Consider the following 72,089-nt stretch of genomic DNA (forward strand, 5'->3'; position numbering starts at 1 on the left):
AGGCGCGGGCACAGCTCTCATCGTGCACGGCAGCTGAACTGTACTGCTCGTGCACAATGGGAAGTCACATGGTGCCGATTCCAGCCACCTCATTGGCTGGAATCGGCAGCAGGAATAACAGAAGCGTAAACTACTAATATGCGTCCCGGCTGCAGAGAGAAGAACTGCGCATGCGCGGATGAGAAGGGGCTCGTTCCCGCGCCGACAAGAGCTGGGCCGACAAGAAGAGAAGATTCTTGTGGTAACCAGGGACGACGGAGGAGCAACACAGGGGGGGGGGGCATCCCTTCAGGTAAGTCCAAAACTTCTGTTTGCTTCATTTTCCATGCACAATGTATATTACAAAGTGCATGGAAATGGGCAAACAGAAGTAATGAGACCTAATGTTTATGGCCGGACAACCCCTTTAAAGGAAGCAAACTGAGTCCACTGAGACTAGCATAGTGGCCCAGAAGGGCCCTACAAAAGTAGTATCGCTAATTTTATGTAGGTTTGCAATTTACCGAGGGCATTCAAGGGTTAACTCCGGGTTAAACTGCCCTGCAACAGAGCTAAATTTAATCTGTCCGGCAAACAACTTTCTCATTGGCTGCTGGCTGTCTGAGCTCTAATTGGCCAGTCTGTCTGAAGAGTTTAACAACATAATTGGCTATCTGACAGTGGGGTGACAGTTGTAAGGCAGGCCGCGATTAGTTAGTGTGGCGCTAAGTAGCACCAGAGCCCACGCGGGACGACACGAAAAGAAGTGCTAGTTAGTTTAGAGAGGGCAGTTGGAGAGAGCAGTTGAGGTTTAGTCAGTTAGTCGGAGAAGATAGTCAGAGTGTAACGTCAAAGTGGGACATAAACACTCTGCAGAGTCTTACTGGAACGTGAACTGCAGAACTGCGAACTGGGCATGAGTGAGAAACATACATAAACGTTACGCCATTCATACTCACGAACTGGCAAAACCAGACTGAGCAACAGAACTGCAAAACGGACTTCATACTCGCAGACATTTACTGAAAAAGCCAAAAAATGCAATACCTGATAGGCTGCAGAGCAGGCACAGGCGCCGCAGGCACACTCACCATAAACACTCATAGAATACAGTTAGCCAGACTATGATAAGGAGGAGCTACTTGTTCAATGCAGACTTATATGCAGTCACCCACTCAACCCAGCCCAGATTGGGGAGGAGTGACTGCAAACAAATATAGCCTGCACATGTGAACAATACCAAATAAGCCAGTCAAAGATAGGTGTGCCCCACCATACGGGATAGCAACTCCCACTGACATAGCAGTGGGTTGCCCTGTATCTCCAAAGTGGGCCACACTGGCTGACATCTTGGGCTCCCCCAATATCTCTAGCAAACTGCATACAAAGAATACTGATACATACTAATAAAGGCCAAAACGCATAGGCTGACGCATAGGCCACTACGCGTCCGTCAGAACCTACGCTATCTCAATATTAACTATATTAAAATCACAGAGGTGAGAGAAACAAAACAAGGACATTCACTGAAAAAGCCAAAAAATGCAATACCCGATAGGCTGCAGAGTAGGCACAATCGCCGCAGAGCAGGCACAGCCGCCACAAGCACAATCGCCATAAGGTAGGCACAATCGCCACAGGGCAGGTGCAATTGTCGTAAACCCTCATAGAATGCACTGTCAGACTATAATAAGGAGGAGCTACTTGTTTAAAAAAAAAGCTTGTGCCTGCAACCTTTCAGATATTGCATTTTTTTTTGCTTTTTCAGTGAATGTCTTTGTTTTGTTTTTTTTTTCCCTCACCTCTGTGATTTTAATATAGTTAAGGGCTTATTCAGACGACCGTATATCAGCCGGGTTTTCACACCCGGCCGATATACGGCATCCCTCTCTGCAGGGGGAGGAGGTTGAAAGAGTCGGGAGCAGTGCAATGAGCTCCCACCCCCTCTCTGCCCCTCGCCAGTATTTGTGATGGGAGAGGGTGAGGGGGCGGAGCTTACTTCTGGAACTTAGCTCCACCTGCCCCCTCCCATTGCAAATAGTGGCGAGGGGCGGGAGCTCAGTGCACTACTCCCGGTTCTTCCAGCCTCCTCCCTCTGCAGAGAGGGACACCGTATATCGGCCGGGCGTGAAAACCCATCCGATATACGGTCGTCTAAAGGCGCCCTTATAATGAGATAGTGTGGGTTCTGACAGACGCGTGGTGGCCTCGTCATGGCCCATCAGCCTATGTGTTTTGCCCAAAATGCAGAACTAACACACGCATTTATTAGTATGGATCAGGTTTTTTTGTATGCAGTTTGCTATAGATTTTGGGGGAGCCCAAGATATCAGCCAGTGTGGCCCACTTTGGAGATAGAGGGCAACCTACTGCTATGTCAGTGTGAGTTGCTATCCTGTATGGTGGGGCACACCAATCTTTGGCTGGATTCTTTGGTATCGTTCACATGTGCTGCTCTGAAGCCTAACAGGTATTGCATTTTTTGGCTTTTTCAGTGAATGTCTTTGTTTTTTTTTTCTCTTATTTCTGTTATTTTTATACTCGCAGACAAACACAAACCAACGACTGATAAATGCTTAAAACTCGCACCAAGCACACCCGCATGTATAAACAGATGGAATAGATACAATATGAGGTATTAGTTCCTATTTTGGCCAAGATACTTAAGCCCGCGGGCTCACTTCACGGGTTCTCGTTATCACACGGGTCCCTGCACTAATGAGTCAACTATTCCCACAAAACCTGCCTGCAACGTGGGGCAATGGTCCCAATAGGAACGACCCCATGCTGGAACCTAGGGACTTACCTTGTTCTAGATGATAGCAGCCTCTAGCAGAGGGCTAGTATATATGAGCAACAGACCTTTTGCGATTGGCTGGCTGGAGCGATTCACACCCAACCAGCTCAATCAACACCACCTGTGAAGCTATGCTGCTGAAAACCCTTGTAGTACCACAGATCCCAGCAGAAATACTAACACAGAGCGTTAGTTGTGAGTGAAGAGTTGTGAGTTAGCATAGTAGGCACTGAATTGAGGATCCAGTGGAGAGCTATGGCGGACTGAGGAGATGACCTGACACAGATCACAGAGCAGGTGAGAGCTGTGGAGAGGGAAGGACTGAAGCCCCTCTTCAAGCGGTCATCCCTGACTGTGATTCTGTACACGCAAGGTAAAGCATAAAGTTGCCTTATAGCCAGTAGACGGCCCAGAAGTGACAGAGACCTACTGAAGTGCGCCTGCCTGACGGAGTCAGCGCAGTAGCCAGGGCCAGAATATACCTAATACTGGTAGCGGAAAGACCGTGTTGTAGATTGACAAAAGTCAGAAAGACCACAGTATATAAATGGTGATATTGCTGCCTCATGTCTCCCAAAAATCCTTGGCCATCCATCATGCAATTTATTTGATCTGCCAGTATTATGTCTGTGGAGAAATGCTACCTGTTTTTTTCCTATACCCTTTGATAAAATTTAAGTACAGATGGATGGTTTACTTTAATATTTTAAACTACTGGTCTCCATGTATTACTAACTCTTCACACCTAACTATTGTGTTATATAGCACCGGCATCACAACATATCACATTATACACAACTCTATAAAATTTGTTGGGCTGCTGACGTTACTACCTGAAGAACTGTGGTGATAGCCGCTGTGACACCATTTTATTTCATATACCACGCTTATCATCATCCTACACGCTGGAAGTGCCTGAGCACGACACTAGTGGTTGAAGCCACTTAGAAAAACAGGGTCAGGCAGAACTCGAGCACCAAATAGGACGGAAAAATGGAAACCAGACCCTAATCACATATAGTACGTACTGTGGCAAGGGGATTCACTTCCCTGCGGATCGCTGACCTCTCGCTGGCCGGAAATGGGCGCCACACGTGAAGCTAGATGCTATAGAGACAGTACTTTCTTTTAAAACTGGCGCCTGCCAGCATTTATTCCACAACAAACACATACAGCAAACAGCAGCAACACAAAGCCTATATAATGTCCTGGGTTTACAACCCACCGGGTCACTGTCACTACCTTCCTGGTACGTCTGAAGGGCGTGCTCCTCTGTCAGACAAGTGGACCTCTGGCTGGAAGCCAGCATTTAGCTCCACTGAGCTATCACTTCCCCTGAGTTTGCCAGGAAATGTTACTTTTATATTAGTTCTTGCCACACCCCTAGGTCTTAACTCTTTCCTTTAGTACCAGAAACCCTGTCTGCAGCCCTCTATAGGCCCTTCTGTGTACTGTATTTTCGGAGAGACCAATACTGGCATATCGTCGTTCACACAATTTACGTGATAAATTGGTTAAATCTAGAGATGAGCGAGCGTACTCGTCCGAGCTTGATACTCATTCGAGTATTAGGGTACTCGAGATGCTCATTACTCGAGACGAGCAGCACGCGGTGTTCGAGTCACTTTCATTTTCTTCCCAGAAAATTTTGCACCGTTTTCTGCCCAATAGTAACACAGGGAAGGCATTATAACTTCCTCCTGTGAAGTTCCAGCCCTATACCACCCCCCTGCAGTGAGTGGCTGGGGAGATCAGGTGCCACCCGAGTATATAAACTGGGGCCGCCCGCGGCTCGCCACAGATGCATGCTGAGAGACATTAGGGAAAGTGCCGTCTTGCTGTAGCTGCTATAGGGAGAGTGTTAGGCTGTTATATTCGTCTTCAATAACCCCAACGGTCCTTCTTAGGGCCACATCTGACCGTGTGCAGTGCTGTTGAGGCTGCTTTTAGCAGTTTTGCAAATTTTTTTTTTTTTTTGTATATCGGGCGTGCAGACCATAGCGTCCTCAGTCTGCAGTCATTTTACTGAGTATAGGGGCAGTACTGGTGAGGCAGGGACAGTGGTACAGGGAAAGAGGTATACTGGCTATATAGGCAGTGGGCTTTTTCAAAAAAATTGGAAAAAAAATCTTTGGGCTGCCTGTGACCGTGTTCAGTTTACTGCGTGTCTGCTGGGGGTAGTAGTCGCTCACTTATTACCCAGCTAGGTGTTACTGCAGCCTTGCGCATAATTTTTTCTGGCTGCACTGTGCTTTCAATAACCACAGTCATCCTCCAACAGGGAAATCCATATACAGGCTATATAGGCAGTGGGCTTTTTCCCAAAAATTGGAAAAAAATACAATATTTGGGCTGCCTGTGACTGTCTTCAGTTTACTGCGTGTCTGCTGGGGGTACTAGTAGTTGCTCATTAATACCCAGCCTTGCGCATAACTTTTTCTGGCTGCACTGTGCTTTCAATAACCACAGTCATCCTCCAACAGGGAAATCCTCCATATACAGGCTATATAGGCAGTGGGCTTTTCCCAAAAATTGGGAAGAAATACTATATTTGGTCTGCCTGTGACCGTCTTCAGTTTACTGCGTGTCTGCTGGGGGTAGTAGTCGCTAATTAATACCCAGCATTGCGCATAATTGTTTCCTGGCTCTGCTCTGCGTTCCTAAGCGAAGTCAGCCTCCAACCACAGGCCAATAAGCGGCACATTTAATTACAGCATTCAGTTTCTGCTCTACTCGTAATACACCATGCTGAGGGATAGGGGTAGGCCTAGAGGACGTGGATGCGGGCGAGGACGCGGAGGTCCAAGTCGGGGTGTGGGCACAGGCCGAGCTCCTGGTCCAGGTGTATCGCAGCCGACTGCTGCGGGATTAGGAGAGAGGCAAGTTTCAGGAGTCCCCAGATTCATCTCACAATTAATGGGTCCACGCAGTAGACCTTTATTAGAAAATGAGCAGTGTGAGCAGGTCCTGTTGTGGATGGCAGAAAGTGCATCCAGCAATCTATCGACCACCCAGTCTTCTACGCCGTCCACAGCTGCAACTCTGAATCCTCTGGCTGCTGCTCCTCCTTCCTCCCAGCCTCCTCACTCCATGAAAATGACACATTCTGAGGAGCAGGCAGACTCCCAGGAACTGTTCTCGGGCCCCTGCCCAGATTGGGCAGCAATGGTTCCTCTCCCACCGGAGGAGTTTGTTGTGACCGATGCCCAACCTTTGGAAAGTTCCCGGGGTCCGGGGGATGAGGCTGGGGACTTCCGGCAACTGTCTCAAGAGCTTTCAGTGGGTGAGGAGGACGATGACGATGAGACACAGTTGTCTATCAGTGAGGTAGTAGTAATTTCAGTAAGTCCGAGGGAGGAGTGCACAGAGGATTCAGAGGAAGAGCAGCTGGACGATGAGGTGACTGACCCCACCTGGTTTGCTAAGCCTACTGAGGACAGGTCTTCAGAGGGGGAGGCAAGTGCAGCAGCAGGGCAGGTTGGAAGAGGCAGTGCGGTGGCCAGGGGTAGAGGCAGGGCCAGACCGAATAATCCCCCAACTGTTTCCCAAAGCGCCCCCTCGCGCCATGCCACCCTGCAGAGGACAAGGTGCTCAAAGGTGTGGCAGTTTTTCACTGAGAGTGCAGACGACCGACAAACTGTGGTGTGCAAGGTTTGTCGCGCCAAGATCAGCCGGGAAGCCACCACCACCAGCATGCGCAGGCATATGATGGCCAAGCACCCCACAAGGTGGGACGAAGGCCGTTCACCACCTCCGGTTTGCACCACTGCCTCTCCCCCTGTGCCCCAACCTGCCACTGAGATCCAACCCCCCTCTCAGGACACAGGCACGACCGTCTCCCGGCATGCACCCACACGCTCACCTCCGCTGTCCTCGGCCGCATCCAGCAATGTCTCTCAGCGCAGCGTCCAGCCATCGCTAGCGCAACTGTTCGAGCACAAGCGCAAGTACGCCGCCATGCACCCGCACGCTCAAGCGTTAAATGTGCACATAGCCAAATTGATCAGCCTGGAGATGCTGCCGTATAGGCTTGTGGAAACGGAGGCTTTCAAAACATGATGGCGGCGGCGGCCCCGCGCTACTCGGTTCCCAGTCGCCACTACTTTTCCCGATGTGCCGTCCCAGCCCTGCATGACCACATCTCCCGCAACATTGTACGCGCCCTCACCAACGCGGTTACTGGCAAGGTCCACTTAACAACGGACACGTGGACAAGCACAGGTGGGCAGGGCCACTATATCTCCCTGACGGCACATTGGGTGAATTTAGTGGAGGCTGGGACCGAGTCAGAACCTGGGACCGCTCACGTCCTACCCACCCCCAGAATTGCAGGCCCCAGCTCGGTGCTGGTATCTGCGGCGGTGTATGCTTCCTCCACTAAACCACCCTCCTCCTCTTCCTCCTCCTCCTACGCAACCTCTGTCTCGCAATCAAGATGTGTCAGCAGCAGCACGTCGCCAGCAGTCGGTGTCGCGCAGTGTGGCAGCACAGCGGTGGGCAAGCATCAGCAGGCCGTGCTGAAACTATTCAGCTTAGGAGAGAAGAGGCACACGGCCCATGAACTGCTGCAGGGTCTGACAGAGTAGACCGACCGCTGGCTTTCACCGCTGAGCCTCCAACCGGGCATGGTCGTGTGTGACAACGGCCGTTAGCTGGTGGCGGCTCTGCAGCTCGGCAGCCTCACGCACATGCCATGCCTGGCCCACGTCTTTAATTTGGTGGTTCAGCGCCTTCTGAAAAGCTACCCACGCTTGTCAGACCTGCTCGGAAAGGTGCGCCGGCTCAGCGCACATTTCCGCAAGTCCAACACGCACGCTGCCACCCTGCGCACCCTGCAACATCGGTTTAATCTGCCAGTGCACCGACTGCCGTGCAACGTGCTCACACGGTGGAACTCTACGCTCCACATGTTGGCCAGGCTCTATGAGCAGCGTAGAGCTATAGTGGAATACCAACTCCAACATGGGCGGCGTAGTGGGAGTCAGCCTCCTCAATTCTTTACAGAAGAGTTGGCCTGGTTGGCAGATATCTGCAAGGTCCTTGGAAACTTTGAGGAGTCTACCCAGATGGTGAGCGGCGATGCTGCCATCATTAGCGTCACCATTCCTCTGCTATGCCTCTTGAGAAGTTCCCTGCAAAGCATAAAGGCAGACGCTTTGCGCTCGGAAACAGAGGCGGGGGAAGACAGTATGTCGCTGGATAGTCAGAGCACCCTCATGTCTATATCGCAGCGCGTTTTGGAGGAGGAGGAGGGGGAGGAGCATGAGGAGGAGGGGGAAGAGACAGCTTGGCCCACTGCTGAGGGTACCCATGCTGCTTGCCTGTCATCCTTTCAGCGTGTATGGCCGGAGGAGGAGGAGGATCCTGAAAGTGATCTTCCTAGTGAGGACAGCCATGTGTTGCATACAGGTACCCTGGCACACATGGCTGACTTCATGTTAGGATGTCTTTCTCGTGACCCTCGCGTTACATGCATTCTGGCCACTACGGATTACTGGGTATACACACTGCTCGACCCACGGTATAAGGAGAACCTTTCCACTCTCATACCCGAAGAGGAAAGGGGTTCGAGAGTGATGCTATACCACAGGACCCTGGCGGACAAAATGATGGTAAAATTCCCATCCGACAGTGCTAGTGGCAGAAGGCGCAGTTCCGAGGGCCAGGTAGCAGGGGAGGCGCGGAGATCAGGCAGCATGTACAGCGCTTGCAGGGGAACACTCTCCAATGCCTTTGACAGCTTAATGGCTCCTCAGCAAGACTGTGTCACCGCTCCCCAGTCAAGGCTGAGTCGGCAGGAGCACTGTAAAAGGATGCTAAGGGAGTACGTAGCCGATCGCACGACCGTCCTCCGTGACGCCTCTGCTCCGTACAACTACTGGGTGTCGAAGCTGGACACATGGCCTGAACTCGCGCTGTATGCCCTGGAGGTGCTTGCTTGCCCTGCGGCTAGCGTCTTGTCATAGAGAGTGTTTAGTGCGGCTGGGGGAATCATCACGGATAAGCGTACCTGCCTGTCAACCGACAGTGCCGACAGGCTTACACTCATAAAGATGAACAAAGCCTGGATTTCCCCAGACTTCTCTTCTCCACCAGCGGACAGCAGCGGTACCTAAACAATACGTAGGCTGCACCCGCAGATGGAAGCATCGTTCTCTATCACCATAAAAAACGGGGACCTTTTAGCTTCATCAATCTGTGTATTATATTCATCCTCCTCCTCCTGAAACCTCACGTAATCACGCCGAACGGGCAATTTTTCTTAGGCCCACAAGGCTCAGTCATATTACTTTTGTAAACAATGGTTATACGTTTCAATTCTCATTAAAGCGTTGAAACTTGCACCTGAACCAATTTTTATTTTAATTGGGCTGCCTCCAGGCCTAGTTACAAATTAAGCCACAGTAACCAAAGCGATTAATGGGTTTCACCTGCCCTCTTGGTTGGGCATGGGCAATTTTTCTGACGTACATTAGTACTGTTAGTACACCAATTTTTTTGGGCCCTCGCCTACAGTGTCATCCTAGTAATTTTTATGGGCTTCGCCTGCACTTATGGTACAGCAAGGTGTGTGGGGTTGGCCTACACTTTTGCTACATAAATGTAACTGGAGCCTTGTCTATACTGCAGCTACTGAAATGTGAAAGAGACTGTTATCTCCCTAAACTGCTGCAACGGGAATGTTACTGTGGCCTGTCTTGACTGCTACTAGTACTGAAATGGAACTAATACTGTGCTCCCCCTATACTACTGCTTCGGAATTGTTACTGGGGCCTGTCTTGACTGCTACTACTACTGAAATGGAACTAATACTGTGCTCCCCCTATACTGCTGCTAGTGATATGTTACTGGGGCCTGTCTAGACTGCTACTACTACTGAAATGGAACTAATACTGTGCTCCCCCTATATTGCTGCTAGTGATATGTTACTGGGGCCCGTCTAGACTGCAACTACTACTGAAATGGAACTAATACTGTGCTCCCCCTATACTGCTGCTAGTGATATGTTACTGGGGCCTGTCTAGACTGCTACTACTACTGAAATGGAACTAATACTGTGCTCCCCCTATACTGCTGCTAGTGATATGTTACTGGGGCCTGTCTAGACTGCTACTACTACTGAAATGGAACTAATACTGTGCTCCCCCTATACTGCTGCTTCGGAATTGTTACTGGGGCCTGTCTAGACTGCTACTACTACTGAAATGGAACTAATACTGTGCTCCCCCTATACTGCTGCTAGTGATATGTTACTGGGGCCTGTCTAGACTGCTACTACTACTGAAATAGAACTAATACTGTGCTCCCCCTATACTGCTGCTTGTGATATGTTACTGGGGCCTGTCTAGACTGCTACTATTACTTAAAAGTGGAACTAATACTGTGCTCCCCCTATATTGCTGCTTCGAAATTGTTACTGGGGCCTGTCTTGACTGCTACTACTACTGAAATGGAACTATTACTGTGCTCCCCCTATACTGCTGCTAGTGATATGTTACTGGGGCCTGTCTAGACTGCTACTACTACTGAAATGGAACTAATATTGTGCTCCCCCTATACTGCTGCTTTGGAATTGTTACTGGGGCCTGTCTTGACTGCTACTATTACTGAAATGGAACTAATACTGTGCTCCCCCTATACTGCTGCTAGTGATATGTTACTGGGGTCTGTCTAGACTGCAACTACTACTGAAATGGAACTAATACTGTGCTCCCCCTATACTGCTGCTAGTGATATGTTACTGGGGCCTGTCTAGACTGCAACTACTACTGAAATGGAACTAATACTGTGCTCCCCCTATACTGCTGCTAGTGATATGCTACTGGGGCCTGTCTAGACTACTACTACTACTGAAATGGAACTAATACTGTGCTCCCCCTATACTGCTGCTTCAAAATTGTTACTGGGGCCTGTCTTGACAGCTACTACTACTAAAATGGAACTAATACTGTGCTCCCCCTATACTGCTGCTAGTGATATGCTACTGGGGCCTGTCTAGACTACTACTACTACTGAAATGGAACTAATACTGTGCTCCCCCTATACTGCTGTTTCGGAATTGTTACTGGGGCCTGTCTAGACTGCTACTACTACTGAAATGGAACTAATACTGTGCTCCCCCTATACTGCTGCTAGTGATATGTTACTGGGGCCTGTCTAGACTGCTACTATTACTTAAAAGTGGAACTAATACTGTGCTCCCCCTATATTGCTGCTTCGAAATTGTTACTGGGGCCTGTCTTGACTGCTACTACTACTGAAATGGAACTAATACTGTGCTCCCCCTATACTGCTGCTAGTGATATGTTACTGGGGCCTGTCTAGACTGCTACTACTACTGAAATGGAACTAATACTGTGCTCCCCCTATACTGCTGCTAGTGATATGTTACTGGGGCCTGTCTAGACTGCTACTACTACTGAAATGGAACTAATACTGTGCTCCCCCTATACTGCTGCTTTGGAATTGTTACTGGGGCCTGTCTTGACAGCTACTATTACTGAAATGAAACTAATACTGTGCTCCCCCTATACTGCTGCTAGTGATATGTTACTGGGGCCTGTCTAGACTGCTACTACTACTGAAATGGAACTAATACTGTGCTCTCCCTATACTGCTGCTTTGGAATTGTTACTGGGGCCTGCCTTGACTGCTACTATTACTGAAATGGGCGGTTGGGCAGCATGTTACCCAGGAGAAGTGGCAGCGGAGTGTCATGCAGGCAGTGATTGTGCTTTGTTGGAGGTAGTGTGGTGCTTAGCTAAGGTATGCCTTGCTAATGAGGGTTTTTCAGAAGTAAAAATTGTTGGGGGGGGGGGGGGGCACTCTTGCCGCTATTGTGGCTTAATAGTGGGACCTGGGAACTTGAGATGCAGCCCAACATGTAGCCCCTCGCCTGCCCTATCCGTTTCTGTGTCGTTCCCATCACTTTCTTGAATTTCCCAGATTTTCACAAATGAAAACCTAAGCGGAGCATAGGTCCCATACAAAAATGCTCGGGTCCCCCATTGACTTCAATGGGATTCGTTACTCGAAACGAACCCTCGAGCATTGCGGGAAGTTCGACTCGAGTAACGAGCACCCGAGCATTTTGGTGCTCGCTCATCTCTAGTTAAATCCCATTTCATTAAAGAAGAGCGAACAACTCAAGACTTTATTGGCCCCTTTTAAACCGGGTAATTTTCCCTGCTGTGGCTGTTCATGCTGTGGGAATATGGTAAAGGGAGATACTTTTTACCATCCATCTACAGGGGAGCAATATAAAATTAAAAAACGGTACTTCTGCAAATCGTCCTTTGTAGTCTATCTTATCACTTGTCCGTGCGGTCTTGCATATGTCGGTGAAATGATCATGGAGGTTCGTTCCCGCATTACAAAGCACAAAAGTACGATTCGCACAAATTGCACAGACCTTCCTATCCTGAAACATTTGCTGGACCAGGAGCACACAATCAGTCAGTTACGCTACCGGGTCATTGATGATGTACCACCACCACCTAGGGGTGGTGACCATGTAGCAGCATTGAGAAACAAAGAACTTAGATGGATATATATGTTGAATACATTAACACCTAATGATTTGAACATTGATTACCATTATATGCCATTTATTTGATTGTGTACTAAATCGTTGGTTTCCTCTTTACATCTTCTGCTATGAGTGTTTTTATATTGTTTTTAATTTTCTTTTTTGTCTTGCAGGTGTTGGATCATCTATGTTCTGGGGTCTCCTTTCTCCTATATTATGTACTTTATATTGTTATGGATGTGAGGAGACTGCTCTATCATATGGTTTCTTTTGTATTCTCCCATTGATGATGAATTGTCAAGAAAAACGGATATAAATTACCATATGATAAATATTATTCTATTATGACTTGAACATAAATAAACATATTATTGCAAAATTATCATGTAGTTCCACCTTTGTATATGCTGTAACTTATGCTTCTATAATATATTATATGGTTTCTTTATTAAGAGCAACTATTTATAACTCTTATGTGGATAAGTGCTTCAGTATTTTTAGTATTTTAATATATTTATATTTAAAACTTTACTTAAAAGGAATTTTCTCTACATAATTTTTATGGATATTTAATCCATGATGTACAGTATATATATATTCCACATAAAGGGTTCTAGGTTGAGTAAAGATAGCCATCATCATATGTAGTTATCATATATTAATATACAAAAGATTAGAAAAGTCTATTTCTCTACTATGAGATCAATTTTTTTTAAAGGATGAGATTAAATTTACTATAGATTATAGTTCCATATGCTGAAGTATTCTCTGTCCGTCCCGATATGGATTCCAGAGGTGAGGCATTGAACATGCGCATTTGTTGCTACACCCTCTGCGGGATCCATGGATCTTGAGCATGAGCTCTTAAATTCTAAGGTATCAGGAGTTGGCTTCTATGACGCATGCCTAGTTAGTATGGAGGTGCGTTCCATTGAGGGCTCGCGATAACTCTTGTCCTCTCGTGCATGTGTGTAGTGCACGACCGGACGCCATGGGGAGAGGGAGATGCCATGAACATAGAACATGCTGGTACCGCCAATATCTCTTGATATGTGTGAAAAGTGATGAAATGGTCTTTTAAGTGCAGAATGAATTTACAAACTGTCCGAAGCAGTAATTAAAGTTGAACCCTCATTGTTTGCTTTAGGTAACAGGTGCCTATTAGAGATGAGCGAACGTACTCGGTAAGGCCGATTTCGCAATCGAGCATCGCGATTTTCGAGTACTTCACTACTCGGGTGAAAAGATTCGGGGGGCGCCGTGGGTGAGCCGGGGGTTGCAGAGGGGAGTGGGGGGGAGAGGGAGAGAGAGCTCCCACCTGTTCCGCGCTGCTACCCCCCGCTCCACCACGCCACACCCCGCCCCCCGGCGACCCCCAAATCTTTTCACCCGAGTAGTGAAGTACTCGAAAATCGCGGTGCTCGATTGCAAAATCGGCCTTACCGAGTACGTTCGCTCATCTCTAGTGCCTAGATATCACATGATGTGTTTGCACATTGCTGCTGGCTGTTTTTATTGTACTTTTTACAGCTAATGTTAGTAAAGTGACATGTAGATTTTACTATTCCACAGATGAAATGAACTGTTTTTCTTGTCTTTTTTTAATATGTTGCCTGTGTGCAGCTAGAGAAATGCAACTGCAATGCCATTTTAATGATGCACAAATAAAAGAATATTTATTTTTACTTTTAGTCATAGAATAATAGTCAGGTTGCTATTACAATATGTGATGGTTCTCAGTAACAGAAACCAGGTAATCCTGTAGATATGATACCTTTTAATGGCTAACAAAAATACATGACATTATAACAAGCTTTCAAACCTCTCAGAACCCTAAGAGGCTCAAAAGCTTTCTATAACATCGTATATTTTTGTTAGCCATTAAAAGGTATCATATCTACAGGATTAGTTGGTTTCTCTTGCTGGGAACAATCACATTTTGCTCTACCGGCTAATATGGTACCAAACTTTTTTCGCTATTACAAGATAGACGCCCCACAGATCAAGATTTGAGCATGGTATAGATTGTTGGGTCATGCTTCATTCTTACTCCTGATTCCATGCGCCCTGGGATTGTAGTTCTTGGATTCATAAAGATGTAAATACTTTTTTTAATTGTTTCTGACTGTCTCTGAAAATGCTTGTCAATTTTCCGTTGACTATAGTTCAAAAAATGTGATTCTAGTGTCCCACTAATTAGTTGGTAGGGACATTTACATACATGTGTGGTGTAGGGATTATTGGAAAAGACTATGTTATCTGTATTAGTAATAGCAGGTTTTGCCTGATGTAGCTGGCCCTTAGGCTTTTCCCCATTCTTTATTTCTCAGCTCACTCCTCCGAACCTTCCCGCTGATTGTCTTTGGCAGTTGCTGAACAAATTCAATCTATTAACATTGCAAAAAAAAAGAAGTTAGTACAAGTTCAAGCAGCTTCTTATGTAAAGTCAGTTGTGTTTTGAAGGTACCTACCTTTCTTGGGTACTTGTAAGGGGCTGTCACTTTCTTTACATGGTCCTGCAGTTCTTTTGTCAGGGTCTCTTGGTCGTGTGCAGTATATGTAGGGGACAGGACAATAAAAGCTTTTACCACCTGTATATGAAACAAATACTTCAGGTATATGACACAACGATACGTATTTGAATGTACTTGTATGCCTGTGGAGTGTGACACCTGATCTATTCTCTGCATGTGACAGGTTCTCCCATCAGAGATGTGTCAGACCAGATGCTTCACCCCAACCTAACACCTATAAATTGTAAGAAGTCTAAAATGCTGGGAGTGGGTGGTGTGGCCGTCAGCCAACATGGAGGGTCACATCTAGCCTGTGCTCCTTGGGGATCCTACTTATCCTGAGTCAATACCCTCTGTTTGGCCTGTAAAATTGCCTGCCCTAATAGACTGAAATACCTGGGACTAGTCACCGGCAGTGAAGGAAGTCTCTGCCAAGATGTCTGTGCCATTCTCTGTAGACCCTGCATCTCCGGACGCAGCATGTGTGCACCACTTCCACATCTTCCTGTAAGCGGGGGAATCACAAGACCCCCAAGAAGGAATCAAAACTCCCTACCCTCACTATCAGATCACTTAAAGGAGTCTACAAGAGAGTCATTTAATGATCATGCATGGGTGCCTTCTGAGTAATCCTCGCCAACTCATGAGTCTACTACATCTTGCCCTGAGTAGCAGTAGCCCACTTGCAACTACTTATGGCACAGTTACTGGAGACTATCCAAGTAAGTTCGACCTCACTCGCTGGAAAAATACAAGAAGTCAAAAACTGATGTGGGCTTCTTATGCTAGGACTTGTACAATTTGCGGGATCGTGTCAAAGATGTGGAGGACAGTATTTCACACTTTGTCACAGCTCCTCTACCGGCTAAGGGGGAAAAGACCGCAGAGGTGCAACAAGCCGAATCTATTTATTTGCAATGCGGGAAAAAAATCATGCCACATCCTATCTTTCGGCATGCCCTTGCATTGCATGGCATACTATTTTCTATGGGTCCGGCAGCAGAATCGCACCACATGATAGCTGCACACAGTGCAATGCGAGGTTTCTTCACTGAAGACAATGGGAGAAACTCCGCTGACAGCCATGGCGGAGGATCACTACATCCCCGAAGTGATTCGAGATGTTTTTTGAGATAAAAACACCCTGCATCCATGGGGCAATCTGCTGTTGGTGAGCACGATATTGGGCTGTGATTCACGGCTCAATATCGCACTCGCCCATGTGAAGTCAGCCTAACATGTTTGTTTTAGATAAATTTGTGCTCAGCTTTTTTCTCTTTGACACCTTAAGACACAAGACGTACAGTTACATCCTGTGCATTCTGGGTATGTATGGAGGGGGATCGTGAGTTGAGCCCAGTTTATACAATGCGGGTGACGGCAGTTTCTTACAGCCAACATGTGCCGGCAAGAGTCACAATAGCATTCCTGCTGATCGCGACTGTTGACCTTTTAAATGCCCCCTATCACTGTTCAGGGGTCCCGTATGGGCCCCTGCAATGAGATTGCGGAGTGCCATCGCTTCCCGTGGCAGCTGGGGGCCCTCTGAAAGGCCCAAGGGTTGCCATTGCAGATTGGCTATCAAGATTGCCTGGTATATTATAATACTAGATTGTGGTTAAATAAAGCAAGTTAAAAAAAATTTTTAAAAAAAGAACGCTGGGAGTTGTAGCGATATCAGTAATTGAGGAGGTAGTGTATTACTCCTCCTATTTGGATTACAGTTGAAATTGGTATAGCTGGAGCCCTGGAGATAGCTGTATGAAAGGAAAGGTAAGGAACGCATAACCCGAACAGTGCTTCCTCAGCTCCTTGTAACTGGACATCAAAACGGCTGTTCCACCTGGAGATATGCTATAAGTTTCTAATAGAACAACAGGCCACCATGGAGTAGATGATAATGGGGCCGCTGCAACTTCTGCAACACCCAAGCGTGGAATACTGCAGGCAATGACTCTCTACCCACGCATATAGCTAAAGTTTGGGAGGGTGTAGTGCATGGACCTGTCACAGTGGCATTTACCAACTCTTAATCCCGGAGGGAGTTACCGCAGCAGAGGATAGGGTCAGTAGTCCTCAGGATGAGGGGACTTGTAGTTGTCAAGTTCGTGACGCCAAAATGTATCAGGGCCTGTAATACACCAGTACACATACACTTACTGTGCGTATGGCCAGAGGCCTAGTCCTTGTCACGGTGTTGCCGAGTGGTGACACAAGGGGGGAATGGTTGTAGGGATATGTATATAACATCGTGATGCCACCGTTCCCACACCGTTATTCTATACGGTGGAGTAATGAACACAGAAGCTTGTGTGTCGTACCTCGGGACCTCAGGAACGGTAAAACTTTACTTGAAATAAACTTGAAATGACAGGCAGTTACAGGTACAATTCACTTGCATAAAATTACAGGCAGAAGCTCAGAGGTTGGAACAATACGGCCCTATAGTCCACGTTATCTATATGTCACCGGTACTGGAAATTAACTATACTCTGGAGGAGGTAAAAGGTAGGGGTCTCTCCACATACACTCTGGCAGACTATTATTGAAGAAAGGCTTAGCCTAGATGCACCCCGCACAACATCCGCTTGGGTGTCACAATCATGTACCTCTGTGTGGTGATCCTAGCGGACGGCCACACAGGAAAAATAATGCCTGTAGTGTGAACGGGTACCTGTTTTAGTGGACTGGGGAAATGAGCTCTCACTCTCTCTGGGGCATAGACTCACTCATTCTCTCATACATTTCAAATGCGGTAGGGGTGTCTCTCCTTTTCCTCCATATTAGACACAAGGAAACCAGAGATGTCTCCCTGTGCCCCTGTGCTTTCTCCAACGGATCAGGAAGAGAGAAGATCCTCAGCTTCAACATGGGGAGCCTCTCCTTCTTCTCCATTTTCAATGCAGGGAAGCTGAAGGTGCTTCCCTGCATCACTGTGGGTCCTCCAACAGCATGGGCAGATGGATGATCATCAACAAACTTTCCCGATCTGAGACACTAACATTTATAACCTCACTTTTACCACATGACACAGTAGGATAGATACATTCACATGCAGGCAGAGCTGACAGGCAATGATTTTATGGGAGTTAACCCTTCAGACGCTGCAGCTGTGCAACACACATACAGAAAACGACATGACAGCTTTGCACAGTGCATCCACATAAGACAATACATGTATGACAATTATGGAGGGGACCAGAATGACGTTCTGGGACACTACAATAGGTGGGAGTTTCATCTCTGTGATCACCACCTATTGAGAGAACAGGATCCCCTGACCTTCATTCTGTAAACTGCGGTTGTTCACATTCTTAGGAACAAACCATTTAAGTGCATGAGGAATTACATGTGCTGATTCATGATCTGTTGAATACACTTGGATCTTAACAAAAAAACTATATTTCGTATAGTAAAATTCCATTATTCTACCACTGCAAGACAGATGAGATGCTGAATCAAGCTGCGTTCAGATGGACGTAAGGCAGTCAATGAACCACAATTAATTACCATTAGAACCTTATGGTATTGTAATTTCAGTTCTCATGAACTATGTGGGGTGTAGGATTTGAAGCTATAATACAGATACAACGATGCAGGTACATAACGGCCATATGAATGCAGTTTTAGTAATATTTTATGAAAATATGTATGGTTTTACTATCCAATCAAAGTGCAAGAGTATTTTATTTGTAAGTTAACATGATATTCATGCATTTAGACTTGGAAATTCCAGTTCATCAGGTTAGATTTGTTTAAAATAAGAGTTTACGACTATTTTTGAGAGATGTCGAATTTCCTGGTTCCAACTTCCAAATAAATTTTAGTATACACAGGTGGGAAGGGCAATCATACTGCCCATGCAATGACTGCACCCTATGTACTCTATACGAGTGTCATTATTTGCAACTTTTGCTTTAAATTGTAACTTAGAAGAAAGTCTATAAATCCTTACATCGCTTGCCAATCTCAGCCAAACGATACAATGTTCAACTTCTGCCCCTTGGTTTTAGCAATCTTTGAAAATCTTCCTATCCAGACCCTCACTGATGAAAACTTCTGACATGTCACTATGATATGTCAGGAGTTCTTAAACCATTTAGTTACACCGTGAAGGAACCAAAATATTTCAGTACTATAGACAAGTGATAACTGAAGGTTACCTCTCCCCTGACCGGATCAGGACTGCCGACCACTGCAGATTCTACTACAGCCGGGTGCTCCATCAAGGCATTCTCTATTTCAAATGGTCCAATACGATATCTGGTCAGAGGAAGGAAAAAACATACTGTTTAAGGTCTCATGCACAAGACCAGTTTGCCGATCTGTAATGTGCCACTTGTAGAACTATATGGATCCATAATGTACTTCCAGGAGACTCTGACTTTTATACCTGCATGGTATATTATGGAGGTATTTGGCAATGCTTCTAGTGAAGAATACAGTGCCTCGTGAAGTAGTATATGGCTGTACATGGAGTCTCTTACAGTTTCCTAATAGAGAACTTTAACCCCTTAACGCTATAGGACGTACAGTTATGTCCTGCAGGTTCGGGGTATGTATGGAGGGAGATTGTGGGTCGATTCTGCTCCATACAATGCAGGTGTAGGCTGTTCCTTACAGCCTACACTTGCCCATGAAAGCTCCGAATAGGAACGCCGCTGATTGGAGCTGTTAACCCTTTAATTGCCTCGATGTTCAGGTTTTTACCGCCGTTTTTGGACGCAGGTTACTGCCTCCGACAGTGGGTTTTAACACACGCCATTGTCCTGATGGGTAATGAGGTGCGTTAATTGCAGCAAAATAGAGCAGACAGTGCTCGAAAATCAGGTCGTTAAATGGCGCAATTAATGGGAGCTGTGTACCGCAATTACCGCAGCATTCAAAATATCGTGATAAAAAGCGGGTGTGTGAGAGTGGCCTAAAAGTCCGATCTATCAAAGTAATGCATTATTTATAATGCACGGTTGAATGTCAGAAATAAACTATTAACAAAGCCAGAATTGTGATTTTTTTGGTCACTCTGTCTTAAAAAAAAATGTAATAAAAAGCAAACAAAAAGTACATACTCCAGAATGGTACCAATAGAAACTACAGGGCATACCGCAAAAAATGAGCCCTGGGGAGATCAGATGACACCCAAGTATTTAAATCTGCCCCGCCCGCGGCTCGCCACAGATGCACGCTGAGAGAGATCAGGGAAAGTGCCGTCCTGCTGTAGCTGCTATAGGGAGAGTGTTAGGTGTTATTTTAGTCTTCAAGAACCCCAACGGTCCTTCTTAGGGCCACATCTGACCATGTGCAGTACTGTTGAGGCTGCTTTTAGCAGTGTTGCACAATTTTTTTTTTTTTGTATATCGGGCGTGCAGACCATAGCGTCCTCAGTCTGCAGTCATTTTACAGAGTATAGGGGCAGTACTGCTGAGCAGGGACAGTGGTACAGGGAAAGAGATATACTGTCTATATAGGCAGTGGGCTTTTTCCCAAAAAGTGGAAAAAAATACTATATTTGGCCTGGCAGTGACCGTCTTCAGTTTACAGCGTGTGTGCTGGGGGTAGTAGTCGCTGATTAATACCCAGCCTTGCGCATAATTGTTTCCTGGCTGCACTGTGCTTTCAGTAACCACAGTCATCCTCCAACAGGGAAATCCATATACAAGCTATATCACAGGCAGTGGGCTTTTTCCCAAAAAGTGGAAAAAAAATACTATATTTGGCCTGCCTGTGACCGTCTTCAGTTTACGGCGTGTCTGCTGGGGGTAGTAGTCGCTGATTAATACCCAGCCTTGCGCATAATTGTTTCCTGGCTCTGCTGTGTCCGTTACATGATCGTCGTCATCCCGCCAGAGGGAAAGAGTATACATATATACGCTGCATACGGTGTCTGTCTGGTTTTTCACCTCACCATTTTAAAAAATTGAAGTAAAATACTTAAGGCCTACCACTGGCCTTTGGCCACTTGACTGGTTCTTCGCTGTGAATTCCAGTAGCTCAGTCATACACACCTAGGTCTCACTACAGGCTTGCGCATAATTGTTTCCTGGCTCTGCTGTGTCCGTTACATGATCGCCGTCATCCCGCCAGAGGGAAAGAGTATACATATATATGCTGCATACGGTGTCTGTCTGGTTTTTCACCTCACCATTTTAAAAAATTGAAGCAAAATACTTAAGGCCTACCACTGGCCTTTGGCCACTTGACTGGTTCTGCCCTGTGAATTCCAGTAGCTCAGTCATACGCACCTAGGTCTCACTACAGGCTTGCGCATAATTGTTTCCTGGCTCTGTTGTGCGTTCCGTAAGCTAAGTCAGCCTCCAACCACAGGCCAATAAGCGTCACATTTAATTACAGCGTTCTGTTTCTGCTCTACTCGTAATACACCATGCTGAGGGGTAGGGGTAGGCCTAGAGGACGTGGACGGGGGCGAGGATGCGGAGGCCCAAGTCAGGGTGTGGGCACAGGCCGAGCTCCTGGTCCAGGTGTATCGCAGCCGACTGCTGCAGGATTAGGAGAGAGGCAAGTTTCTGGGGACCCCAGATTCATCTCACAATTAATGGGTCCACGCGGTAGACCTTTCTTAGAAACTGAGCAGTGTGAGCAGGTCCTGTCGTGGATGGCAGAAAGTGCATCCAGCAATCTATCGGCCACCCAGTGTTCTATGCCGTCCACAGCTGCAACTCTGAATCCTCTGGCTGCTGCTCCTCCTTCCTCCCAGCCTGCTCACTCCATTAAAATGACACATTCTGAGGAGCAGGCAGAATCCCAGGAACTGTTCTCGGGCCCCTGCCCAGATTGGGCAGCAATGGTTCCTCTCCCACCGGAGGAGTTTGTCGTGACCGATGCCCAACCTTTGGAAAGTTCCCGCGGTCTGGGGGATGAGGCTGGGGACTTCCGGCAACTGTCTCAAGAGCTTTCAGTGGGTGAGGAGGACGATGATGATGAGACACAGTTGTCTATCAGTGAGGTAGTAGTAAGGGCAGTAAGTCCGAGGGAGGAGCGCACAGAGGATTCGGAGGAAGAGCAGCTGGACAATGAGGTGACTGACCCCATCTGGTTTGCTAAGCCTACTGAGGACAGGTCTTCAGAGGGGGAGGCAAGTGCAGCAGCAGGGCAGGTTGGAAGAGGCAGTGCGGTGGCCAGGGGTAGAGGCAGGGCCAGACCGAATAATCCACCAACTGTTTCCCAAAGCGCCCCCTCGCGTCATGCCACCCTGCAGAGGCCGAGGTGCTCAAAGGTGTGGCAGTTTTTCACTGAGAGTGCAGACGACCGACGAACTGTGGTGTGCAAGGTTTGTCGCGCCAAGATCAGCCGGGGAGCCACCACCACCAGCATGCGCAGGCATATGATGGCCAAGCACCCCACAAGGTGGGACGAAGGCCGTTCACCGCCTCCGGTTTGCACCACTGCCTCTCCCCCTGTGCCCCAACCTGCCACTGAGATCCAACCCCCCTCTCAGGACACAGGCACGACCGTCTCCCGGCCTGCACCCACACGCTCACCTCCGCTGTCCTCGGCCCCATCCAGCAATGTCTCTCAGCGCAGCGTCCAGCCGTCGCTAGCGCAACTGCTTGAGCGCAAGCGCAAGTACGCCGCCACGCACCCGCACGCTCAAGCGTTAAACGTGCACATAGCAAATTGATCAGCCTGGAGATGCTGACGTATAGGCTTGTGGAAACGGAGGCTTTCAAAAACATGATGGCGGCGGCCCCGCGCTACTCGGTTTCCAGTTGCCACTACTTTTCCCGATGTGCCGTCCCAGTCCTGCACGACCACATCTCCCGCAACATTGTATGCGCCCTCACCAACGCTGTTACTGTCAAGGTCCACTTAACAACGGACACGTGGACAAGCACAGGCGGGCAGGGCCACTACATCTCCCTGACGGCACATTGGGTGAATTTAGTGGAGGCTGGGACCGAGTCAGAGCCTGGGACCGCTCACGTCCTACCCACCCCCAGAATTGCGGGCCCCAGCTCGGTGCTGGTATCTGCGGCGGTGTATGCTTCCTCCACTAAACCACCCTCCTCCTCCTACGCAACCTCTTCACATTATGGATTTGTACCTGCCAGTGTCTATGTATTAAAAACCCCGGTCAGACTGGGGCATGCAGTGTGGGCCGAAGCCCACCTGCGTTTAATCTGACGTTACCTCAGCCGTGCTGGGCAATGCAATGGGATTTATTTATGTAACGCCGGTGGCTTCCTGGGACCCGCCCATGCTGTTGGTCCACACGGAGTTGTACCTGCCTGTGTCTACATATAAAGAACCCCAGTCTGACTGGGGCATGCAGTGTGGGCCGAAGCCCACCTGTATTTAATCTGACGTTAGCTCTACTATCCGGGGCACTGCATTGGGACAAACTACAGGATCAATACAGCGCTGATGAGACGTGCACAGCTACGCTAGCATTGGAGTCCGCTGTAGGCACGCGATTGCTGAGGGTTTGTGCAGAGGCCTATGTCCTGGGTGCAGTGAAAGTCCGCTTCCAGCCTAGGATTGCTGAATCTGTGGGCCGAGGCCTATGCCGTGGGCGTGGTGCAAGTCTGCCATGTTTGGCCGCTCAGATCAATTTTTTGTTCATGTCTTGGGTTTCCTAGGACCCACCTATGCTGTTGGTGCAAACTTAGTTCCCATTGCGGTGTTTGACCTGTCTGGCACAAAGGCACTGACTGACTTGGGTAGGGGGCAGAACGCTGACGGCTTTCCCCTTGCAGTGTGGATTGAGCTATGCGACACCTTGACAGAATGAATACTGTGTGGCACATGGATTCCCCATTGCTATGCCCACATTTGCAGCTCCTGACGGAGGTGGCACAGGATTGGAGTTCTCATTGCTTCTGTACAGCATTGTGGGCTATCGCCCCGCCCCTTTTAAAGAGGGTCGCTGCCTGGCCCTGCCAACCCTCTGCAGTGTGTGCCTCCGGTTCCTCCTCATGGCAGACGCACTTATAAATAGACATGAGGGTGGTGTGGCTATGAGGCCAGCGTGTGGCATGAGGGCAGCTGAAGGCTGCGCAGGGACACTTTGGTGTGCGCTGTGGACACTGGGTCGTGCGGGGGGGGGGGGGGGTTAGGCAGCATGTAACCCAGGAGAATTGGCAGCGGAGTGTCATGCAGGCAGTGATTGTGCTTGGTTGGAGGTAGTGTGGTGCTTAGCTAAGGTATGCCTTGCTAATGAGGGTTTTTCAGAAGTAAAAATTGTTGGGGGGGGAGGGGGCACTCTTGCCGCTATTGTGGCTTAATAGTGGGACCTGGGAACTTGAGATGCAGCCCAACATGTAGCCCCTCGCCTGCCCTATCCGTTTTTGTGTCGTTCCCATCACTTTCTTGAATTTCCCAGATTTTCACAAATGAAAACCTTAGCGAGCATCGGCGATATACAAAAATGCTCGAGTCGCCCATTGCCTTCAATGGGGTTCGTTACTCGAAACGAACCCTCGAGCATCGCGGGAAATTCAACTCGAGTAACGAGCACCCGAGCATTTTGGTGCTTGCTCATCTCTATTAAAGACCAGACACTTTTTAGAGATTTTAACCATGTGGTAGTTGTTACTGCCCTATTTTTTTTCCTTCAGCTACCAAAATTATTTTTTGTGTTATTTTTTTTTCTCCGTGACATATAGGGCTATTTTTTTAATATCTTTTACACTACTTTTTTTTCCTGTTTTTTAGTTTTATTGGGGGTAAAAAGCTTTAAAAAAATTATTTTAACATTTATAGTTTTTTTTAAAATTAGTATATTTCATTTTGTTTCGGACGTTTTGATATATAACATGTATGGTTTTGATTTACAGGGCGCATACAGCGATGGTTTGGGGTTATTTTCTTTCTTATATATATATTGCTGTTGTATTCTGTAATTTTTATTTACTTGTGTTTGTAATTATGTTTTTTACTATCTATGTCCCCCATGACATCATGTAACCAGTTACAGGAAAAAACATCCCCTGTAGTGACATTAGTCACTGGCAAAGGTGATCAGGGTCTTGTGGGACCCTGTAGCTCTGCTGTAGCAGGGAGCCCTGGGGTCACATGACCCCCAGGCTCCCGTAGTGAAAGTTACACTTTTCAGTACACACCATGCATTGAAAAGGGAGGTGGAAAAAACAAAAATGGGGAAAAAGAGAAGAAAAAAAGGCTGTGTCCTTAAGGGGTTAAAGGGTTGTCCCATGCACAGGATACAGGACAACTTGCTCATCTCTGCGATCCCCACCTATCCTAAGAAAGGGAGTGCAGAGTGTGCTGCAATGAAGCCAGCAGTGGTCATATGTGCATCGCTGCTTCATTCATTTCAGTAGGACTGATGGAGCTGACTGAGCGCTTGAACTCATTTAGAAGCCTGTGTTGTATTCTGGCCTGTGATATGGTGTGTTATGTAGAACCTTATGGTCTACCATATTAAAGGCTCGTATAGTTCTACTTTTATAGATTTTTTTTCCCTCTAAAAGCATGGAAATGCATGGCCCTATTGGAGTTACAGCTATAGGATACAGATTCCAATATGGTTGCCAGAATAATTGCACAAGCAGAACTTTTATTTAAGTAATATTGTCCATAGCAGGTAAGTACAGCACAGCTTATTTTATTCCAGAGCAGTTTAAGAAATGAAAATTGAACTCTGATTGGTTGTCTAAAGTAACAAGGCCGATTTATCAGTGTGACTGGTGATAAATTACGGTAGGTCCATTGTGCTCAATAAATGATATTTACCCAGAAGATGAAATAACATCATCGGATCTTCCAACAAACCAGAAATAGCCCTCTTTATCTTTTTTGGCTCTGTCTCCAGTAAGGTAGAAATCTCCTCTTCGGGATGAGGCTGTTTTCTCTGGATCGCCCTATTGTCAACGGATGTTATGGCAAGAAGAAGAGATCATTTTTTTCGTCTTCACAAACTTTCTATTCTACCATTATCTGTAAAAGCTAAATGATTACCATATATACTCGAGTATAAGCCTAGTTTTTCACCACATTTTTTTGTGCTGAAAAAGCCCCTCTCGGCTTATACTCGAGTCAGGGAAGGGTTAAAAAAAAAACCCCACCATACTCGCCTCCTAGCCAGCGTCTGTGTCCCCGGCGGTGGTGCGGCAAGCTGCTTGAATTCCTGTGTTCCCGGTGGCGATGCGGTAAGCGGCTTGAATTCTTCCTGCTGTCATCCCCCGCTGTACTCTCTGCATGGCTCTGTCATCCCCCGCTGTCAACACTGTGATTGGATTGAGCGCCAGCCAATCACAGCCGGCGCTCGATCATTCACAGCCAATCAGTGAATGACATTCACTGATTGGCTGTGAATGATCGAGCGCCGGTTGTGATTGGCTGGCACTCGATTCAATTACAGTGCTTATTTACAGAGTACTGACAAATGACAGAGCCGAGCAGAGAGGACAGCAGGGAGAATTCAAGCAGCTTGCCGCACAGACACAGATCTGGCTGGGAGATGAGTATGGAGGTTTTTTTTTTTTTACCCAGTATGTACTCGAGTATAGCTAGGCTTATACTCGAGTCAATTAGATTTACCAGTTTTTTGTAGTAAAACATATTGATTCAGCTTATACTCGGGTCGGCTAATACTCGAGTATATACGGTACATTATATAATGTGCTGTAAATTGTAAACAGGTTGGTGTTGGTTCCAGCTGCTGGACCCACACTTGACAGTCTTTTGACAAATGACTAATTAATTAAAAAATGTGATAACACATAATTACTGTAAGGGCTTATTCCCACGAGCGTATATCGGCCGAAGTTTTCACGGCCGGACGATATACGCTTCAATCTAAGCAGTCCCCCCTTCCCTCCCACTCACCGACTCTCTGCCTCTCTCTTCCACTCCTGCGTTTGCAATGGGAGGGGGCGGGACAGGGGCAGAGTTTAGCTCTGCTGTCCCGCCCACTCCCATTGCTGGCTATAGACAAGGGGCATGGAGGGGGCAGGAGCTTAGCTCCACCCCATCCTGCCCACTCACATTGAAACCGCTCGGATGGGAGGAGAAAAGCAGAGAGACGGTGAGTGGGAGGGACAGCATATATCAGCTGGGCGTGAAAACCCAGCCGATATATGCACGTCTGAATAAGCCCTAAAGTCCACTTTTTAGAGTTGGTGCACCTTCATTTTTTTCAATGCTTCAATACAATAAAAAGTAAGCAAATAGTCTTGATTAGAAACATGCTGTTCCTTTGTGCCCACGGCTCCTATTCAGACCTATGTGTGTCTATAGTAAAAGACTGCAAACAAAGCATGGGTAGTCTGATCCTGCAGTCACTCACCCTTTCATCTGTCTCTTACTTTTTGTGTAAACAAAAACTGAACACATGGGAGTTTAAAGGGAATCTGTCAGCGTAAACCGCAGGCATCATGTGATGGAGCAGGAGGAGCCGAGTAGATTGATATATAGTTTTATGGGGAAAGATTCAGTATAAGGGCTTTTACCCACTAGCGTTTTTTTTAACGCTGCGATGTCGCTGCGTTTTTTTCAATAGGACTTTCTAATGTTAAAATCGCATCGCACAAAAGCCGCAAGTTTGTGCATTTGCGATTTTTGTGCGATGTAATTTTAACATTAGAAAGTCCCATTGAAAAAAACACAGCCATGTCACAGCGTTAAAAAGAACTAGTGGGTAAAAGCCCTAACTTGTATTCTATGCATTTAAACCTATTTATTCTGAGCTGAACAGTCCAATGGGCGGTCCTATCAGTGATTGACAGCTGTATATGACTGTACATAAAAAGGTAGCTGTCACTGACAGGACTGCCCATTGGACTGTCAGTCCAGAATGAGCAGTGATATAAATAAAATACAAGTTATACTGAATTTTTCCCCATAAATCTATATATTAATCTGCTCGGCTCCTCCAGCCCTATAACATGATGCCTGTAGTTTGGACAGCATGGTCGAGCTGACACATTTCCTTTTTAACTGAAGGAGTAGACCACACAGGCTTTGTTTGTACTCTGTTACCATGGAAACATAGGTCTGAATATTTGCTGTAAACACACAATGGAAGAAGATAGAAAAAAAATATCAAAATTGATTAATTTTGAGTGGATCGCAACCATGAAATAAAAAAAAATTACAAATAAAGACATAGCCAAGTCCTGTTTATAAATCATATTACCGTGTATTGAGTGAAGAGATAAAAAGGCCTGTGAGGTGCTATACGGATTGCAATATCCCCTTCCTGATCTGGGGGTAAGACGCTGCCATCAGCATCAATTATCTACAACAATAAAGTACGATACATGTTATAAGCATATAATGAAGAGATTTCAACTACAACATAAGCTGCATCTACATCGAGGATTACACCAGTCTTGGGGAGCACCACGGGGTAGATGTGCTCACAATACTTGATTTAGTTGCTGACCACAGCATATTATGCAGCGTTGGTATTGTGTAGAAACTTGTAGTCTGGTGGATGTTTAGTGTATTTTAAAAAGAAATCGAAATTAGTTTTGATGCATCTAAAATAGTATTTCACCATCATGGCTAGCATGCTTCCCACCCCGGGGATCTTACCACAAATAAATTATATAAGCTGTGAGAAATCTATGTTTAAAGCCTTTCATAAAAAAGAACAGTTCTCAGGATATCATTGTCTTACTTTTATAGATATGACAATAACCCAACTTATAATGAGTTTATACAACTTCTAGAGATGGAAGTACCTGGACGTCGTAGGCTCCAGAAGACTTTCCCATGGAGCCTGGTTTTATCTTCATTCCTTTAAAGTTCCCACAGATCAATACCTAAAATAATGACAGCTGTAGTTAGCAGTGGGCATTTGTTCTGGTATTTGATACCGTGAGGCTATCCATGGACACTTCGCCACACAAACTAAGTGTTTATTCAATAAGCAGACCATTAAATCGGATGCTCTATTATACACCATACTGTATATCCACATGCAAGCAATGGGCTTCCCATTGGGAACAGTAAAGAAGACAGGATCCGGAACAGAAGACCTTATCATTTATACTTTGTGTTTTTTCCCTCTTGAAGTTTAAAGTGCTGATCACTTGAACATGTACTGGGGAATAAATAATGCTTCATGACGATCCATCTGGCCGGTATCTCAGGTACAGGGTGAACATAATTGATCTATACGAGTCCAGAGCTCTCTATCAAGAAAACTATAGGGCAGAATACAATAAAAGTTGGTGTGTATACTCAGTGGGGTATGCAGTTTAGATTGCTCAAAGGAAATAAAAAATAGTACCAAATGCTGCTGCCACCAGGCGAATATGTAGTGCTGTAGAAGTGTAAGCTGTAGCAGGAAGTTCCAGTTAATTGCTAAGAACCATCCATTGTGGTTTGGGACGGGATTCTGTTTATTGTATGACAGCTTAGTAATTTGCCATGTTGGAAAAACGTATAGCTATGGTTCAATATGCGCTTCTTGCACGTTTCATGAAATTGTTACCACCTTGTAAATAATTACATTTAACCAGCAATTCACGTTCAAGCAATGTAAGAGTCATAGCACTGCAGTCATACTGTACAGATCTGAATAACTTATTCGGAATGCTTTCACCAGCTGCATTATATACGCCATACCATTTATGTATAGTACCAAATATTCCCCTGGTGCCAGCATTTGGTACTATTTTTTTCCTTCAAGAGATCTAAACCCCATACCTTATTGAGTATAAACAGTAATCTTTATTCTTTCTGCCCATAGTTTTTTTTTCCGCTAGAGACCTCTGAACACCTCTAGTTTAATTATAATCACCCTGTATATTAGGACAAGAGGGTAAAGAAGTGAAAATAGAAGGGGAGTTAGCTCATTGACAGTGGTTATAGCTGCAATGCAATTCAGTGACATGAGTGCTTCAAAAAGATGGGTTCTGACAGACAAAATGGTTAAAGATAGAAGTTAGTCTTATAATCAAACACCAACCCAAGCAGAGTAATACCACTTTTATCTGGACCATAAGGGATATTTAAAATCCCAATATGCTTAGTTGCAATTAATAAAGTTTGTCCGTTTAGAGCTTACCGTTTCTGTTTGACCATAGCCTTCATAAATGTCAAGTCCTGTATTTGCTTTCCATTGTTTCATCACTAGAGGGCTTAGAGGATCCCCACCACCCACACAATGCTGCAGGCTCTTGAATTTGTAGCTTCATGAATAAAACAAAAAGGTACAAATAATTTCATTATAATCACCTCTGTGTTACTGAATCCCACCTTATACTACAACTGGAGAAACATTCATTGTGTGTATGGCCAGGGCTGCATATTACAATGAGCTAAGGGGACGGAAATTGGGGCTCCATGGTGTCAGACCTCCCAGAACACTAGGGAGCTCTCTGCAGTAGCAAAGGGATAAATGTGGGGGTCTTAAAGGGGTTGTCCCGCGGCAGCAAGTGGGTCTATACACTTCTGTATGGCCATATTAATGCACTTTGTAATGTACATTGTGCATTAATTATGAGCCATACAGAAGTTATAAAAAGTTTTTCACTTACCTGCTCCGTTGCTAGCGTCCTCGTTCCCATGGAGCCGACTAATTTTCGCCGTCTAATGGCCAAATTAGCCGCGCTTGCGCAGTCCGGGTCTTCTTCTTTTCTGAATGGGGCTCCGTGTAGCTCCGTGTAGCTCCGCCCCGTCACATGCCGATTCCAGCGAATCAGGAGGCTGGAATCGGCAATGGACTGCACAGAAGCCCTGCGGTCCACCGAGTGAGAAGTGAGAAGATCCCCGCGGCCATCTTCATCAGGTTAGTAAGAAGTCACCGGAGCGCGGGGATTAAGGTAAGCGCTCTCCGGTGATCTTTTTTAACCCCTGCATCGGGGTTGTCTCGCGCCGAACGGGGGGGGGGGGGGGGGTTGAAAAAAAAACAAAACCCGTTTCGGCGCGGGACAACCCCTTTAAGTAATATGTACTTCCTGCCCTGCATTAAAGGCATTACTTTTCATCTTTCGGGCATTCTCATGCATTGCCCATCACATTTAGCTTCCTGTCAAAATATTATTAAAGGAGAAACTACTGCCTAGGCCAGTGTTCCCCAACTCCAGTTTTCAAGGACCGCCAACAGGTCATATTTTCAGAGTTTCCTCAGTGTTGCACAGGTGATGTAAATTATTGTCAGTGCCTGAGACATTGCCACTGGTGTTCTTACCATAGGATATCCTGAAAACATGACCTGTTGGGGGTCCCTGAGGACTGGAGTTGGGGACCCCTGGCCTAGGGGGTGCAGATTCTGCAGTTGCACCAAGCCCTGGAGATTTGGGGGACCCAAAAGTTTTCTCTATTTCATGTGATGAGACCAGTACCACAGGTACAGCTAGAGTGTACAGCTGGCCATGTACATTAAATGCGTATTGCGAATACTTGATAATTTCTGCAGGTTTGACCAATGATCTAATGTGTATTGAGTTCTCCCCGTGTTCCCTGACAACATTTGTCAGGAAAAATGAGGATCAGACATTTGGATTTCAACTGCCCAATCTTTTTGTTCTCATGGAGATAAGCTGCTGACAGTATAATTTGGCAGTAGCATACTCCCCTGTTCCTACTGAGATCACATGTAGGCTCGGCCAAATTGAGCATGCATGTGTATGAAGGAGGTGGGAGAAAGCGCTGTTGGCAAAATAAGCATGCCGCTTACAGCCATCTAATGTATAGGGCCAGCTTTAAAAGATCGGGACACAAGCCCCAAAATAGATCTTTACATATATGTTTTGCTGATGTAGTGGCCTGGAAATAGGCACCACATAGCACTGTTTAGTTATGGGGACCAGTAATATAATAACCGGCCCTAGGGCTCAATCTGAGTCAGTTTACACGAGCGATGCAGGTAACCTAGCAATCAGTTAGGATGTTTATTAGCCGGCTGCACAACATAGAAAAAATGCATAGAAACTCAGATGAGGCAGGTAGCCTAGCCACCAGATAGGCTGTGATTGGCTGCAGACAAACTGGTCAGGTGACAGATTATAAATAGCCGGACAACGGTCACGTGAGCTAGAGTAAGCTAGAGAGTGAGCCAATGAGGGAGTAAGTGAGACGCACCAGGCAGAGAGAGAGCGCCAGAAAAAGAAGCGCCCGACAGGAGAAAAGAAAGTGCCAGGCAGGAGAGAGAAGTGGAAAGAGACCCGATAGATCAGCCTTGACAGAGAGAGAAAGAGATAAACAAGAGAAAAATCTGAGAAACCATGAGTAACTGAGGAGGAGAGACAGCTTTGACAGTAAATAGAGGGAAAATAAAAGATGTAAATATGAAGAGCGGGAGATAGAGATATAAATACAAAGAAGGATAGAGAAAAGAAATCCATAGAAAGCTCCCAGTATATGGATGAGTTAGACACAGGTGTCTATATTGTTGCAATTTGTGAATCAATTATTATGTATCAACTACCTCATCTCATTGCCTTAATTAATACCAGTTATACAACAAATTAAGTAAAATATCTGGCTCTGTGTATTATTCCACACCTTACCACTCACAGCTACAAATTGTGCCCAAGGGCACTGGCGTTCGAACAAAGCAAATCGCAATTAATTCCCAGCCACAAAGAATAATAAAATTAGCGCTCACTATAGCGCTTTGTGACATCACGATAGTGCTTTGGGCTGGCACGACAGCCATTTGTGGCGTCACGACACCGCCCCCCACATCTATAAGGCGACCTTGATAACACAGCAGGCTTAGATGCAGTGATTAAGCTCAGTGTTTGATATTGTACCTTCAAGTGTTATCATCATCATACAGTGTTCAGATACCATTTCTACACAGTAAAAACTTAATCAGATCCAGTTAGATCCACTGATTTGCAGCTGACATCTGTTTGAAGTTGTCCACTTTCCCTTTTCTTCTCTATCCAGCAGCTATGACCGTCATAATGGCTTCTTCCAGTCATAGTTCGGCTCTGCACACAAACACACATCCTGCTGCTACTAGTAGTGCCCCTCTTTCAGAGTAACAGTGCTCCCCTTTTTTGCATTACAAAATCATACTGTTCCTACACAGTAATAGTCCCCTCCTTTGTGCCTCCACATAGAAATATCACCTTCACGCCACCCACACACAATTGCCCTCACAAGAATAGTATGCCCTTTTGTGCCTCTACACAGAAATACTCCCTGTATGCCCCCCATAGTAATATCCTGAAAGTAGTAAAGCCCCCTTTGTGCTCCCCACATTGTAGTAGTGCGCCCACAAAATAATGCCCCTCATAATTTTATTGTCCTCTACACAATGAGAATGTGTACAAAGAACTGGAGCTACTCCAGATTTGCAATCCAATTGGTATGGTGAAGTGAGCAAAATGAAGGTGAATATATTTCTAAGTTGCTGCCGTCTCAGAGAACTCCACAACTGTGCAAAAGGGTGTGAGAATATAATGTGCTGGTTTCATGTGTAATAAAGAGGAGTCAGGTTTTAGGCCTTGGCCTCTGCTGTCATTTATGAAGAGTTGCACCACTCAGCTCAGTATTTTTCTCTCCACCCTACACAATGACAACTTTCTCCAAGTGCCCCCTTCCCCCTCTTGTGCATCCAAAATTTTAAAAAGTCTAGTATCGAACCCTGTTGCCATGCAGAGTAATGTGGTTCAACTTCCCATGCAGAAGGAGTTTCCCACAGCCCTGAAGACTTATCAGATTCCAAATATGTTAGGAAATTCCTCATAATGCAATTCCCTAATGTCATACCTAAAAAGGCTACAAACCCGCACTTTACGTAACTAACTATTCAATATCTGTACTTTAGGCCAGAGGAGATTTGCAGATAATTCAGGCAGTAGTAAATTTTGTACTTACTTTTCAAGATTGCACAACACTAGCATACGATAGACGGATGAAAGTGAGCAGAATACAGTGATGGGGTAGTTGGTGAATGTCTACATGATAAAAGGAAACATTATTCAGGCAATTAGAGTTTGGAGTTAAGGCCCATTTACATTGGACGAGTGTCGGGCAGATGATGCCCGACACTTGTCCCTGATCCCCACACTCCTGCACGGGAGCTAGCACAGCTGGCTCGCACACGGAGCGGCCAGCAGGGTGGCGGGGCAGTGCAGGAGATTTCTTTCCTCTCGCTCCCCCGCCCCTCTCCATTCACATAACAAAGGTGCCGTTCACTATGGAACGGCGGCTGTTTAAACTGCACTATGAGTGATGATCGTTAGGCTGCTAAAAGATGAGCAATGACGATCATCACTCATAGTGCAGTTTAATCAGCCGCCGTTCCTTAGCGAACGGCGCCTGTGTTATGTGAATGGAAAGGGGCGGGGGAGCGAGAGGAGAGAAATCTCCTGCACTGCCCCACCCCCCTACTGGCCACTCTGTGTGCGAGCCAGCTGTGCTAGCTCCCGTGCAGGAGCACGGGAGCGCGGGGATACATGGACGAGTGTCGGGCCACTCATCCATGGCCCGACACTCGTTCAATGTAAATGGGCCTTTAGCTGATGCTATAGGAATTTGAGTTAAAGATTACTTATAGAATGAATCTACATAAAACATTTACGTGACTTTGTATAAGCATTATATTACTTATCTTGCACTGATGCTGAGTTACAGCCTGTATTAAAGTCTAGAGCTGCATTCACAATTCTGCAGACTTCTGCAGATGAAATCTCAAAGCACCTCTTACTGGCTAGAAAATGTTATGTTTAAGCCAGACACTGAACTGTAAGCCTGGGTTCACATAGGGCAGATTTGCCGCGGAAATTCCGTCCGGAATTCCGCTGTGGCCACTAATCCTGGAGTTGGCCAGCCATGTGGACGACATTTGTGAAAACTCTTGTCCACACGGGACGGCCAATCCGTTGCGACAAAGCTGGCAGAAGCCGGCACTGTGGCACGGATTCCTCGGCCGCAGCATGTCAAATTTTTTTTTCCCCGTTGCAGCAGCGCTCTTCTCTATGGGAGCACCAGCCACAATGGAAAAGTGTGCGGCCAAGCTGCTCCAAAGCTAAGTGCTGCGGGTTTTGAAGCAGCACTTTCCTGGCGGAAATTTCACGGTTTTTCGCTGAGGCCACACTGCGAGTTTTCCGGTGGGATTCCGCCATGTGAGAACCCAGTCTAAGTATGTGTTGGCATCAGCATTGGCGTTCTGTTCAGAGCCTCTGTTGCTGATTTTCTAAAAAATTCCCAGGCAAAAAAAGGGCAGCATGCTCCACTATTTTATCCTGAAAAATCCTGGACAGCTAGACAGAAACCAAATGGACCCCATTATAGTCAATGGGGTCTGTTTGCTGTTCGATTCTGTCATAAGACAGAACTGTTTGGCTAGTGGATTATTTTCCTGCTCCCATGTATTGGCCACCTTTCAGCATAAACAACTGTGGCATACGGTTTAACACCAAATTCGTGTAGGTTTTTGTATTGTCCATGTAGTTTTTGTAGGTAACACTGCTGTTTACCTGCCCAGAAATGTGTAGATATCAACAAGCATGTGAAAACTAGACCAATTGGCAGCAAAAACACGTCTGTGTGTTTTTTATTCTACAGCGGTGACTATGTACGGCCTTACCCAAACATTTGAAACAAATTAGGCATTAAAGGTTTTGGTGTTTTTTTTACTCTTTTTATTATAACATGGCATTGCCATTTAAACTTACTTCCAAGACTACAGTTGGGTTAACTCGAGGCATGTAATGAGCAAACACACATGAACCTTGGATCCAAGGAGAAAAAATGCAGCTCCATGCGGACTTTGCCCAACCTGTGTCCGATATATTCCAAAACACATCTGATGGAGTTAAGTCCTGCCAATACCTGTATGGATAAAATGAATACAAACAGTTTAGTATATTCCCTTTATATTTGCGTACTTTTAAGTGAGGGACGCCAGGGATCTGTAGTCAGACCTCAGCACATACAAACTTTATCATCCCTCCATACAATTGCTTATATGAGGTCTGGAAAAACACAGGTTTTTAACAATAGCAGTACACATGAAAATTATCCCTCTGGCTAGGTGTATGCAGCTCTGCAGGTACACAGTCAAAGTGGATTTCCTGCTTGACCCAAGAAGTGTAATGCATGTGACAGGGTGGGTACACCCCGCTGGACAGTTTCTGGTGTAAATAAGTGCTTATTTTCTCATGTAGACACAACTCAGTGCGTACCATCACTTTTCGTTTACACAAATGTTATGGTTAGAGTCTCTAGCAGAGGTACAATCACTTTATGGTTCTTCTTACACTTGGTGGGCAACGTTTCTTAAATTCTAGAGTAGTTGCATAAATTTTACAGTCTCTTGCTGAGGCCTATAGGTCAGGTTACACTGACAGCTCTTTCCCGAACCTTCCGTACCACTGTGGATCTAAGTGTGGCTACATCCTACCACATTATGCCTTCCTATATGTTTTCCCTGGTGCCTCTGAGGGTCTCTGTAACCTCCAGTCTATCATCTGTTTCCAGAATCACACTGACCACTCACAACTATATGCAAATAGCATGCAAGTCATTCACACAGCAACCTTGACTAGCACTGTTCAAGTTCACATTCTATCAACAGGCACCTCTTTAAATGTAGGGCTTCAACTTACCTTGTTTCAATAGAACACAGTTCTATTTCATAATTAATTTGCTCTTTACACCTCTTTGACTTTGGGTGCCTCTTGCACTGTTCTTTACTTGCAGTTGAAGGATATCTACAGACACTGATTTCGTAGCAATAACTACTGGTGCGGTTACCTGTAGACATGTTCTCTTGTTTTTTCCAATCACAGCACAGATCTCTCAGTCTCTATAGGTAGCCTTGACCAGGCCGTGGGGCAACCAGTTCTACTCTGATACTGAAGTTGTCGGGCCTTGATGCTCTAAGACAATATTCAGCCAATGGCTCCCTTATAACAGTCTCTCAGACTCACCAGCCTCTGCAGCTCTACCTTTTTCTGACCCATCTCACTCAATCTTTTTCTCCATTCTCTCTTGTTCCTTTCATGGTCTGCACTCCTCTTCGGGCTTCAGTCACTGCTTTGATATCTCCCTTTTCAGCCCATTGGAGTGCTTCTCAGTGGCCGATGACCAGACCCAGAGCCCTGCTTGGTTTCACTGTTTCTCGTGTGTTCATTGCGCACATATTCAGCAAAGATAACAAATATACATGGTTATATAAACACAACTCAACCACAGCTGCAGAGGCAAAATGCTTCTAGCGCAGCAACATCCACCATCAAGTCAGTGCAAGTCACAAAGAAACCTGCTCCTTCTGACTGATGCATTCTTCCTGCAGGATGAAATTCAGGGATGGTGTTCCTGGTGCCATCAATTGTAGAGGTCCAGTACGTACTATCCTGGTCCCCTCCATAAATGTCATACATGTCTTGTCCTATGTAGATGCACTGTACAAAGCTTGTCCTGTCATGTCCAGTGGGTGTTGCACAGCTGCGGCGCTTGAGAGGTTAACAGTAATAAATGCATTGCCTGCATGTAGATGTATCAGTTTGTCATTTCATGTGGTACAAGTGAGGTGATAAATGTGAGTGTCTTCCATCTTGTCTACCTGAGAGAAAGCTAACAGAGCCACCTGGAAGCACCTTCAGCTTCCATGTAGGTGAAGATGGATATCCCGTAGCGTTTGAAGTGTGGATGTAAATGGAGTGAGTCCCATCATCAGAGAGAGAGAGAGAGCCCTACAAAAAGTTCTGAACAGGTACCAGTTCACAATACACGCTTTTCCTGTGCGGCCGTCCAAAGCAAGGATCACCACACAGAGGTACTTGACTGAGTTACACCCACGTGCCTGCTGTGCGGGGTGTTTATTGTTTAAGCCTTCCTGTCAATAATTGTCTGCCATAGAGTCTGCGGAGTGACCCCTACCCGCTTCCTCCACTGAAGTGCTCCCAATCCAGGATCGGTGCCGTACAGATAACGTGAACTGTAGGGCTGTTTTTTTATCCTGTGTATCCTCCCTACCTCTGAGCTATAACTTGCTGTTACTTGAAGTTAATTGTACCTGCGTTTCCTTGAATACCTGTTTTGTAAAGTTTATTATTCAGTAAAAGTTGGCATTCCCTATCCTAGGAGTGTCGAATCTGGCCTGTGATCCTACTCTGGCCTTGGCTGCATGTCATCCCTCCAGGACCAAAGCCTCATAAGTGCTGCTGTGACAAGCCAGCACTTATCCCTCCCAGCTCTTCACATTAGCGAGGTGCCCAGGGTAATTTCTCTGGGATGTTGCACAACTAGCACAGAAATGGCAGAACCATTGAGGCAATAGTTTGACAGCTCCTACTCTATGCGCCAGAGGGTGCCCCGACTCTGTGGGTATATGGCAATAAACAGTACAATATAGTATTAAAAATTCAACATTTTAACATATCAGACACGCTTTTACATTGCAAAAATATAACAATGCAATTTGTAAGGGGGCTAGTGCATGCCATTGCAGTTCATCAACCTTCCATAAGCCCCATTCACAGGGGGCGAATTTCCGGCAAACGATGTCCAGCATTCGTTTCCGCGCTGTTGCACAGGAGCAAGTATCGCTGGCTCTGACAGAGCAACCAGCAGGGGGCCGGGGCTGCTAGATGAGATTTCACTCCCCACTCTCCCCCGCCCCTCTCCATTCACTTAACACAGCGGTCGTTCAGTACTGAACGGCTGCTGTTTACACTGAACGATCATTGTTCAGGATTTTATGAAGCCTAAACGATGAAAGATGAGCTGAACGATGATCGTTAAGTGTAAACAGCAGCCGTTCAGTACTGAACAACTGCCGTGTTAAGTGAATGGGGAGGCGTTGGGGGAGAGTGAGGAGTCAAATCTCCAGCTGCCCCGGCCCCCTGCTGGCCGCTCTGTCAGAGTGCCAGCGATACTCGTCCCGTATAAATGGGCCTTTACACATTTACCCCAATCAGCTTAAGCATCCCCATGCTTAGTTAGTTCTGGCATTTTCCTGTGTGGGACTGGTGCTGAGCCCACCAAAGCCAATGAATTGCAGATGATGAGAATTTACTCACAGTAGCTCTTTACTTACTTTCCAGTGATAGTCATTCCTAGCCCATAGCTGCACTGACTATGTTCTGCCATTTTTTGAGAACCTGTTGTCCCACTAGTGAAGTAAATGGACATTGGATCCGTACTTCGTGTCCTAACACACGTGTGCTTGTCATTGGCCGCCCTTAAATACATAAAAATCCATTTTTATTACATTTCATTACATAGTCATTGGTGTCATTAATTGTTAATATCATGGAACATACGTATAAAGCGCTTGAAAATTCAGCCAGCCTTCTCTCGCTCCACACACAGTCATTTTGGTCTTTAGCAATGGAGCTTGGGTTGAGATAGTGTCTACAGCTGGTGCCAGGTCTTGGCTGGTGATAATACACCTTGCTCCTGATGTTTCAAGCCTGTATAGAATATCTTTTGCTGTCAGTTGTGTTGTCCCAGGAATTATAACTAAACCTGTAAAAGAAATGATGGAAACTTTAGATGGAAGTCTAGTTATATTGGTTTAGTATGTTACCTTTGTAGAGACAAACATCTGGGGATGAAATCTTTGAACAGCAGAGGTGTAGGGTGAAGCTTCTGGGTTGTAAAGCAAAATCTGTAATGTGCCCATCAACCTTTGAAGAAGGTGAGAATAGTGAGACCAAATATTAAAGGGGTTTTCCTGAATTACATATTGATGGTCTATTCTTAGGATGTCATAAATGTGTTAATTGGGGGCCCAACCACCTAGATACTGCTTACATATCTCTATAGGGAAAAATTGCACCTCAAAATATTTCTTGCCATGAATTTACTGTAATTACAAGAGTCCCAAGTAGGGAGGAGCCCCATTTTATTTTGTCATGTGCAGCCTTTAACCCCCCACCCCTCCCTACGGTTTACCACAAACAGTGCTCGTTCTCCAAGAAAGGTACATTACAGTTTTGGACAAACTCGGCTCATTTACCTTAGCACTGATAGAACAGGAATTCCAGGTGTGTGATTTTTGGCATTAAAATGACACCAAAATCATGTCAGCAGCACTGATAGAATCGGGGCTAGAGTTCGAGTAATGTGCCTTAGCCAAGTATCTCCCTGGTCGTCCCTAAAGATTCAGGGGGCCGCCGCAGCTGACAGGTGAGTTGCGGCGGGGAGCAGGGGAGAGCGGGCGGGAGAGAGGGAGAAAGAGATCTCCCCTCCGTTCCTGCCCGCTCTCCCCCGCAGCTCCCCGCCCTGCGGCGGCCCCCGAATCTTTAGGGACGAGCAGGGAGATACTCGTCTAAGGCACATTACTCGAGCGAGTAGTGCCTTAGCGTGTATACCCGCTCATCCCTAGTCATTAAAATAAAGAAAAGAAATTTAAAAAAAGAAAGAGAGAGATCTTTATGGGAGGATTGGAATGGGAGGATTGGAATTCCCAGAGAGGCTATCAAAACTGGGATTATTCACCCTGGAAAAAAGACGGCTAAGGGGCGATCAACTAATTATGTATAAATACACTAGGGGACAATATAAGGATCTCTCCCATTATTTGTTTATAGCCAGGACTATGATGATAACCAGAGGGTATCATATATGTCTAAAGGAACGACGGATTTATCATTAACTTAGATTTACTGTAAGAGCAGTGAGATTGTGGAACTCTGCCTGAGGACGTGGTGATGGCAAAATCGATATAGGAGTTTCTAGAGAGCTATGATATTACAGGATATAGACATTAAATGACCAGTGGGGTTGTTGATCCGGGTTTGGAGTCAGACAGGAACTATCAAAACTTTGATCCTGGGATTATTCTGATTGCCATTATGGAGTCGGGAAGGAATTTTTCCTCTAAATGGGCTAATTGGCTTCTGCCTCATTGGGGTTTTTTTTGCTTTCCTCTGGATCAACAAGGGAAGGAGAGTAGAAACAGGCTGAACTAGATGGAAATTGTTTCCCTTCAGCCTAACATACTATGTTACTATGTATTATTTATTCCGCATGGTGCATTCTCTAAAAAAACACTAAAATGGAAAATTTCAAAATAGCAGATTTCTGTTCAAAAAGTTGTATATATCTCAAAATGGTACCAATTAAAACTACAAGTCATCCTGTGAAAAACAAGCCCTTGTACAGCTGCATTGACGGAACAATAAAAATGTACTTGTTTTGCAATCTGGTGACATAAGAAGTCTTTTTGTTTTAAAAAAAGTGTTTATATTTTGTAAAAGGACTAAAACATGAATGAACATTAAATTTGGTGTTGTCTTCATCCTAATGTGTGGAAAACAGTCAACATAATACTTATACCACATGGTGAAGCCTGTAAAAATAACAGTGAAATTGCTTTTTTACCATTGCTACCCAGCAAAAAATTTATAAAAAATATGCAATACATTATATCTACACGAAATTTGTTCCAATAAACACTGAAACTCATCCCGCAAAATTCAAAGTCTTATATCATTACATTGATGAAAAATAAGAAATTTAGGCTGCTGGAACAAAAAAGGGAAACTATTTAATGGTTCTTAAGGCTAAAATTAATTGCATCACTAAGGGGTTAAAAGTACACTTAAAGGAGATGTCCCGCGCCGAAACGGGTTTTTTTTTTTTAAACCCCCCCCCCCGTTCGGCGCGAGACAACCCCGATGCAGGGGTTAAAAAAACCACCCGCACAGCGCTTACCTGAATCCCGGCGGTCCGGCGTCTTCATACTCACCTGCTGAAGATGGCCGCCGGGATCCTCTATCTTCATGGACCGCAGGGCTTCTGTGCGGTCCATTGCCGATTCCAGCCTCCTGATTGGCTGGAATCGGCACGTGACGGGGCGGAGCTACACGGAGCTACACGGAGCCCCATAGAGAAGAGGAGAAGACCCGGACTGCGCAAGCGCGGCTAATTTGGCCATCGGAGGGCGAAAATTAGTCGGCACCATGGAGACGAGGACGCCAGCAACGGAGCAGGTAAGTATAAAACTTTTTATAACTTCTGTATGGCTCATAATTAATGCACAATGTACATTACAAAGTGCATTATTATGGCCATACAGAAGTGTATAGACCCACTTGCTGCCGCGGGACATCTCCTTTAAGGCCTCCTTCATCCACAAAACTTCTGAATGCCATTTCTGTACCTTTCCAAAACAGCAGAACCTTTTGTCTCGAGCGGGCAGGTACTCGCTAAGGGCAATGCTCGCTCGAGCAATTGCCCTTAGCGAGTATGCTCGTTCATCACTACTAATGATCACATTTCGGAGGGGCCACAATTCGAGAGACCATCTAGTCAAAAGTCATTTGGCGCCCTCCATGATCAGCGAGACCTGGCTAGATTCAGCGAAACCGTCAGGCACATACCCCTGTCATGGGTGTGCGGCCTGCCCGTTTATTCTTAAAAGTAAATCCTTCAAAAGCGCTAGTACTAATAAGATCTATGAAAATCATTGTTTCATTAACTGCAGAACGAGGAACGTTGTCTACTTAGAGTCATGCCGATGTCCCAAAAATTACATCGGAAAAACGATCCAACAATTTCGGCGACGTATTCTCGGACATGTGGGGAACATCCGACGCCACGAATCTACGCCATTGGCAGTCCATTTATGGACAGTGTATAACGGAGACATGAGCTCCCTTAAATTTCAGGGGGATGAAGTTCTCCGTCTTAATGCCCGACGCGGAAACATAGACAAAATATTACTCCAAAAAGAAGCTTCATGGATATTCAGACTAGACACTGTAGCTCCAATTGGTCTGAATGCAAATCTCAATTTCAAATGTTTTCTTTGAATCCATCTCCTGAGCTTGTGTGCTAAATCCCTTGATAAAACTGTGATATCCCTGTGTATATATATTTTTCCAATCCCTCCCTATCGCTATATCTAAAATATATTCTAAACCTTCTGGGCTTGCACAGTGGGTTAAATGATCTCTCTACCCAAATCTGTGATCCTCCCATGAGGATAGATCAAATTATCCTCTATAAATAATAGATGGGATATATCATATGAAATCTACATCTATTGCCCTCATCTTCTCGGTCTGTGGAGCGACTGCTCCGTGATGCCAAATTTACTGGTGATGTATTTTCTTTAAGCAATGGTGTGATTGCTGTATCTCCTATGTATCATCTACTTGCTTGACCGCGCTCACGTGACCATCTTTGTTATGTCTCTCCTCAATGAGATAGTAGTGAGGTTGGGCGGTCAGGTGGCGTACATGTAGACCCACCCACATCAGGGCTCTCTGAAGGAATATAGAGAGGTTGGCGGCCGTGACGTTAATGCGCGTCGTGACGTCATCACGTCATGACGCAGACGCGCTTGCTCTCCACCGGATGGTGGTCATGTGACTAGAGTCGTGACGTCATTACATCATGGCGCTGATGCACCGTGGACCGCGGACTGACCCGCTACTCTGGGGCCACACTTACGATCGGGTACCTCCTTTGACAATCGGAGGCCACTGGCAGTTGCCTCCACTATTTGACTATTTGTCCAGGGTATGAGCCTTGTATTTAACTCGTCCCAAAGCGGATTATCACCGAGGGACTTCGTCTGGGCGGTCCGCTTCTAACTCCGACCACTCCCACACTATCTCTAATAGGCCGATGTGATACACACACCCCTGATGGGTGGCCCTTTTCAGCCAATTAAATAGCAGGACTGAACACTTTGAGCTCATATACCTGTCCCTCACCATCAGAGCCACAGGCGCTATCTTTTGTTTTTTTTACTCGCATTCTCTATCCTCTGGCTACCCTATCTCTAGACTTAGTGAGCTAGTTAGGGGTCACTCTGCCTACGTTGTAGAATGACCTATACACGAACTGCAGACTTAGGATTAGTTGATAGTTCCGTAACCTTTATTAGCGACTAGACACGCCACTACAAGTCCGGTGCCTGGCGTAACCCCTTATTAAGCGACTTTACACAGCGTGCGATTTGCACACTGGGCTCCTTTATCTCAGGAACCGAATATCTATTAATGATTAAACACGCCACTATAAGCTTTGTGTCTGAGCACTTCTAATTATTAAAAACAAAGGGACTAGACACTGCTTGCCATCTATAGCACTTGATGCAATCAGATATACTATTGTGTCTCAACTATGTGGGGAGCCTAAGCTATGCGAGCAATATATTTGACACGTTGTAAAATTATTTAAGAGCATGAACACCCGTCGATAGGGTGTCGATGCTTTATTTTTATTAAGCAACACATGACAGGATCTATTTAATTCCGTTAAGTTTCTAAAATTTGTGTGATAGACTAAATGATATCTGGCCGATTGGGCGTTTTTGCTCCTGATAAACTGTTCCTGATAAGAACAGGGAAACGCGTGGAGCAGATTACCGGAGTCAAATATCTGAGAGTTGATTACCTGAGTCAAATATTTAAGCAAAATACCTGATAGTAAAACCATCAGTTGCACAGTGTACCTACACACTATCTAGCTAAATATTCCATCTGCTAAATTCTGGGCCATGACTGTGAATTACAAAATAGGGGGGGGGGTACTAATTTAGTATCTCAAGATAAACGAGGTACCTTATCTAGCTTTTACTTATATAAGATTGCTATCCCTATCTGTGCTCCTATCCATCGAACAGGGATACTTTTTTGATTGCCCCCTGCAGTATATATAAAATAGCAGACAACTTAGCATGGTTCCAGAATCCTTGTCTTGTTGTTGTTCGTATGTCCTTCTGTGTTAGCCCAAGTTATTAATAATATTCAATTAAGTTTTTTGGTTTTAGTCTATATCTGTGAAGAGCCTGACTAATACTATATAGATTATACATACCGCTGTGAATTCTGCAATTGACTATTAGAGTAAAGACCCATTTTCACACAATTATCGCTCAAAATTTGTTCAAACAGTGTCTTTTGAGCGACAATCATTGCATGTAAATGCTACCATCGTTAGCTTTTTGGCCGAACGATGATTTTTAGTTCAGCATTGCTACGGTGAGTGCATTGTTTTGGATCTCAGACAACTTATTATAACTTTATTTACCTGCTCTCATGCATGCAACATTGAACAGCCACCACTCCGGAACCCGAGGAAGAATTACCATAACTCTGTCTCCTGGTTTTAAGTCACAAACATCAGACAGTATATTTGCCACTTTCCTGGAGTGAAACCCCAACTCATCGAAGCTCCATTTGACCTCTTTTCCTTCACCATCTATCCACCACAGAGCAGGATTGGGAGCTCTGCTGCCATCCTGGGGAAAAAAATAGATTTTGTAAGAACTTACCGTAAAATCTCTTTCTCATCTTGTTCATTAAGAGACACAGCTCTGACCTTGGGTATAGCTTCTGCCACTAGGAGGCGACACTAAGCATAAAAGTGTTAACTCCTCCCACTAGCTATACCCCTCCTGCAAGCAGCATGCCAGCTCAGTTTGTATGCAAGCAGTAGGAGCAGCCTGGCACTGTAACCCTGTATTGCCGCAAAGCAGAGTCATTGCAAGAAGTCCACCCTGGAAACGCAGGAATCCACTCGGAGTTGCCAGGATTACTGGCAGCGCGCAAGCGTGACTGAAGAATGCTACCTGCGCGAGGTACTCTTACGTAGTCAACCAAGCCAACTTGCCCTGGAGCGTTTCTCGGGACTACCGAGAAGGTGCCCACCGATACTTCACCAAAGTGGGTCCTGATACCGGCGGCAGAACATACCGCAGGTAGATAATGACCGTCTCCTGTACCATCGGTACAAAATAGGCATCCAAAAACAAGGGCTGTGGAGCCATCAACGCTGAAACGTCAGAGTGTTGTGGGTCTTCTGCCACTCGACTTAGTTGTAAGTGAGTTCCCATATACCTCCAGGTAGTCAACCTCACCTTCACAGTCCCTCTGTGAGGAAGGAAGCAGGTCGATTCCAGACGCCAATGGAGAAGCAACTTGTTGCGATCTGCAACCGTTCCATGCTGGAGTTCCGTGTTGACCAAGGTTGGAAGGCCTGCAGTATGACCTTAATGCTGGTATGCCGACAACCTCCGTCCATGGCGACGGCTGTTTGATTAGCTGTAAATTGAAAAGGGGCATGTCTGAGGAAATCCTTCGGCCCCATGATCCTGCGACAATGGCCACAGCATCCACTTTCTGCATGGCCCCATGGGCTTCCGAGGACATCTGTCCTTTGGAATGGTGACTAACTGGGTAATCAACTAGGGCTGGCCCTGTACTGGGATTCAATGTAACTGCAAGAATCCACTAGGCACAGAAAAATTGGCCGCACAAGGCAGCAAGGGCACACTGGTAGGGGACTTTCACTGATCCCTTTAAGGAAACATCAGCAGTAGGGAGGGACGAACCCTAAAAAGTGCAGACAGTACAAGTATAGACTGACTTACGCTCTCCAGCAAGCAATAATGCAGGGAGAACAAAGAAGGAGGATTGCATGCTTGACAAAGACCACACTATGGTCGAAACGTTGCATGGCTATGGAATATGTACTTTGAAATAAACACGACTTGATCTTAGGATCTCGGTGTGAGTATATATGGAAAACAAACTTCCCTGAAATTGCTGCTCAGCTGTATCTCATATGGACTGAAGAATGACGTGTTCGCAGAATTCCTGTGAATAGTACTCCTTCCATCTAAAAGGTACCACAGGACTCAGCAAGACCGAAGGAAAGCCCAATACCTGTTGTCCATAGGATGACTATTTTTGGGTGAATGTAAATCTCGTACTATAGCGAGATCACATACCATACATGGTTCTAGCAGGGCCCTGTCCGAGTGCGATCCTGGCATCAGACATTGCGGTCTGGTTGCCTGCAGGGAAAAGCGGAGGAGCAGCTAGTTGTTAGGACAGGCCTGTCATCAAGGCCGTAGTACCGGTGACAATCAGATTGAGTAATATTGTCCATAAACCGAGATATTCTCTGCTGGTCTGTAATCCAGTACTGCAGTGGAGAGCGCACTTGATATGCGGCTCTGTCCCCCAGACTCCGACCCAGGGTGCAGGGAACTACTGAGGGGCAAAAACTGACCCCGGCTCAAACCACTGTATGCGCTGCTTCAGGCATGGAAGTTACCACAGGTCTCAGCAGCCTGGGGTACTGCCGACAAGCAGCTTGAACCCCGTTGTACATAAGACGAGATATTCTCCAGCTGGATGTAGTCTTGTTCCGTAACAAGAGCGCACATAGTATGTGGCCCTTGCCTGCCGCTGTCCGAGTGTCATCCGGACACGGACACTGTGGTGCGATTGCCTGTAGAGAAGTTCAACCTGATTCGGGACAGACATGAGGAAAAATGAGTCCAGAGACTCCCTGTGCGAGTACTGACAAGAGATCGCATACTGCTATCTGTAAGACGAGATTCTCTTTGCTTAATCCCGTACTGCAGCGAGAGTGCACTTAGTATGTGGCTCTGGCCGCCCCGCCCGCATGTCCTCCTGGACACTGCGGTACGTGTGACTGCGGGGGAACAACAAGGGAGCTGCCAACAGGTAAGGCTCAACCCGGTGTGGAACAGACATGGGTAGCGATGATTCCAGTCAGCAAGCCCAGAGTGATGTTGACAAGAGCTCACACACTGTTATCAGTATATATAGTGCTGTAGCAAGAGAGCACTTGGCATGTGGCTCTGGCCGCCGAGTCCGCGTGTCATCCTGGACTCAGAAACTGCGTTACGGCTGACTGCAGGGAACTGCAGGAGGGGCAATGGGGGAGCTACCGACAGGCAAGGATCAACGCGGTCCGGAGCAGATATGGGCAGCCATGATTCCAGTGACTCCTCCTGCAGTACTCTTTCCAGAATGGAAGGTACCACAGGTCTCAGCAAGTCCGGAGTATGCTGACAAAAGTTTGTACACTGTTGTCTGTACATCTCATACTGTAGCGAGAGCACACTTAGTATGTGGCTCTGGCCGCCCCGTCCACGTGTCATTGCAGGGGACTGCAGGAGGGACAATAGGGGCGCTACCAGCAGCCAGGGAGCCACGATAGCCTGTGTGTGGTAGAGAAGGGGTCCCAGCAATCCTAATTTCGCTGAGTGGATAGCGTATGGACTGGTCAGCATAACCATGACCAACTGCTGCCTGCCGGCGAAGCGGGCCGCGCGGTAGCGATATACACCAGCTTATGGCAATCAAACGGTCGTGAGCTACGCAATCTGTTCAGCGGCAATCACAGCGGAAAATGCCTGGGAGCCGTGCAACACATGGTTATACACCAACCCATCCTGACCAGCGGCAACGCACTGACACGTGCGCCCAACGCCGCTGTAGAGGACGATGCTGACTACACAGCCTCTAAAAGGCAATAGACAACAGAGGGTTGAGTTCTCCTCTGTTCTCCCTCCTCAATGGGTTAACAGGGAGAGTCCTGCCTCCCCGTTATACCCTGGTCCTTTAGAGAAAAAACTGAAAAATAGGATGGAAAAAAATTGTCTCTGTAGAAGAGACAGTCCTGCCTCCTAGACACTAAGCTAAAAACTGAGCTGGCATGCTGCTTGCAGGAGGGGTATAGCTAGTTAATACTTTTATGCTTAGTGTTGCCTCCTAGTGGCAGAAGCTATACCCAAGGTCAGAGCTGTGTCCCCCAATGATAACAGACGAGAAAAGCATATCTTATTATTTAGTATTTATATATCATTTGCACCATATACATGCCCATCTCTATGTTGAGGGATGGACTTTAACAAAAAATCATATAGATTTACCTTTTCAGCAGCAGTCCATTTGTCTAAGATGTCACTTGCAAAGTTGAAGAATTCTGGTTGATCCAGTTTATAACTTCTTCTAATTTCCTCATAATCTGAGAAATTCTGAGGGGCATAAAACTTTTGACTCATACTGATCAATCTGGAGCAGACCCTTGGGATAATGTGGGTGGTGAAGGGTTTGATCTTCAGGAATGTCCTGGCAGGAAGAGATCAGGTTCCTGTACAAGAAGAAATTAGGTCTTATAATACACTTGATAATAATAAATTTGCCATTTTAAAAATAACCAAATTATCTTCGGCTCCATCCATCTGATCATCCTTCATATTTGTGTTGTGTTTAATCAAATAACTTTTATTTCCCCACAAAAATCAAAAACAGGCTCCACGCACATAGTAGAAGTTATATATATTGGCATGAGAGGTTCTATACACCCCTGTCGTACCGTACCAGATTCCATGGACTGCTGTACAATGCTCAGTTGGGTGTCCTATGTCATATTTGAAATCGAACCTTCTGAGGTACGATAAGCCCATGCACTTCTCTGAGTGTTTGACTACGGCTTTGTAGAAAACAGAGGTATTACATGATCATGTGCATGACCCTTGATATAGCTCCTTGTGTTCTCTTATTGTTGTTATAGGGGTTGGCAATGTTATCAAGTATTCTTTTAAATGTGGTCAAAGAATTCTGGTGTCACTTAGGGCTTTTTCACATGAGTACTGTCCACTCAGTATAGCCGTGTGCAAATTTTGCGTATACACACACATATATATATATATATATATATATATATATATATATATATATATATATATATAAAAACACATGTACATACACAAAATTGAGTGGACTGAAGATGAATAATTTTGATGAATGATAAGGGAATTAGTGGGATTATAAAAAAATGAGAGAAAAAAACTATATATGCATGCATACACATACATGTACAGACACACAAAGAGACCACAATGATTATCATACTGATATCAAATTTTGGCAGAAGAAGAAATTAGACAATAACACCCAAAAGGAGTGTAGGTTACTAACTACGCCCACATGACAAGAGAAGAGAAGACTCCATGGGTGCCCCCATCCCCCTTCTCATCTGACATCCAGGCTGCCGTAGGTTTGCTCTTAGAACAAGTGAGGCCGCCTGCAGATGCGCAGAATTTCTGCCCGTGGAAGCTGCCACAGGATTGCGTTAACAAACGCAATCCTAGGCAGACGGCCGCAATTTGGCTGCGCGAAATCTCCCGTGGCAAACAAGTCGCGGCATGCTCTATTTCTGTGCGGGGCACATGAAAGAGCCGAAGCCGCGGGAGCTCTCTGCAGACGCTCGGGTCGGGTCCCGCTGCGAGAATTCTCGCAGCCAGATCCGACCCGGCCGTCTGCAGGCGGCCAAAAGCATCTAATATTTCTGTTTTTCCCCACAAAATGTTATCAGTTCCCAACTTTGCATCAGAAATTGTTAACCAACACAAACAGAAAAAAAACAATACCCCTACACATGCTCAGTTAGTGTTTTGGCAAGTTGTAAGGCAACAAGTTTGAATATGGCTTTAAAGAAGGACAAGTAGGTTGAAACAACACAATTTATTTAAGAAGATAGTAATTGAAAAACATTATATAAAATACGTGATAGTTAAACTAATTGACAATATTTCTTAGGCAAAGGTTTAATACTGATATTACCAAGGGATATACATGGACACATACACATCACACACGAATACACTTACATTACAATAAAACAACATCTGTTCAGCTGGATGACCACCAACGCTGGACAGTTTCCTCACCAAGGAGTCTTTTTGCTTCATTTGTCCAATATACCATTAGCTGAGCTGGAGAGCAGCAATTAAACATGGATCAGAGTTTCCCCTAGGTAATAATAATAATAATCTTTATTTGTATAGCGCCAACTTATTCCGCAGCGCTTAATGCCACACTGCATATTGGCATCCATAATGCAGGTCCAGTTTGCTCTAACCACCTTGGTTTTGCCCCAGCTTATATACACAGAAAGAGGTGTTTATCCAGGTGTTGCTAGCTTTGATTCCTTCATACCCAGGGGGTAGCCAATCCTTCAGGCATCTATGGTTCAAAGGTCACAAGACCATTCAGATACTTGATGGCTCAGTGCCAGATAAGTACAAGGCTTTATTTGTGTACAGGATAACATAACTAAGGCTGCCTGTCCACGGGTGAGTTTGAATTGTGTTTCCCGCGGCGATAATCCGCAGCCCCCCTGTCCACGAGCGGAGAACCATTGCGATTCTCCGCTCACGGACGGCAAATTGCAGATTCTCTTCGGTCAGCCTATCTGTCAGATAGGCTGACAGCGGAGATCTATCTGCCAGCTCCTGTTCCCGGGCGGCGGCTCCCACGGCAGATACCGCAACGCCCATGAACAGGCAGCCTAAACATGTTTTACAGGCTTGAGTCAATTACGGTTCACATTAGTTTTATTCTGACAAGGATATAAGAAATCACTTTATACAAGTATCTATACAGTTAGTAAACTCTACCATATTCACCCTTTCGTCCTCACTGGAAGATTCTCTCATTACAGTTTACTGTACTCACAGTTTTTAATCCTACCATCTAAACATAACTTGAAATTGACACTCCCTTTCTAATATCCCCTCTTCTTTCCACTCAAATCAGTCCATCTCTTTTTTAGAGCTTTCCCCATCCCTGACACCAATATCCACATATCACATATGGCAAGCTGCCAGTGTAAAGAAGATTCCAAAACTTTTTCGAGCCCCTCTGGAAAGAAGTGAAAGCCGTATTGAAAAGAAAACCAGAAGAGGGGCAAGAGGACGAGGAAAAAGGAAACCTGCCCAACAAGAAGACACCCCAATCAAAAAGGAACAAGACTCTGCCTTAAAGATCGTTAACCTTTAAAGTGACATCCTGAACTCTGGTGAAACAGCATTATTACAGAAAGGCCTTTCATTTTGTTCATCAAATAAGATAAATGAATTTGATTTGTTGACATCAACAATTTCATCTGGAAACTAACACCTACCAGGCATTCCTCAATTTCAGACACCCAAAGCAATAAAAAAGATCAGGACCATTCCTCCACATCCACAATAACTTCAGCAGACCACCTATTATCCCTTCCACCTCTTTCTCTCCATAATTTTACACGGCTTTAAAAGCCAATTCAACTTTCGATACAGGACATCATAAAGGCAACTACATGAAAACTTTTTATACTATGATCTTCGCCGAATGGCTGCGGCGAGTTGCCATCGGACATGCATAGTACAGATTTTTTTTTTCAAAATTCAGAAAGCATAGGTGGCATGGTAGGCCGAGATGAGGGAGAATATGTAAGGTAGTGCAGTACTGTGGAGAGCCTTATGGTTTACAGTGATGAGTAAATTGTATTCTATAGTGGATGGGCAACCAGTGCAGTGACCGGCAGGGTGAGGGCATCACTGAAGATGTTAGACAAAACGATGAATATCGCTGCTACATTCATGGTATCATAGTATGTAAGGCCGAAAAAGACGTATGTCCATCCAGTTCAGCCCATACTCCTCCTCCTCCTCCCTCCAATATTGATCCAGAGGAAGGCAAGAAAAAAAATGTCAGGTAGAAGCCAATTTTCCCTATTTAAGGAAAAAATATTCCTTCCTGACTCCAATCTGGCAATCGGAATAGTCCCTGGATCACGATCCTTCTAAAGTCATAAGTGATTATAAGTGAATTGCAGTAATCAAGCAGAGTGGATCAGGGCAAAATGAGTTTTATCAGCTTGTACCAGAAGATAAGGAATGATTCTGGAGTTGTTTTTGAGGTGCATGTGGCATAAGTTTGCAAGTGATTGAACACAGGGAGTGAAAGAAAGGTCATAGTCAAATTTGTGTCCCTAATGGGTTATATTCAGGTTGCTGAATCCATATATGGCAACTAAAATCGTCTATCAGGCAAGATAATGAAGCTATTCACATCGTAGGATATTCAATATTGTACTAACTAAAATTGTCTAACAATAAAACTATCTTTGTTGTCCATAGGAACCAATCACGGCTCAGCTTTCATTTCTGAAACTGTATTAAAAACTGTATAAATACAGTGTGAAGGTAAGTGGATGCCGGCTGGAATATTCCAAGGGAGAACACTGGCGGACATAAAGGAAATAAGTGACTTATGCAAACACTGCATCTAACTTCCTACATTTTCAGGCCACTTATGGAAGTGCGTTATTATACATCAGCCATCTGATGGTCTTATGTCATGCTGTATGTTACTCTATTCAGGATTTACTGTTTATAAGTACATTCATAAAACATATTTAATTGCAATTATATCTAGACTTCTTTATTCAGCTGTTAAGGAAATTGTCTGTAAATCTGTTCCTGACAGTCAAAATCAGAGCTGAAATTTGGAATCAGCACCCAAAGGTATTTAAGAAACAGACATTTTGTCCAGAAAAAAATGAAAAACATTTTTTTTGTAACACAGTGTTATTGGAGATGGTTCCATGTAGTAAACAGACCGTTATCTAGTTTAGATTATGCAACGATATTGCTGGGCAGTATAGTGGTATTTCTCCCCACTTACCTCTGCTTAAAGAGATCCTCATACATAAAAGTTGTCCAACCTCAGCATTTGGTGGCAGATGGATCCTGCATACAGTAGTGATACTGAAAGTGAAGTGAAAGCCTCAGGAATCTACAGATATCTGATCCAATTCTCTATTCTGGCTGTATGTAAGTTTTTGAAGAAGAGCCTGCAAGTATTTGAGCCAGTATTTGGGAGGCAGTTTTATTACTATTAACTATTCTCAACCTGTGCTCTTGTCATAGCTTGCAAATCATATAGTATGGAACAGGCCTTCAGCAATTCCCCAAATATTTGTGTAAATTTATTCTGGCAGGAATACAATCGCATTAATGCTGGATTATTAGATATTCTGGATTATGAGAGGGTCCTTAGATAACCTTAAATAAAACAAAATACAACAGCAATTCCCCTCATAAATCTGATAGGTATGGAACCAGATAGATGCCCATTAGAGATGAGCGAGCGTACTCGCTAAGGCAAATTACTCGAGCGAGTATTGCCATTTTCGAGTACATGCCCGCTCGTGCCAAAAGTTTCGGGGGTCGATGGGGGTGAACGGTGAATTGTGGGAGTGAGCATGGTGGAGCGGGAGGGAGAGAGAGAGATCTCCCCCCCCCCCCCCGTTCCTCCCCTCTCTCCCCCGCCCCCCCCCCCAAATCTTTTTGGGATGAGCGGGCATGTACTCGAAAATGGCAATACTTGCTCGAGTAATTTGCCTTAGCGAGTATGTTCACTCATCTCTAATGCCCATGTAGTGGCCCAATACATCCATTCCTGGCCCCCTCCATAAACGTCATGTCTTGTGTTGTGTGTGTTGCACAGCTGCAGCAAATGAGGAGTTAAGTCTTTGCATGAGCCTGGGAGATGCTTGCAATGTATCAATCTGTCTTGTCACGTGGTATGAGTGAGAATATAAATAGGAGTGTCTGAGAACGGAAAGAGAGATTCCTCTGGGTTCCTGAGGAAGATTCCTTTGGGTTCCTGAGAGAGAGTGCTGGCTGCATGAGGGTACTTTCAACTCTCATGTAGTGAAGAATGGAGGAAAAGGAACTTGTGTGACAGCAACCGTGTCTGAGTGAGTTCCCAACAGAGAGAGTATGAGCAAGGGACAGGGTGTATATGACTGGGCCTAGTGCAGAGGTATGCTGTGATTGTCTTTCCTACGTGGCCGTTCTGAAGTATGGGATCACTGCGTAGAGGTACATCCATTTGCTTTTCACATCTGGCTGTCCTGAAGTCTGCGATCACCGGGTGGAGGTGCTCTCAAGTGTGTCTCACCTCATGGCTTTGCGTCAGGGGCAGCAGTGTGCTGAAGACTATTACTCTAAGTTTAGACAGTATGCCAGTGAAACCTCCTGGAACGAAGGTGCCCTCAAAGATGTGTTTTTGTTGGGTCTTTCTGATGCTGTCAAGGATCTAATTATTTCTCATCCTGCTCCCGCAACACTTAATGAGGCGATGGAATTGGCAGTAAAGGCTAACAGGACACTGAGATCTAGAGAAAAGGAACGTCAGGCCTGTAAAACTAGGGAGTCCTGCAGGCCCGCTCCCACTTCTCCCATACCAACTCCTGGGGTCGAGCCTATGGAAGTGGACCAGCTAAGTCCCGGGGAACGGCGACGGTTTCGGATGACTCACCGTCTTTGCCTCTACTGTGAGGAAGCCGGACATCGGGTAGCAACCTGTCCACAGAAGCAACGGCAACATGTCTGAACCGGCAGAAAAGCCTACAGATCCTAGGCGATTGTTGGGAGGATCGCCTAGGATTACAGGTATTCCCTAAGTTGTTGGTGCCTTGTCAGGTTGGCTTCCAAAATTTTATTCGGTCCAGTCAAGCCTTTATTGATTCGGGTGCTGCCGACAATCTGATTAATTTAAATTTTGTCAGACCTCTGATGATCGAATTTTCCATGCTGAAGCCCCCCATATGCTTCATCAGTATTGATTCGGCCCCTCTCTTCGCATGTGTTGTCCAATGGAGGACTCCCATTGTACAGTTCACTGTGGGTGCTCACCATTCTGAGAATCTGTCTTTCCTGGTTATGGAAAAGATGTCTGTTGATGTGGTACTTGGTATGCCCTGGTTGGCACTGCACAACCCCCAATTTGATTGGTCCACCCAGGAATTGACACATTGGGGGTCGTCCTGCCATAATCACTTAACTACTATAGCCGTGTGCTCAGCAGATACCGTACTGGTCTCGGAGTATTTGTTGGATTTTGAGGACGTATTTTCCAAAAAACGGTCTGAGACTTTGCCTCCCCATAGGGAGTGGAACTGTGGTATTGATCTGAATCCCGACAGTCCCATCCCTAAGGGAGCCATTTTCAATTTGTCAGGGCGTGAGCACGAAGCCCTTAAGTCCTATATCTCGGAGTCTCTGGCCAAGCAACATATCCGGCCGTCCAGGTCCCCTGCCGGGGTAGGTCTCTTCTTTGTTGAGAAGAAGGATGGGACATTGAGGCCTTGTGTGGATTATTGGGCTTTGAATAAAATCACAGTGAAGAACCAGTACTCCTTGCCCCTGATTCCAGACTTGTTGAATCAGGTGGTAGGGGCCCACTGGTTTTCCAAAGTGGACTTAAGGGGGGCTTACAATTTAATTTGCATTCGAGAGGGAGATGAATGTAAGACTGCATTTAACACCCCGTTAGGACATTTTGAATGTCTGGTCATGCCCTTCGGACTCTGTAACGCCCCCGCTGTGTTCCAAGGTTTTATGAATGCGGTCTTCCACGACTTCCCGGGGGTATTTCTGGTCATATATCTTCATGACATTCTGGTGTATTCTCCAGACTGGGATTCACATGTGCGGCACCTGAGGTTGGTTCGGACCCCTTTGCACGAGTATTAACTTTTTGTCAAGTTGGAGAAATGTACATTTGGTACTAAACAAGTATCTTTCCTGGGTTATGTGCTCTCACCCACGGAGATTCGGATGGAGTCTAATAAAGTAGCAGCAATCTCCCAATGGGTCAGACCAGACAAGCTTAAGGCTCTCCTGTGGTTTTTGGGTTTCGCAAACTTTTACCGTAAATTCATTAAGAATTACTCGGTTATTGCTCCACCATTGACCGATCTGACTAAGAAGGGGTCCGACTTGGTAAGATGGTCGCCTGCGGCCCTAGAGGCTTTTAGTTGTCTAAAAAGAGTGCTTACTACTGCCCTGGTGCTAGTACAGCCGGATGCGTGACAACCCTTTTTCATTGAGGTAGATATGTCTGAGGTGGGGGCAGGAGCTGTATTGCCTCGGGAAGTCAGTGGGAGATCTGGGTATAGCCCATGTGCATTCTTTTCGCGGAAATTTAGTTCAGCACAATGCAACTACGACTTGGGTAACCGTGAGTTACTGGCGATCAAATGGGCTTTGGAAGAGTGGCGACACCATCTTGAGGGGGCTAGACACCCCATTTCCATGTATACCGATCACAAGAATTTGGTATGTCTCACCAATGCTAAAAGACTCACAGCTCGTCAAGCCAGGTGGGTGTTATTTTTTGCCAGGTTTAATTTATATCCCAGGGATACATATATCCCAGGAGAGAAGAACGTGAAGGCGGATGCCCTGTCACAGAGTTTTGGGGCGCCGGAAAGTGAGACCACGACTCCCGAGAATATCTTGGCACCTGGGGTGGTGGTGGCAGCTGTAAAATCCAACTTCCTCCCTCAACTACAGAACTGTCAGCAGGATGCCCCTTCGGGGGCTGCCAGAGGGCAGATGGTTTGTGCCAGAGACCTTATGTCCCAGAGTCATTGAAGAATCTCATTCGTCGGATTTCGCAGGCCATCCAGGGTTTCAGGGGACCCTGGATCCTTGTTCTAGACACTTCTGGTGGCCAGGCATGTCTTTGGAGATCCGCGACTTTGTTAAGGGATGCTCTGTGCACGCAATAAAAGTCATCGGCATCCTCTGGAGGGTCCTCTGAGACTGTTACCAGTACGTTCTCGTCTGTGGTCTCATTTATCGGTAGATTTTATCACCGATCTACCTGAGTCTCAGAAGTTCACCACTATCCTAGTTGTGGTAGACCGTTTCTCAAAAGATGGCACATTTTGTGGCGTTAAAGAAGCTAACTTCGGCAATAGAATTTGCCAAGATTTTTGTAAAAGAAATCATTCGCCTACATGGGGCTACCCAAAACATTGTATCTGATTGCGGGGCTCAGTTTGTGGCACAGTTTTGGTGAGCTTTCTGCAGAAATCTGGGAACGTCACTTTCCTTCTCGTCAGCATTCCACCTGCAAACCAATGGTCAGACTAAACAGAAGAACCAAGATTTAGTACAATATTTATGGTTGTTTGTGAGCGAAAAGGCTCATCAGTGGGCAGAGTTCCTGCCGTTGGCGGAGTTTGCGCTAAACAACTGCACTTGTTCTTCCACTGGGGTATCTCCATTCTTTTGTGTATACGGTCAGCATCCTCGCTTCCTTACAGTGATCCCTACTCCATCTCTCTGTCCTGCACCTAACGTCACCACAGATACGCTGCAGGGAGTATGGAAAGAGGTACAGAAAAACTTGGAAGCAACGGGGGCTCGTATGCAGTTGCATAGTGGGAGGAGTCTGTCAGTATCTGAACCTTACAGGGTGGGACAGAAGGTAGGTATACATACCTGTCTTCTAAAAATTTCAAGTTAAGGGTCCCGTCCTTGAAGCTAGCGCCACGTTACGTGGGGCCCTTTGTCATCACAAGTGTAGTACACCCTCTCGCCTATGAACTGGGTTTGCCAGCTACATGGAGGGTTCACAGGGTTTTCCATAAGTCTTTATAAAAACAGTTTGTCCCTTCGGTGACGTTTCCAGATAGGCCTGCATATGGTGGCGTGGTCCCGGAGGTCCGTCAAAAGGGAGTAATGTTACCATGCAGTGGTTGCCGGGGGCGTGGGTGGCTGGTCGGTGCGGTGCGCGCGCTCGTGGGTCTGGGCAGCGACGTGCGCGCGAGCGCCTGTGAGTGCAGCTCTATGCACGAGCCCATGGTTATGGGATTCTGCTGTGAGGTAGTTGCCTCCCTCTCTCTGCCCCTGGGTGGAGGCAGGAGTGGAGGCAAGTAGACAGGGACAAGGGTTGCGGGTAAGTTCTAGGGCAACCCAGGCTGGCGTACCATTGGGTGGGATACCGTAACACCCTAACCGTTCCCAGGGACCTGAGGTACGTTACTTCTGTCTGTGGCTCAATTTATTTGCAGCTGAGGGTCATACCGGTAGGTAACGGAATGGTGGCGTCACCTGGGACATCTGCTATCCCTGTTCTCCAGTTTATTGGGCATCCCTATCCTGGGGGTGTCTGGAAGAGGCCCAGCGCTGCCTAGGCTAAATGCATTCCTCCAGGAGGGAGTGGGATACGTCAGCACCATGCGCAGTGTATACTCGCAGAGTTTTACACATACGCCTGTGGACATTGGCCTTACACTTAACTTCTATTGGAATAAGTAATAAAAACTGGGTCAATACAAAAAAAATACACATAGCTTTACAGAGAAGCCAAGGTTGCCAGTAAGGCAATTCCAGGCTACCTGCATATATAAATTTATACTAGAGTTTAAAGGAAGTAAAGTAAGTCCAGACAGCGAGATTAGCATAGTGGCCCAGAAGGGCCCTACAAAATTCCTATCGCTAATTTTATGTAGGTTTGCAATTTACTCAGGGCATTCAAGGATTAACTCCAGGTTAATCTGCTCTGCAACAGAGCTAAATTTAATCTGTCCGGCAAACAACTATTTCTCATTGGCTACCCGCTGTCTGAGCTCTAATTGGCCAGTCTGAAGACTTTAACAACATGATTGGCTATCAGACAGTGTAGTGACATTTGTGAGGCAGGCTGCGATTGCTTAGTGCGGTGCTAAGTAGCACCAGAGCTCGCGCGGGACGACACGAAAGGAAGTGCTAGTTAGTTTAGAGAGGCGGGTTGGAGAGAGCCATCAAGGTTTAGTCATTTAGTCAGGGAAGATAGAGTGTAAGGTCAAACTAGGACATGAACACTCTGCAGAGTCTTAGTGGCACGTAAAAATGCATAACTGTAAACTGGACATGACTGAGAAACAGACATAAACGTTACGCCATTCACGCTCATGAATTGGCGAAATCAGACTGAACAACAGAACTGCAAAATGGACTTCATATTCGCAGGCTGATAAATGTTCAAACCTCACACCAAGCATACCCGCATGTATAAAAAGATGGAATAGCTACAATACAAGGTGTTAGTTTGTATTTTGACCAAGATACTTAAGCCCGCGAACCCACTTTACAGGTTCTCGTTATCACGCGGGTCCCTACACTAATGAGACAACTATCCCCACAAAACCTGCCTGAAATGTGGGGCGATCATCCCGATAGGGATGACCCCATGCTGGAACCTAGGGACCTACCTTGTTCTAGATGATAGCAGCCTCTAGCAGAGGGCTAGTATATATGAGCAACAGACCTTGGGGATTGGCTCGCTGGAGCAATCCACACCCAGCCAGCTCAATCAACACCACCTGTGAAGCTATGTTGCTGAAAACCCTTGTAGTACCACATATCCCAGAAGAAATACTAACACAGAGCGTTAGTTGTTAGTGGAGAGCTGTGAGTTGGCGTAGTATGGTGCAGAAGTGAAGATCCAGTGGAGAGCTATGGCGGACTGAGGAGATGACATGAGACAGATCACAGAGCAGGTGAGAGCTGTGGAGAGGGAAGGACTGAAGCCCCTCTACAAGCGGTCATCCCTGACTGTGATTCTGTAGACACAAGGTAAAGCATAAAGTTGCCTGATAGCCAGTAGACGGCCCAGAAGTGACAGAGACCCAGTGAAGTGCGCCTGCCTGACGGAGTCAGAGAAGCAGCCAGGGCCATAATTTACCTAATACAGGTATCAGAAAGACTGTGTTGTGGATTGACAAAGGTCACAAGGACCACGGTATATAAATGATCATATTGCTGTGTCATGTCTTCCAAAAATCCTCAGTCATTCATCATGCAATTTATTTGATCTGCCAATATTATGTCTGCGGACAAATGCTTCCTAGTTTCTCCCTATACAGATTTGATAAAATTACAGTACAGATGGTTTACTTTAATTTTTTCATAACCACTGGCCTCTGTGTATTACTAACTGTTCACACCTAACTATTGTGTTATATAGCACCGGCATCACAACATATCACATTATATACAATGCCATAAAATTTGTTGGGCTCCGCTGTAGACGTTACTACCTGAAGAACTGTGGTTTATAGACAATGTTTTCAAATTTTCTGCAGAACATTTGGTTATTGGCCATAAGGGTGGGTCGCATGTGAAGTCTCAACCTCCTCTGGATCCATGTCACTTTAAAGTATTCTTTTAATGTCACCATATGTAAATGCAGTAAAATTGATTTCTTACTCAGATTCTCCCATCTCCGGATCAACATGTCAGTTGAGGGTAAACATAAAAATGTACCCTCATCCAAAGTTCCTACCAGAATTTGCTCAGTATCCTCTTCTGTATATGAGAAAAATATGGAACCATTTGAGGTACCTTCCTCAAGAGTCAAAGGATTATCATCTCCCCTTTATGGTGCTCGCTGGTAGTTCATTGTGGTCAAATCTGCAAGTGTAGGATCCAACAACACACACTCCTCTATATAATCCCAGTCAGGGTGGGGAGGAAGAAGGATGCAGAGCCGTAGCTGGTATCAATAAACAAAAAAGCAAGAAGATCGCGTTTATCCTTAAACCTATTGGTCAAAAGTTAAAGTTTGGGCACGATATATAGATGATATCTTCCTTATTGGGGAGGGGGCATCTGTTACATTACTGGACTTCCGGAAGCAATTAAATCATGTGAATCCAAAATTACAATTTACCCAGAATTTTTCACCTGACCGTGTGCAATTCCAGGATATTATGATCATCAAAGAGACAGGGAGATTATCCACTGATCTCTATATAAAACCTGTGGATAGGAACAGCATCCTGCATTATATTAGCAGCCATCTCTAGAATATGATTTAGGCTTTACCATGGAGCCAACTTCTATGGGTAAAAAGAGTGACAGATGATACCCATATTGATTTAAGGTTGGAACAAATGTGCACAAGATTCATGGCTAGAGGATATCCTGCACATTTAGTGAAGGATGCAGCTAACAAGGTTCGCATGATTGACCGTAATAGTCTTTTGATCATAAAGAAAAAAAAAAGTAAATTCTAATTCTAATGATTCCATTCGTATCAACTTATAATATTTATAGTGGTAGGGTTTTCAGCATTATAAAGACATTGGTCAATGCTGATGAAAGGCTGTCCTAAGGTTTCTGAATTTTTGGAGAGACCAATACTGGCGTATCGTCGGTCACGCAATTTACGCGATAAATTGGTTAAATCCAATTTTATTAAAGAAGAGCGAACAACTCAGACTTTATTGGCCCCTTTTAAACCGGGTAATTTTCCCTGCTTCGGCTCTTCATGCTGCGGGAATCTGGTAAAGGGAGATACTTTTTACCATCCATCTACAGGGGAGAAATATAAAATTAAAAAACGATACTCCTGCAAATCGTCCTTTGTAGTCTATCTTATCACTTGTCCGTGCTCTCTTGCATATGTCAGTGAAACGATTATGGAGGTTCGTTTTCGCATTACAAAGCACAAAAGTATGATTCAAGGGTGTGACTGTGTAGCAGCATTGAGAAAGAAAGAATGTGTATATATCACCTAATGGTTTGAACATTGCTTACCATTATATGCCATTTATTTGATTGTGTACTAAATCGTTGGTTTCCTCTTTACATCTTCTGCTATGAGTGTTTTTATATTGTTTTTAATTTTCTTTTTTGTCTTGCAGGTGTTGGATCATCTATGTTCTGAGGTCTCCTTTCTCCTATATTATGTACTTTATATTGCTATGGATGTGAGGAGACTACTCTGTCATATGGTTTCTTTTGTATTCTCCCATTGATGATGAATTGTCAAGAAAAACGGATATAAATTACCATATGATACATATGATTCTATTATAACTTCAACATAAATAAACATATTATTGCACAATTATCATGTAGTTCCACCTTTTTATATGCTGTAATTTATGCTTCTATAATATATTATATGGTTTCTTTATTAAGATCAACTATTTATAACTCTTACGTGGATAAGTGCTTCAGTATTTTTAGTATTTTAATATATTTAAAATTTTTTTAGATAAAAAGGAATTTTCTCTACATAATTTTTATGGATATTTATTCCATGATGTATATACATTCCACATAAAGGGTTCTAGGTTGAGTATTTCTGCCCGTCTGTAAAGATAGCCATCATCATATGGGAGCTTCTTTAAATTCATGTAGTTATCATATATTAATATACCAAAGATTAGAAAAGTCTATTTCCCTACTATAAGATCAATTTTTTTATTAACCCCTTAAGGAGAAAGCTCTTTTGTACCTTAAGGACCAGACACTTTTTAGGGATTTTACCCATGTGGCGGTTTTACTGCCCTATTTTGTTTCCTTTAGCTACCAAATCATTTTTAGATCACCGAGGGAACCACTAAATAATAAATAAAATATAACCTTTATTAATTAATATTAAAATATATATACACAAGGGGCGTGATCAATCCTTTTATAAATATCGTGCCTGTCACGACCAATCGGCACCGTCCTAAAAATATGATACCTGGGACAATAAGCAGTTGTACCATCCGTTACTTCATGCGCCTATAACGGTGAAACTTCACCCCACTTTTTAATCGTATCACAGTGTGTGTTCATCGTATGCATACATCCCCCATATATGTCCTGAAGTCTGTCGAGTCTCAACCAACAGGATAGGGATAGATCCTTTTGTGGTACACGTTTGTATTGAATATAAATACTTATAGAGCACTTCCACTTAATACTCGATGGCTATATGCACAGTATAATACTGTTGGCCGTACATCCTAGCCAAACAGTTATACACCATATGATCTGATACCTTGGCCAGTTGCTACATCCAGTCCCATTGTCCTATTAGTCAAGTACAGTGAAAGATTTGATGTATGTCATAATTATCACATGAATACACTATTCCTTATCACTGTTTCATCATATGGGAGATAGTTTTTCTTCCTCCTTGTTATTTTGGTTCTTGGATACTTACCAGAATAGGATTATGGTGATATGATTATAAATATTCTTATGAGAGCCCATGCATCACTGTCCATCTGTTGGTGCATATAGCCATCGAGTATTAAGTGGAAGTGCTCTATAAGTATTTATATTCAATACAAACGTGTACCACAAAAGGATCTATCCCTATCCTGTTGGTTGAGACTCGACAGACTTCAGGACATATATGGGGGATGTATGCATACGATGAACACACACTGTGATACGATTAAAAAGTGGGGTGAAGTTTCACCGTTATAGGCGCATGAAGTAACGGATGGTACAACTGCTTATTGTCCCAGGTATCATATTTTTAGGACGGTGCCGATTGGTCGTGACAGGCACGATATTTATAAAAGGATTGATCACGCCCCTTGTGTATATATATTTTAATATTAATTAATAAAGGTTATATTTTATTTATTATTTAGTGGTTCCCTCGGTGATCTACACTCTGTTCCTCAGGGAACTTTTCTGTCTCAGTGACGAACCAAATCATTTTTACTGCATTTTTTCCGTGACATATAAGGTAATTTTTAAAATATCTTTTTCACTGACTTTTTTTCTCCGTTTTTTTAGTTTTATTGGGAGTAAAATGCTAAAAAAATGATTTTTTTTAACAATTATAGTTAGTTTTTTTAATTTAGTATATTTATGCTAAAATTAAGTATGGGAATGGGTTCCTCTATTTGTTTAGAACGTTTTGATATATAGTATGTATGGTTTTGGTTTACAGGGTGCTTACAGCGACGGTTTCGGTTGTAGTCGGCTTTGTGTTATTGTTACGTGTGCTGCTGGGATCTGTAGTTCTAAGCTTCCTAGCAGTACAGCCCTCACAGGGTTAATTGATTGAGCTGGCTGGGTGTGGTACTTCCTGCTAGCCAATGTCCTGGGTCTGTGCTCACATACAAAATCCTGCTCTTGTCAGTCTCTGTCTGGCTCCAGAGTGAGCAGTCATAAATCCTTGTCTGAAGCTGGGCTTGTACTGTTTGGATGGATCAGCCTTGTTCCCACTCAGACCTGTGTTTGTAAGTAGGTATGTGTCTCTCTGCTTCCCTAAAGATGGTTTGAAAACCAATAATGGGATGCACAGGGTGTCAGTTAATAGAGGTGCTATATAAGCAGCCGATTTATAAGCTTCCAGTGAACTGCTATGCAGCAGATCCCGGCTATGAGCCCAGCCAATGACTCTGCGTACCTCACTTAACTACATTGCGGATGACCACAGAAGCTCGTAGGTCATCATGCGCAGTACAGTTTTCTTGTTTGTATTTCCTGTGTCGTCGCTTAGCAATGATGTGGGCACCCGCAGCCCATGTTGTTGTTACCCATTTAGTCGTTCACGACCCTCTACGACCCTAAAGGCAAGCTCCCTTCATGTTTTTTTTCGGTTTTGCACTACTTCTTTCAGTTGTCTGATATCCATGCCAGTATCAGCTTTGACAGTATCAAGCCCAATGTTAATTGCGTATGAGCTGCAGTTCAGACACCTCCATTGACATCAATGTAGGTTGTCCATGTGGATCCCGTGATAAAATAGAGCATGCTGCGATTTTTCTTCCCCTTGCAGAATACTCAATTTGTATCCGCGAATATCAAGGAAAATTCATAAATACATGCCTTTCAACGCCATATTTTACCACGGAAAGTCCACATGGATGCTAATTGTGGAATACGCAATTCAAATCTGGTCGTGTGAGCCCAGCGTAAGGATAAAGACATTTTTTGTTTTCTAGTAGAGATAAAAACAGATTTAATTAACTTCATTATGTCTGTGTAATGCTTGAAGCCCCTGCTACCAGTCAGTGGATGACAGAAACTCTTCTGGTTCCATTCAACGACTCCATGAGGAAGTGTAGAACCTTGACGTATTGATTTAACCTCTTCAGTTGCAGAACAGGTCGGACATTGCCATCCTTCTTGAGCACCACAGGAAAAAAGACACTTTTCCTTTTTTTTAAAATTTTTTAATTAAATGTTTTTTTTTATTGAACATTTCCAACTTTTTCCCTTTCCAAATTTTAAAGGAGATGTCCCGCGCCGAAACGGGTTGTTTTTTTTTTAAACCCCCCCCCCGTTCGGCGCGAGACAACCCCGATGCAGGGGTTAAAAAAACCACCCGCACAGCGCTTACCTGAATCCCGGCGGTCCGGCGTCTTCATACTCACCTGCTGAAGATGGCCACCGGGATCCTCTGTCTTCATGGACCGCAGGGCTTCTGTGCGGTCCATTGCCGATTCCAGCCTCCTGATTGGCTGGAATCGGCACGTGACGGGGCGGAGCTACACGGAGCTACACGGAGCCCCATAGAGAAGAGGAGAAGACCCGGACTGCGCAAGCGCGGCTAATTTGGCCATCGGAGGGCGAAAATTAGTCGGCACCATGGAGACGAGGACGCCAGCAACGGAGCAGGTAAGTATAAAACTTTTTATAACTTCTGTATGGCTCATAATTAATGCACAATGTACATTACAAAGTGCATTATTATGGCCATACAGAAGTGTATAGACCCACTTGCTGCCTCGGGACATCTCCTTTAAGTATATCACATAATATCAGTGTACATAACTGTTTCCCCCCCCCCCCCCCCATTCCCTCCCTCTTCCCACCCCCCCAAGGTCTCTCTCCCAACATTTGGTCCAAAATATATGTCTCAAGATTATCAAGTTCCGTCTCATATTCTGGCTGCACCATAACCGTTAATGAGGGTTTCAACAATAAATGTCCAGTATAACTCCATAATGGTCTTCTTCTTTGTTTTCCTGTTTCTCCTCATCCAGGTACAAATAAAGTTATTCCTGCTCAACCCAGAGGACAGATGAATACCTCCGTCAGTTATTTGATCTCTCTCTCTCCATACTCCGCCTTTCCTGTTTCCATATAATGTATATTGTTACATTCTTTTTTTCCCCCTTGTTTTGTTCATCTTTTTCTTATTTAATAAACCATGTTTATATTACATTACTTTTTTGGTTCTTTCATTTATTTCTTACCCTCTCCCCCCGGGTAAGGTCCCATATTTGCAAATGTCGACCCACACGGCTTTCCATACCATCTTCTATGTACATCCTCCATAACCCAATGCCTGTTCTGGATTTGTCTGGCATTGGGCCTGTATCCACCTAAGCCATATGTCATAATATTTTTGGCTGGTCTTGCGTTTGGCATATATATTTCTTCCCCATGGGAGGATTTGGTTGACTTTGTTTTTAAATTCGCATAGTGTGTGTGTGTGGGGGGGGGGGCTCATCCAGCCAGTGCTGAGCTATCGTTTTTCTGACCAAATATAACAGCCTGGCTACCGCAAGTTTTTCATGGTCATCTAACGCTAGGTCGTGTATATAGCCCAAGATACACACAAACGGTGTGAAATCCATGGCTATTCCAAATATTGTGTTTATTGTATCGCATACCTCAGCCCAATATCTGTAACTTTGGGCATCGCCACAGCATATGGATTAGGTCTGCCGTGTGGGTCTTGCATTTGCGCAAACAGGTGTGTCTCTTACTCCTATACTATGTAGGAAAGCCGGAGTACGGTACACTATATGTATCAGATATACGTGCGACAGTCTGTGCGACTCGTTCAGAGACAATCTAGGTATCATTTGTAGGATTTCCTTCCAGTGCGACTCCTCCATAGGGCCAATGTCCGCCTCCCACTTTGCTTTGGTCAGAATCGGGTTACGTATGTTCACTGTATCCTGTACATAGCAGTATAATTGTGATATTTTCCCAGCCGTGGTGTTAGCAGTTCCTATCAGGTCTGCTACTATATTTGTTGTCACTGTTACTTCCGCTGTGACCATTTCCGCTTGAAGGGCGTGCCTGAGCCGTAGATATCTATAAAATTCACTGTTGGGTATATAGTAATTCTGTCTTAGTTGTTCGAAAGTTCTCATTCCCCCTTCTTCTAATATCTGAGTTATTCTTATAATGCCCTTATCTTTCCATCCCTGGAAGTCTTGTAATGTATAGAATTCTGGTAGACATTGGTTATTCCATATTGGGGTGTATTGTGTACAACTGGTTATTCCTAACATAGTTCTAGTTTTCCACCATATTTTGTGGATAAGTAATAGCGTGGGGGTAATCTGGCCATTTCTTTTAAACGAACATTGCTCTAGAGCTTCGAATAGGTCAACATCCAAACATCAATAAGAACGTGAGGCGCTCCTTAGGGGCAACTTGGAGTTCTGGCACAGAAAGATTATGACCAAATGATAGTACAATTATGTAATGTAAAGAAGAATTCCTGGAACTCACCCGATGTATGGTGAGATCTGCGCCCAGTATCTCAAGACCACTTCCACGTCCAAGTTAGCTTATCAGATCCCAATGGACCTTACAGTAAAATCCGTGGTTCCTTCTGGTGTCCGGAGTCTGCTGCAGGGCTTCTGTGTCCAGCTGAACAGTTGGACCCACACTGGTGAAATAATGTATCTTAGGCAAAAAAACTTCTCCCGCGCTGGCTCAACAGATCACCAGGATACTGCTCAATCTTCTATTTGTCATGACTTTATTCAGATAAAATGGTAGTACAACGCGTTTCGTCGCTCTAAGGTGACTTTATCAAGTACATGTTAAACTTAAGTCGCTTCTTACTTTATATAGACAACTTACTTGTTATGACATCCCATTCAGGATCCAAAAACTGGCATCCCACATCTCTTTTAACTCCCAACCCCTAAGGTGTTGCAATTGGGCAGCTATAAAGTATGACATAGGATTGGGTAAGGCCAAACTGCCCTTCTCTTTAGGGTTGCACAGTACCTCCAGTTTAATGCGGGGGGCCTTTCCTCCCCATATAAGTTCTCTAAACAATCCATGAATTTTGTAGAAGAAATGCTGTGTTATCCAATGGGGGGAGTTATGCATCAAATACAGTAGTTGCGACATCCATATAATTTTGATGAGATTCACCCTCCCTATAACTGATAATGGAAGTTTACGCCATATATGAAGTTTTTGTTTCCATTTGATGAGAAGTGGTTCTAGATTTATCTTCCCATATTCACTAACCTTTCTAGTGATATTGACTCCCAAGTATTTAAATGTCATGGTACATTTCATGGTTATTTCTTTATTAGTAATTTGCAACTCAGGGACATCTATTGGCATTATCACTGATTTAGACCAGTTAATGGTTAGTCCCTAGAAGGCCCCAAATTCTTTAATAACCTGCATAGTCAATTCCAAAGACATTTGTGCATCCCACAGAAATAGCAGTATGTCGTCTGCATATAAGGCAATTTTTTCTTCCATATTTCCCCTTTGGAAGCCCACTATTCCCTGGTGTGTTCGTATTTAGCACGCAAGGGGCTCTACTGCCAGAGCAAATAGAAGCGGTGACAACGGGCACCTCTGTCTTGTTCCCCTGTGCAGTGGAAACGCATCTGAGGACCCCCTGTTGATGAACACATCTGCCCCCACGTCTGTATATAGCCGTTTGACCAAACGCAAGAATGTTGGTCCACATCCCATTTTCTGTAATACTTTCGACAAGCATAGCCACTCAACACTATCAAATGCCTTAGCTGCATCTAAGTAGCATATTATTCTATTTCCGGGATTATCTACTGGTATTTGCAAGTTTAAAAATAATCTACGGATGTTCGCGGCCGTGGATCTCGCCGGTATAAACCCACTCTGGTCTGGGTACACCAAAGTAGATACCACTCTGGATAGTCGGTTTGCCAGGGCCATTGCTATTATTTTAACATCTGTATTTAACAGCGAGACTAGCCTGTATGAGTCCATCAAGAGGGCGTCCTTTTCTGGTTTTAGTAGGACTGTTAACTTTGTCTTTTTTATTGATTGCGGTAGTTCACTCTGCTTCTCCGCCTCAACCACAGAATCTAGGAGACGTGGCAATAAAATGTCCGCGAATTGCTTGTAATATTCTATAGGGAAACCATCCTCCCCGGGGGCCTTGTTGTTTTGCATATCCTTCACTGCCTCCTGCAGCTCCTCCAGATCCAATGGTGCATCGAGAAAAACTCTCTGCTCTTCTGACAGCCTATGTGTTATTCCTGCTAGATATCCCTCGATCTGTTCCGCTGATTTATTCAATCTGGAGGAGTACAGGGAGGAGTAGAACTCCCGAGCAGTCTCCGTAATAGAGGGTGTATCCCTAACAATATTGCCTTGTGTATTTTTTTAGTTCTATAATATAGGTAGAGCTATTCTGTGCTCAGGCTATAACTGCTAACATGTGTCCCGTTCTTTCCCCCTCTTCATAGTAAGACTGTTTTCGAAACCTGTCTTTAGTGGCCGCCGTCTCTAAAGAGTATTTATTGAGTGCTTCTTGGGCCTTTTTCCATATATTTAGTGCTGCTATAGTGCCCTCTTTCACGAATTTGGCCTCAGTCTCTTTCAAATTTTCCTGCAGCTTTTATCCCATTTCTCTATGTCTATTTTTTGCCTGGGTAATTTGTTGTATATATATCCCCCTCATATATGCTTTCATGGCCTCCCAGCAAACTGTCATATTTGTTGTTCCTTTATTTAATTCAAAATACTCTGTTAGAATTACTTTTATGTTTTCTTTATTTAATATATTTAACCAGTGGGGATTTAATTTCCATCTCTTATGGATATAACTATCATTATTGCAGTGTTGTATGTCTAACCGCAGCAGGGAGTGGTCGGATATGACTCTCGGTAGATATTCAATTGATATTGTGTCACACTCACTATATAATTTAGTATTTCCCACTGCTAGGTCTATTCTGGACAGGGATTGATACGTGGTCGAATAAAATGAGTATTGCCTGTCTGTGGGGTGTCGTGTTCGCCATATATCTAGTAATAGCCTCTCTTCTAATAGCCGGCCTAGCGGTGACAGACCACTTTCCCCAGAAATGTTTTCCACGCGTAACCTGTCCTATAGGGGGTTAATGACCGAATTAAAGTCTCTGATCATAAGAATTGGGGTGTCTGGTTTTCTGCCGTGAACCCCAATACTTGGCACACAACCGAGCTATTATAGGGGGGTGGGATGTATTGAGATAAGAACACATGTATAATTATATATTCTGCAGTATAGGCAGATAAATCGGCCCTCCGGATCAATCTTCTGTGTGAGGCATTTAAATGGAATATTTCTGTGTTCTACTATACTGACACCTCTGGAGCACCTCGTACGCGTGGAATGGAAACTGTGTTCCATTCCCCCACTTTAAATGTATCTGTGGTTTCTTTTGATAAATGAGTTTCTTGCAAACATATACTAGCTGGGCCCTGTTCTTTAATTACTTGTAATATCGCTGAACGTTTCGCCGGCTCACCAATTCCTCTCACATTCCATGAAATAATTCTAACCTTCCCGCTCATTTTCATTGCTTATTACATTCCCCAGGGTTAATACATTCTAAATATTTCCATCTAACATTATGTAAGTGAGTGAGTCGCACTGGGGGGGTCCATGTCTCTGCACCAATACCGCACAAGTCACCGCACATTACATATTTGTCAGTGTCGCTCCCTGCCCCGTCCATGAACACCAAAATCTCTGCTACTTGTACCTTGCTGACGCTTGGTACATATATATGTATAATGATGTACGGACGCAGCGGAAAGCCACACCCACAGGGGATTAAATTATTACACAACATTCTTAGGCATATCAACCTATCCTCCTGCCTTCTATATTTTTCCATTACTATCACGGAACACTTCATCTACATTTATATTAACATTTTTTCCTCTTTGAACAATATTTCTACTACATAACATTATCCCCTTTACTCTTAAATTACCCAGTACTATTACAACATAGGAGAGAGACACCAAAATCTGAACATCCTCAACATAAAACTCATGAATCCGTTGTATTCCAGTCGGATCAGCGTACCAGTCCTTCATGCTCCTAGGTGATGTGGCTTGTTCTTCAGGTCCAATCAATCTGTACTTCACCTTTCAGAAGCGCCTTTTATTAACCCGGTCCACATAGCATGTGCGTTTGCGCATGTACTCTCTTTAAGTGTTATCCTCTCTGCTCAGTGATTCACGTGATGATCTTCCCAGCCGAATCTGCTCCTCGTTACGATCTAGCCAGGAGGTGTCTTCTTTTGGGTTGTCAAAGAAGTGTGTTGTTCCCAGTGCTGCAACTTTCAGTTTGGCAGGATACAGCATTCCATACAGTATGTATAGACTTCTCAGCCGCTTCTTTATTTCGATAAACGTTGCACGTTTTTTTTGTAGATCTGTAGAGAAATCCGGGAAGAACGACACTCTAGCTCCGTTAAACCGAATTTCACCCTGTTCACGGGCTTTTTGAAGTATAGCGTCCCAGTCTCTGAAGTGTAGTAGTTTAAGAAGTATCGACCTTGCAGGAGCAAACATTGTTGCTAGAGAGTTTCTCCCAAACAGCTCAGGGAGCCATGTTTCAAAGAATTCCAGTGGGTTGCTCCTGTCTGCTTTCTCTGAAAGGCCCACAACTCGCACATTATTGCGTCTTGAGCGATTCTCCAGATCGTCTAGTTTATTCTGAAGGGTTTGCATATCATGCCGACTTTTTTCAACGTCTCGCTAAAGTGGTTGTATCACATCTTCCACATTGCTTAGGCATTGTTTTGTCTCTGTTAGGCGCTCCGATATCTTTTGTACATCATGCCTTAGCAGACTCATATTGGTTTGCATGGAGCCCATTTGCATATTAAGGGTTTTTAGAGATGTGTTGCATTTGGTGATTTCACTGAATATATCTTTCAGCGTGGGCTCACTTGCATTACTTATATTATCTTGCCCGCATTTATTGGGGTCTCCATCTTATCCTCCTGCTGGAATTTCCTTATATGACACTTCTTCCTACCCACTTGTGCCTGTGTTCTGTGTGCCTGTCCATGGGTCCTCCTGCTCCTCTGTATCTCCCTTTTGCTGCCTGGGGCTTAAAGGGGTTGTCCCGCGCCAAAACGGGTTTTTGTTTTTTTTTAAGGGGTTAAAAAAACAACCCGCACAGCGCTTACCTGAATCCCGGCGGTCCGGCGTCTTCATACTTACCTGCTGAAGATGGCCGCCGGGATC

The 72,089-nt window shown here is 45.0% G+C and overlaps 1 protein-coding gene and 1 long non-coding RNA gene across 3 annotated transcripts in view; both read right to left on the bottom strand.

Moving 5' to 3' along the window:
- Positions 1-143, bottom strand: part of LOC136577574 (uncharacterized) — a 4,920-nt gene extending 4,777 nt beyond the window's left edge. The window contains exon 1 of the long non-coding RNA XR_010786508.1: positions 1-143. This exon is cut by the window's left edge and continues 135 nt beyond it. This is a non-coding gene — a long non-coding RNA (uncharacterized lncRNA).
- Positions 144-14,220: 14,077 nt separating this feature from the next.
- LOC136576753 (acyl-coenzyme A synthetase ACSM3, mitochondrial-like) lies at positions 14,221-53,117 on the bottom strand. 2 transcript variants are annotated; one of them, XM_066576304.1, is made up of 15 exons: positions 52,951-53,117; positions 50,169-50,250; positions 48,366-48,586; positions 44,705-44,915; positions 38,977-39,181; positions 38,751-38,894; positions 35,383-35,539; positions 33,581-33,660; positions 29,814-29,937; positions 28,483-28,563; positions 27,933-28,034; positions 25,529-25,656; positions 18,982-19,081; positions 14,777-14,896; positions 14,221-14,692 (listed from the first exon to the last, which is right to left on the bottom strand). In XM_066576304.1, the coding sequence occupies exons 3-15, from the start codon at positions 48,495-48,497 to the stop codon at positions 14,606-14,608; spliced, it is 1,671 nt and encodes a 556-aa protein (XP_066432401.1). In that variant the 5' UTR covers positions 48,498-48,586; positions 50,169-50,250; positions 52,951-53,117; the 3' UTR covers positions 14,221-14,605. The 2 variants fall into 2 exon arrangements, with proteins under 2 accessions (XP_066432401.1, XP_066432400.1); XM_066576303.1 differs by lacking the exon at positions 50,169-50,250.
- Positions 53,118-72,089: the final 18,972 nt, after the last annotated feature.

This window comes from Eleutherodactylus coqui, chromosome 8, assembly GCF_035609145.1.
Source record: "Eleutherodactylus coqui strain aEleCoq1 chromosome 8, aEleCoq1.hap1, whole genome shotgun sequence".
Classification (NCBI taxonomy): domain Eukaryota; kingdom Metazoa; phylum Chordata; class Amphibia; order Anura; family Eleutherodactylidae; genus Eleutherodactylus; species Eleutherodactylus coqui.

What these genes read in the sequence shown, in the direction of transcription:
- LOC136576753 (XM_066576303.1), bottom strand. Translation starts at nt 48,497, where the DNA reads ATGAGTCAAAAGTTTTATGCCCCTCAGAATTTCTCAGATTATGAGGAA. An exon ending in ACCCAACTGTAGTCTTGGAA is followed by an intron (nt 33,661 to 35,382) that starts GTAAGTTTAAAT and finishes TTTATCATGTAG; the next exon opens with ACATTCACCAACTACCCCAT. An exon ending in GTGTTGTGCAATCTTGAAAA is followed by an intron (nt 29,938 to 33,580) that starts GTAAGTACAAAA and finishes TTATTCATGAAG; the next exon opens with CTACAAATTCAAGAGCCTGC.